General features: G+C 38.0%; 1 protein-coding gene and 1 non-coding gene across 10 annotated transcripts; one reads left to right on the plus strand and one right to left on the minus strand.

The window, feature by feature from the left end:
* Nucleotides 1-4,151: 4,151 nt before the first annotated feature.
* On the plus strand, nucleotides 4,152-4,258 carry LOC132616286 (small nucleolar RNA R71). Its single transcript, XR_009573077.1, has one exon. It is a non-coding gene; the product is annotated as a small nucleolar RNA R71 (small nucleolar RNA).
* A 24,278-nt stretch (nucleotides 4,259-28,536) lies between these two features.
* On the minus strand, nucleotides 28,537-52,181 carry LOC132616094 (lysine-specific demethylase JMJ29-like). 9 transcript variants are annotated; one of them, XM_060330685.1, is made up of 14 exons: nucleotides 50,855-52,181; nucleotides 50,646-50,761; nucleotides 50,326-50,425; nucleotides 50,089-50,230; nucleotides 49,694-49,757; nucleotides 48,764-49,610; nucleotides 47,132-47,461; nucleotides 45,747-46,307; nucleotides 44,500-44,572; nucleotides 44,314-44,399; nucleotides 30,164-30,268; nucleotides 29,878-29,997; nucleotides 29,403-29,464; nucleotides 28,537-28,878 (listed from the first exon to the last, which is right to left on the minus strand). In XM_060330685.1, the coding sequence occupies exons 1-14, from the start codon at nucleotides 51,842-51,844 to the stop codon at nucleotides 28,776-28,778; spliced, it is 3,699 nt and encodes a 1,232-aa protein (XP_060186668.1). In that variant the 5' UTR covers nucleotides 51,845-52,181; the 3' UTR covers nucleotides 28,537-28,775. The 9 variants fall into 9 exon arrangements, 6 of the variants coding, with proteins under 6 accessions (XP_060186668.1, XP_060186667.1, XP_060186669.1 ...); XM_060330684.1 differs by having other exon boundaries at nucleotides 29,791-29,997; XM_060330686.1 differs by lacking the exon at nucleotides 30,164-30,268 and having other exon boundaries at nucleotides 29,791-29,997.
* Nucleotides 52,182-72,089: the final 19,908 nt, after the last annotated feature.

A 72,089-nucleotide genomic window follows, 5' to 3' on the forward strand; every position in this document is an offset into this window, starting at 1 on the left:
CAAGCTAGAAGTGTTATTAGTTATAGAATGATAAAATGCATAATCACTAGAATAGATTGTAAAGCTTTAACGGAGAGAGTTGCATCATTCCAAAGACAATTATGAGACTCCTTAGTACCTAAAGAGAGTAGAATGTAAGGTAAGGAATATAGTAAGTCACTTAAGTAGTTAATAGTACAAGTCCCCGGCAGAATAGTTGAGAAACTTCTTCCACGTGTTTGATAGCGTCACGAATTCCTTGGTTGATATTGCTTTAGTGACCCCGGCTTCATATAGATATTAGCAACCCCATGCCTTTGTCGGTAAGTCTGTTCGAGCCACAGCGACTCCCACGCAAGAACTTATATAGCAACAGTTTGTAGCAAGAGTAACTGTTATTCATGTACAAGTCCCTTAGTAAGATTATGAGTTGATTTATTGTATGATGTTTGTATGATTATCGGGGTTGCGTATGCATAAGATACAATCCCTATGGACGGACTATGAAACGCATAGGAGCACAGAGTTTGGATATTGTGAGCGCTATGGACGGTCACTGGTGAACACATAGGTGCACAGTAAGGGTTGCCTATGGACGGCCAGAGGCACACATAGTCCAACCCGAGTAAGTGAGCCTTACCGACGGTCTACTTTGTAATGCGTAAGTGCCACTCTATGAACCGTACGAACAGTCTGCCTTGCTATCACGTGCCACTAGATAATCTTGTTTGTAAGTGAGCCTTACAGACGGTTTAACTTGCAATGCATAAGTGTCACTCTTATGTTTTAGTTTAGCTTTATAGCATATGATCTAGCGGAGATAAGTGAACAGATATAGTTTAAAATAGCCAGAACATTACCACAGGTAAGAGTTCTACAATATGACGGTTTTACGGTATAGACATAGTGATCAGGAGATCTCAGATGACTCATAGTATGCTAAGATGATCTATATTAAATCATATTATTTTAGCGGAATTACATATGTATATCTTTTACATTCATGAGTTTCAGAGTTATATTGATGTTGTTATCAACCTTACATATTCAGTACATTTCTTTGTATTGACGTCCCGTTGCTAGGGTGCTGCATTTCATGCCTGCAGGTCCAAATAGTCAGTTTGACGAGCACTAATGGCAGACAAAGTGGTTATTTAGCTGAGGATTGGTAACACTCCATTTCATCCAGAGTGCAGCCAAGTCTAGAGGTCATATTGCCAGCTTATGTACACAGGTTTCATCAATAGGCCAGGGTCCCGACCATGTTATGATGTCAGACACTCCTAGAGGCTTTGTAGACACATGTTCAGTAGGTACGGTATGCTTTGTGGCCTTGTCAGCCTTACAGTTGTCAGTAGATCATATGGTGGCCCTATCGGCCCATATATATATATATATATATATATATATATATATATATATATATATCGGTATGCATATATATGTATGCCCTTTTGGGATTTATTCCCAGTTGAAATTCGACAATTGCCCACTTACGGGTTTGTTATGAGTTATGGTCTCATCAGCCTATGATAGCATATGTATGACAGCCTTTGGCCTCGTTGGCCTAAGGTGTCCTGGTATACGTCCAGAGGACATGAGTTACAGAGTGGTTCGCACCGAGTGTCGGCCATGCCTCCCTGGGCTTAAGGCGTGACAGTATCCCTTGTTCAACTCACGGAACTTATAACATGAGGCTAATATGTTTTCATCAACTCTAGACTTTATAACCCCTTCAAGGAACAAACAAACACACGTCGTGCTGAAGTGGCGAATGAACGAAATAGCCTTATGTACCTTAGCTCAATCCCTGAATGAATTATGACAAGTCAATCCCGCCGATAAATGTCTAACCTATTAAGATGGACTAATATCACATCACCAACAATCCAACAACACATAACAACTATACCAACATTCCCACGACATGCTATAGCTATACCAACAATATTATCAAGAAATTGAAGACCGACGAGCTCCCGAGGCTATAATTCTATGGTGTACTCCACACGCGACCTCTTTTTAACAACAAACAAGCTCATCATGAGCTACCATCCCCTCCCAATCTCCATACCATTAAGAACAACCAAAAAATAACCCCAAAACAGTAAATAAAACTAGACTTACGGCTTTTGATCACCGTCCAATGAGTCCTACACAGTAAACATAACAATACCATCCTTACGACTTCCTTTACGAGGTTACGAAGAGATTACAAACCTAATTAAGAAGGGAACCAGCACATTCTGTCCCAATGTTACATAACCGAACAAATATGACTATCTCGAGAGAGAGAGAGAGAGAGAGAGAGAGAGAGAAAGATTAGAGTTCGTGAATTAAAAGGATAATTGAAGAGGGAATTTAGTTACAACTCACCATAGACTTGAGAGAAAAAGGAAGAAACTTGGCTGCTAACCCTACTGCTTTTTCCACTTACTTATCTTGTAGAAATCTCCCAATTACTTGAAGTCCTAGAGCAAAAGAGATGATTTTATGGGCTGTTTGCAAGAAAATTAAAGCACAACGCCAGAACCCTAAATGGAATAAAGGAACAACCTTCTTTTTTGTGTAAGAGAGATATAGTTACCTTGAGATATGGAGGAAGAAGGAAAGTTCATGCTTCCATGGAGCTTGAAGAATACATGAAGAAGAGAGAGAGAGAGAGAGTTTGCAACGTCCATAGTTGCTGGTTGGAGAGGGTTCAGATTTTAGAGAGAGAAGAGAGAGGTTTGTGGAATATTTTTTAAGTGAGAATGAGATATACTACATGGATATATGGCCCATTAAATGGGCTTTGGCAGATCTGGATCTTGGGCTGCCCCATCTCACCTTTTTCTTTCCCTTTTAATTGGGCCACTCATTTTAAGTAGGTGATGCACCTACTTGTCACTTACTTAATTAAGAAGGTTGTTGATTTTCTCTAAACATGTGTTTCGTCCTTATTTAACAAGTAGGATGGGAAGTAAGTAGGCCAAGCAAGTCGGACGTGTAAGCAAGTAGCTTGAGTAAATAGGATGGGTAAGCAAGTAGCTCAAGCATATAGGACGTCTAAGAAAGTAAGTGAAACACATAAGTGAAGAAAATAGGTGAAACACGTAGGTGAAGCTAGTAAGTTTTCTACCTTTCTCTGATGTTTCATTCGTTTATTAATCTCATACCACAACTACACTTAACATTTGCATACACTTGTACTCGTAAGAGAAACTATAACCTTATTCTTCCATATTCACGTAACTTCGTCAACTTCAATTTATTTGTACACGCATCAAGAAGTACGGGGTGTTACACATGCTATGAGATGTATAGCCGCTCCTAGTACCTTTTGGGTTAGGTATCGTGTCGCTTGGGAGTTGCCCTTTTTCCTTTGGGTTTTTCTCCCGAGGAAGGTCCCTTATTTGTGATTCTAGCTTTTGAAATGATGTGGAGTGAACCCACTAATTGGGTCAAGTTCTTCATCGAAGTGTCGGACTTCTCTTGATTTTCCAATACTGGCTCCAGCATACTCTCCAATTTAGAATTCCCTTGATCATTTGGCGGACCTTCTCGCCAATTTTGTGAGTTGGATGATTGGCCCTTTGGTGGAAGATAAGGATTGTACCTCTTATCTCCGAAGTTATTATTGTTGTTTTAATTCCCTTGATTCAAATTACCTCGATCATTTATTCCATATTGATTATCTTGAACTTGCGGTTGAGGTTTCCATTGATTTTGATAGCCGGCCCCTTGAAAGTTGTCTTTGATAACCCCCTTGAGAATTGTTGACATAGTTGGCCTCCTCATATTGCATAGGGGGTCCCTCTTGAAATGGACATTGTTGGGTTTGGTACATGCCATTTGGTAAAGGTTGCATTTCCTCTACTTCATTCACTTTCTTTGTATCATCCTCCGCGAACCTCTTGGTTAACAAGCTAATGTTAGTAGAAAGTTGAGAAATCGTTTGGTGTCTCTCTTGATTCTCCTTCACTGTATTGTTCAATAAAGGAGCCCCATATGCTACACCATCTGTGCGACCCGAGTGTCGTGCTAGATTTTGTGTAGTAAGTTTGTCAAGAAATTGGGTGGTTCGTGCAAATGACTTGTCCATAAAACACCCATTGGCCGCATTATTTGCCACAGATTGGGTCATAGGATCCAGCCTCGTACAGAAGTTCTTCATAAATATATTCTCCGAAAAACCATGATTCGAAGACCTCATCAAATATTCCTTGAACCTCTCCCAAGCTTCATAAAGTTCTTTCCCCAGAAGTTGCTTGAATTCAAATATCGCGTCTCTGAGTTTTGCTTTCTTGCTCAGAGGAAACCATTTCTTGAAAACATTCACTAGCTCGCCCCAAGTATGAATGGAATTTTGGGGCAACTTCTCAAGCTAAGTTCTTGCTTTCCCGGCTAAAGAGTATTTGAAGACCCTCAACTGTACTGCATCTGGCAACACATTGTTCTGCTAGTGTGTCTGACAGACAAATTCTTCAAATATTGATGCGGCTCATCATCCGTGGAATTGCGAAAGTAACACTCACGCTTTAGCGTTGCATAGATGCTACTATCAATCTTGAAATTAGTTGCATCAACCCTTGGAGGAATAGTAGCATTTGCATAATCAATTTCTTGGATAATATCCGCAAACACATTTTCCTCTTAAGGTTCGGCTGGCGACGGTGGGACTACTTTGGCTGCCCGAGTCGATGGTGCTCCACGTTCTTCTCCTCATCCTCCCATGTTCACCTGGCTCACAAGACAAAGCAAACAAGGTGTGATGGAATAGAAAACGATTCGAAGTAAAGCACAAACTAGTTAGTAATTTCAAACCGTATTCCCCGGCAACGGTGCCAAAATTTGATACGCTTAAATACACCTAACAAATGGTGTAAAGTGGTCGTTGTGAAATATAATAACCCAACTAGATTGGGATCGAATCCCACAAGGAATATGGTGTGAAAAGGTTGCTTTTTGTAGTGTGTTACTTGACTCTAGTCGTAATCCTATTTCCATAAGTTGCAAAAGAATTCTATTAGCTATTTTGATTTTAGATTACTTGAATTGGAGAAATAACTAAGGTATTGTCCCATTGATGAAATGTAATCTATAGGTGTTAATATGATATATTCGTAATGGGTCGTTGTATGGTATGCACTTGATCTCTAAATGACTCTCTAATGTTTCCTCTGTGTGATTTTCGCAAATGTAAAAGAGTTGAAATGAAGAACGATCAATTTATGCCAAGTAAACTCCTCTAATTCCTAAGTGAGCCTATTAAACGAGGGTTAACGCCCCGAGTTCTTGTTATTCATTCCTACCAAACCTTAACTCACTTTTCCAAGTAAACAAAAGGTCAATGGCGTAGGTTAATGTTTGGAACCACCAACCAACATTAAAGAATAAGAAATAAATAGAAACCAACAACCCATTATGCATATATTCACTGTTAAACACCCATTAACATAACACTCATGCTTAGTATTAAAACTTAGCTACTTATGGCTAAAAATACAAAGCAAGACATTAAAGAAAGCATTAAAAGCTTACAATGAGGTAAGAGAAAAAGATGGAATATTCTCCTCAAAAGCTTAAAAACTTAGAGTATTCAATGCTATGGAATATTGGGACAAGATTCTAAACAAAGATGGCCCACAAAACCCCTACACAAACGATATATAATGGTCAAAAATGCGAAAATAATTGTGACTAAAATGCCCCCGGCGTACATAGTTACGGATCGTAAAACAGATATATGGTCCGTCGATTTGTTGTTGGACGCCGCAAATTGGAATCCTTTAGTTCTAGGTCTTCTTCTACGCTCACTTTTATGGACCGTAAAACAGAAATACGGTCCGTAACTACTTGTCGTGATTGGATCTTTAGCTGAATCATGTGTGTCACGCCCTAAATCTAGGAAGGTGAGACTGGCACCCGGCACCTTACTTGACCTAGCGTACCAACCTTCAACACATACAATCTGAACATACGGAGACATCTAGGCCGACAAGGCCATAATTTGTGATAATCTAAAGATAACAAGCATACTAACGTTGAACTAAAATCAGCCCAAAAGATATATACATATACAGGCCGACAAGGCCACCATGAGTATCATTACATCAACTTACCCAAAAAGGTGCATATAAATGGGCCGACAAGGCCACCATGAGTATCATTACATCAATTGACAAGCAACCCAAAAAGGTGCATATACACGGGCCGACAAAGAAACCATATAATCTAACATAACAACGTCAAGGCCGACAAGACCATCATATATTGTACATACAGTACATGTCTACAAGCCTAAGAAACATCATTGTACTGTGATCGGACCCTGTAAACGTTGGAGGGCTCAAACCAATAAACTCTCGTACCCAAGAACTTCCTGGCCCTACAGAGGGTTCAGCACTCGCTAGTGTTCTCGTCTAACGCTGGGTCTGTGTAGCCGCTAACTACGTCAATAAATGTATTGCACTCCTAATATCCTAATCAGATGGAACAAGTGGCAGAACTGGCGGTGTTGGGGCTCTATGAAGCTCTTCAGGTAGTGGCGGTGTTGGGGCTCTATGAAGCTCTTTAGGTAGTGGCAGAGTTGGAGATGGCTAAGAGGGCTACTCACCCTGAGCCTCGGACTGGGACGCATTAACAGGATGTGTCCTGCTAGTACCCTCTCTAGTAGCTGCATTAGCCCTCTGGCTAGCCGTAGTCTTTCTAGTCACATGCATCTCTATAAAACATATATCGAAATACGAGTTAAATACGAGCTAAACTCAAGCTCTTGTGACTCAGCTCTATAGCACGATCTGGAGTATGAACAAAAAGTAACCATTCCTAAATGCTCTGTAGCTTCCTGTTTATAAATGTGGTGCACAACACATTCATAAGAACGACTCTACTAGACATGGCTTGTGAAACTCCCTAGGACACAGACCTGCTATGATACCGAGTTTGTCACTCCCCAAACCTGGGGAAGCGAGACTGGCACCCGGAGCCTTGCTTGACCGAGCGTACCAACCTGCAACACATACGGTCTGAACATATACAGAGACATCTAGGCTGACAAGGCCGAATCATATAATCACCTATGATATCATAGGCCGACAAAGCTGTAACTTGTGATAATCTTGAGATAACAAGCATACTAATGCTAAACTAAAATTAGCCCAAAATATATATACATATATGGGCCGGCAAGGCCACCATGAGTATCATTATATCAACTGACAAGCAACCCAAAAGGTGCATATACATGGGCCGACAAGGCCACCATGAGTATCATTATATCAACTGACAAGCAACCCAAAAGGTGCATATACATGGGCCGACAAGGCCACCATGAGTATCATTACTCAACTGACAAGCAACCCAAAAAGGTTCATATACATGGGCCGACAAGGCCACCATGTAATCTAACATAACAACTTCAAGGCTAACAAGGCCATCATACATACTGTACATAGAGGACATGTCTACAAGCCTGTAAGAAATATCTTTGTACTGTGGTCGGGATTGGCTCCCGTCCTACCCATCATGTCTATATATCAACATGACTAAAATATCTAGACCTAGTAACTCCAAAAGACATGGAGTATGCCAATCAAGCCGAACACGAGCAATTCCTACTGAGGAAGCATGTTTGTCTGTCTATCATGACCTACAGCATGAAATACAACACCCCCAGCAAAAGAGACGCCAGTACGAAATAATGTACAGAGTATGTAAGGCAAACTGAATAACTATAAGATGAAACTGAACTGATATACATCAACATCAAAATGTAACTGAGTACAAAAGATAACCTGAGGGTATGTTTGTCTTCTTCTGATTCATTACATAATTTCAGCATAGCCATTGGCCATTATAGGCACACAATAACAACGTTCTAAGCCATATAGGGGTCTCGTGTGTCAAAGGGCCACTGCGGGCAAATCATATATAACATGCCGAACCATAAAGGGCCTCGTGCGTATATAATCATAAGCCATAAAGAGGCCTAGTAAGTATGACGATGTACCGAGCGATAAAGAGGTCACATGTGCATAATAATGTACCGAGCCTTATCAAGGACTCGTGTCCAAAATAAACAACAAACATACAATAGGACATTATTCATGTTCTTAATGCCATTCTTTCTAACAGGGAACAAGGACTAAGTATGATGCGAACTCCCAACCATGGTGATATTGTAATACATGAGAGAAAGGGACACCATGAAAATAGTGTTTTGTAAAGAAGTCTTCTTTTAACATTTCGTTTGGAAATCGCATTTGATGTGGATTCATGCCAATAAAAGATAGAGGGAATAGCCATTACATATATTTACCGTCGATTCATAATAACGACGCTAAACTCAACCTCCTAGACACCTCAATCTACAAGGAATAATAGTAACACTAGTGTCAAACTATGGGAAATCATAATAACAACATATCGAGCGGCAAGCTCGCTTTACGATTAACTAGGCGGCGTTTCTTCCCGCCCTTTCCCCTTCTAAAAATCATGAAAACAAGAATCATACATATGTATAACTATACTACATCTTCAGCACCTCATAGTAGGAGCGGCCCAAATTACATACAACAACACCTAAAGTTCATTTATAACTTTCGACCGTCGTCCCGTAAGTTCCTAGCAACCAAACCCCATCTGGAGCTTATACAAACTGATACACACGAAGAAGAAGGTAAATCTTAACTTTGATTCCAAGAACAAATATTTCTTCAACTTAAAGCAACCTCTACTTTACAACAACAAGGAAGCCAACAATCTAACTAGCGTCACGGGCTTTCTGAAAGGGGGATTTACGTTATAATCTTGTAGATCTTTGCTAGAATGATGTAAGAACTCTTAGAGAGCCTTTAGGAGTGTATATGATCTGTTGTTAGATGGAAATGACTAAAAGAAGGGGTTCCACCGCTTAAATAAAAAGATAGAATTTTCCACGGCCTCCGACTTGCGGTGTGAAATGTGGCCACCTGTCACCATATGTGGACCGTATGTCCACCATAACTTGGACAGTAAGTCACAACAACTCTTTGAGTCTTGTACCTTAATCAAAAGGTGGACTTGCAGCCCGTACCTCCAAAGTACGGTCCGTAAGTTACTCCACAAGTTGGGAAACTCCGTCGAAACTCACTCTTTTCGATTTTTTTAACCTCTAAGGCTTCCGTAACTTCCTTGACACTGATTTAACACATAATTAACCTTATGTATGGCCTCAATCCCACCGAGTCCATATCGGTTAGTTACGTCGCATTCTACCGTGAAAGTATGGGGTGTGACATCATGGTTCTGCTATGATTTATGGTGGGATTTACGGTCCCTAGACATGTTATACGGTTCGTAATTCTTGCCGTGAATCCTCTTTTCAATAGCCGAATCACTAAAACTTCAGAACTGGGCTTTTTATGCAACTTTCCTTGTTTTTGCCATTTTATCTCTGAATACCTACAACACAGCAAATAAAATAAGAAAAGACACGAAACACACTTAAAATCAATCAAAACTCTATTTAAAAGACATCAAATGTGTCGTAATTCCACAACACATCAAACCAAAACACACTAGACACAAAAGAGGCATTCAATGGCCATGGAACGACTTCTGGAGCAAGGATGTACCATTCAAGATCAATTTCAACCTATAGAGAGCTCTCAAAAAGAAACTTATTTTGATGATGCACTCCATAGATTCAAAACTAACACTGCTATTAAATACAACTGTTGCACACCCCTCCTGTGGAGGAAAATAGTAAGCATGTACTCATTGAAAGTCGCCCAACTACTAAATTTGGTAATCTTTTGCAGGTCGTGGGAGTTCGACAATGCAATGACTCTCTGATTTGTTAATGATCCAGTATTCATGGAGCTTCAAAAGTAACAAATGCATGTGTAGATGGCTATGTCAAGCTATTCCTGCCTTTGTCTGCAAGATGCAGTACAAGATATGGCAATAAGAAATGCACCATAGCAAGAATCTGCCATGAAGTGGTCTTCCACCTCAACGTTCATATGAAAAGATCAAAGGCATCAATGTGGATTTCACTAAGAGAAGGCATACTTTGTATAGATTGTGAAGATCTTAGACCTAATATAATCAGCGCCTCCATAACTTGGGCCAAACTAACTAAAAGTTAGCTGAAGCTCAATACAGATGGGAGCAACAACTCTCTTCAGAACAAAGCTGGCATTGGAGGAATTGTAAGACACAGAAATAGAGTCCTAGTCATGGAATTTGCAGGAGGACTTCATTTCTGCACTAACAATTCACCAGAAACGCAGGTTGTTTTAGAAGGATTATTATGTTACTACTAGAGAGACATCAAGAATGTTATTGTTACACCTCGAAAATTTCTCGTTAACGTACAGTGAGTAGACTAACGAAGGGCACGACGTATACGATGTTTTGATAAGTAAGAAATAGCATTTGATGATCCTAATCGATATTTCAAAGACATTTGAGGTGAGGGAAGAAAGTTGTCAAGGAAACCAAGGGATATGTTGTGTGTCGGGAAAGATTTACGAGTACCGAATTAATGATGGCTTAATGATGTTTTGGAGAAGATTTATAATGTCCCTTAGATTGATATTGAGGTGTTAAACAAGTGTCAAGAAGGTTCCATAAGGATTGAAGGTCAAATGAGTCGACGAGAAAGAACTTCGGAAAGCTGGGCATTATACGGCCCAACATATTGGCCGTATAAAACATAATGGTCGTATGTTAGGCCGTATGTTGTGCCCAGAATGGAGCCTTCACTGGACCAAATCTACGGCCATATATACGGCCAGTATAATTTATACAGACCGTATGTTGGTCCGTAGAATCTGCTCGAGACATTTCTAAATTAAATATAAGGGACCAACCTCATTTCATTTATTTCATTTCCTCACTTCACACTTCAAGAATTCTCTAGAACCCTCTCCACTCTTCATCCACAAGAACCCAAGAGAAATCTATGATCAACTTCATCAAACCAACAAAATCAAGTGTAAGAAACTCATTGAAGTTCATCTAAGCTAAGAAATTCCAATGGAAGTGAACTAGGGTTTTGGTGCAAGAAGAGTATTTCCACTCAAGGCTTATTCTTCCATTATCTAAGGTAAGTTTTATGATCATTCCATGTTGTTTAAGGTAATGATAGGTTGAAAGACTTGGATTGTAGAAGGAAATAGAAAATGGGTCACGAATGTAAGAATAATGACATTTTGAGTAGTAGTTTGGAATGAGTCATGAATATTGATATGTTGTGATTATAAGTATGCTATAAGTGACATTCAGAACATGGGATACGTATTATATGTGAGAAAATGCAATAGTGAACTATGACCACGATTATGGAGGAATTGAAGTGAAATTGTGAAATGTGGATAATGTAGATGAATGATGATTGTTGTTTATAATATTGTGAATGTTGTTATGGATGTTTGGGAGTTGATATGTAAAATGAGGAAAGTTTTATAAATAAAGGAAATGATGTCCAATTTTCTCTAGCATTAGTAACACGTTCATATAATCGATTAGCTAATGTTGATGTGAATTCTCTTAAAGGTAGAAACGTGAGCGTTGAAAAAGAACAATCAAGCGATAGAATTGTTAAACGAAAGAGGTATGTAAGGCTAATCCTATCCTTCTAAGGCATGACTCCTATGGCATGAATCTTTCTATTTTTCCATGATCTTCCTAAATAACGAAAATTATGAGTCCATGACTATAAAGAGCTACATACGCATATGATAATGGAAGGAGATACGAGACGAGCATGATAAAGATGATGATGAGTTAAGTATAAAGAATCTTAAAGTGAGGTACGATGTCCATGAGGTTAATGATCCTAAGTATGGTTCCATTGATGCTTTTCCTTGTGTACACTCACCTTAAAATGTTAGTCCCCTCAAGGTGAGATATGATTATTATGATCACTCCATAATGTAATCGAGGGTTCACGACCTTATGTCACCCCGACATAGCCATAGTTGCCTTCAAGTTCTAATGTATGTTTTGATGATAAAGATGTAATGATGCTAAGTTATGATAAGTCTATGATGTGATCACGATGATACAATTCCATCGTGCCTAAATGGCCGGACAAGTCATCGCAAAGACGGGCTGCTTGTGATTCCACCGTGCCCAAATGGCCGTACATGTCACCGCTAAGGCGGGCTGCTTATGATTCCACCGCGCCACGAAGGCCGGACATGATCACCACTAGTGGGCAGCATATGATGGTTACCCGGACGCGGGTTAACGATGATGATATATATTTATATGACACGATGATGCATGCGCTATGATGATACCTGTACTACGATTATATATGATATATGTGTGAAATGTATCCACCCTTAAAAGTCACGGAGGTTATACCTTCATCTTATGTCTTATGATTTCTCTATTATGTTCATTCCATTCATGCCTTACACACCAGTACAATGTTCATACTGACGTTCGTTTTCTTTGGACGCTGTGTTCATGCCCACAGGTAGACAGGGAGGTGATCCAGACTTGTAGGAGCTTTTAGCTGCTTGAGAGCATTCCATTGTTCCGGAGGTGCCATTGATTTATTCTTTTGTGTATATACATGTATTTTGGGCACGGCGGGGTCCTGTCCCGTCCCTATGTCTAGCACTCTAGTAGAGGCTCGTAGATACGTATGTGTGGGTAGTATGGTCTCACGATGTCCTTATTGTATGTACATTATTTTGATAGCCGAAGGGCTTATATATATATAAAGGTAATTATGTTTCGAAGTGAAAAGTGGTTTTTCCTATGATTTGGGTATAAGATTAATGAATGAACGCTTGATTAGTACGATGGGTAATGGTATGAGCGGTGCTTGGTGGTTAGCCCCGGGCACCCGTCATGGCCCCTAGTCGAGTCGTGACAAAAGTGGTATCAGAGCAGTTCAGTCCTAGGAAGTGTCTACGAGCCGTGTCTAGTAGAGTCTTGTTTATGGTGTGTTGCGCGCCACACTAATAAACAGGAGGCTGCACGGCATTTAGGAAAAATGACCATTCTTCTTCTTATGAGATCGTGCGATAGAGCCGTGTATAAGATTTTCTCCTCCCTAATAGTGTATTATGATTTCAGAAATGCCGCCAAAGGGAAAAGTTACAGCCGCCCAGAAGGGCAAGACTACGATGAAAAGGCGGGTAGAAAGGGAGCCGCCAATGAATGCAGAAGAGGGGGAATAACATAATGAGGCTCCATCTAATACTTCTCCTACTCAGCCTATTATAGAAGAACAAGAGGGAGCTTCAGCTCCAGCTCCTATGCCTCCAGTTCCTCCACCGGCTACTTCAGGTAAACAAGTGACCGAGGTTATTCATCTATTGACGCAGTTAGTTGCCGCCCAGGCACAGCGGCAGGGTTCGGGTTCAAGTGACAGGTCCGTTAGTACTAGAGCCCGTGATTTCATGAGTTTGAATCCTCCGGAGTTTTTTGAGTCAAAGCCAGATGAAGACCCGCAAAGTTTTATTGATGAAATGTTGAGAACATTAAAGATTATTCATGCCTCCGAAACTGAATTTGTGGAGTTAGCATCTTATAGACTCCGAGATGTGGTGATATTATGGTACAATAATTGGATATCATCAAGAAAAGAGAATACGCCTCCTCCCGTTTGGCAAGAATTTGTAGAGGCCTTCATCCGCCACTATTTGCCACCCAAGGTCCGCCAAGCTAGAGCGGATAGATTTTTAAATTTGAAACAAGGAAATATGAGTGCTCGGGAGTATAGCCTTCAGTTCAATTCATTGGCTAGATATGCTCCGACTATGGTGGCCGACATGGGAGATAGGGTGCACAGGTTTGTGAGTGGCTTAGGGCCACATTTATTTAAGGATTGTTTGACGGCTTCGTTGCAAGATGGGAAGGATATTTCCTACATTCAAGCCCATGCCCAGAATTTAGAAGGACAACAACATCCGCAAAGAGGTGATCATGATATTGATAGAGGGCAAAACAAGAGGGCCAGATCTATGGGGCCAGGTAGTGATTATAAAGGGGGATCAAGGCAGACATATTCTAGACACTCAGGCCAGTCGGCGACTAGTGCACCTCCACGATTTGCAGGTAGGAGATTTGACCGCTCCATTCCTTTAGGATAGGGTCAGAGTTCGAAAGCTTCAGGTTCCCAATTTAGGGGTGATTATAGCCAGAGGAGACCACCAGTCCCACGATGTAGCCAGTGCAGAAAATTACACTCGGGGCCATGTCGCCAGGGCACAGATGCTTGCTATGTTTGTGGACAGACTAGGCACTTGATGCGTGATTGTCCCTCGATGTATGGTAGAAGTGGGGTTCAGCCCACAGGATCAGCAGCTGGTTCCTCTTCAGTGCGCCCGGTAGGGCAGACTCCCCAGATCCAAGCAGGTCGAGGCAGAGGGGGAGCATCTACTTCAAGTGCCACTCAGCCCCGTATGTATGCTTTAGCCAGACGACAGGATCTTGAATCCTCCCCGGATATGGTTATAGGTATATTATCCGTATTTTCCCATGATGTGTATGCATTGATAGATCCGGGTTCTACCCTATCTTATATTACTCTGTATGTTGCTGGTCGTATTGGGGTGAAACCTGAGCCAATTAAACCTTTTAAGGTATCTACTCTGGTTGGTGATCCCGTGATAGCTAGACAAGTGTATAAAAATTGTGTAATTCTGATATGCGACCGCCAGACTAAAGCTGATTTAGTTGAGCTGGAAATGCTAGATTTCGATGTGATTATGGGTATGGATTGGTTGGCCTCATGTTATGCTAATGTTGATTGCCGAATGAAAGTAGTTCGATTTCAATTTTCGGGAGAGCCCGTGCTTGAATGGAAGGGTAACACAGCATCTCCAAGGGGTAGGTTTATTTCCTACCTTAAGGCAAGAAAGATGATAGTAAAGGGCTATATTTATCACTTAGTCCGATTTCATGACACCGAAGCAGAGTCGCCAACTTTCCAATCCGTTCCGGTAGTGAATGAATTTCCTGATGTATTTCCAGATGAACTTCCAGGCCTTCCTCCGGAGAGAGATATTAATTTCGCTATTGATGTGTTGCCGGACACCAAGCCTATTTCTATTCCTCCTTACCGAATGGCTCCAGCAGAATTGAAAGAGCTAAAGGCACAGTTGAAAGATTTGCTTGAGAAGGGGTTTATTTTACCCAGTGCATCACCATGGGGAGCACCAATCCTATTTGTGAGGAAGAAAGATGGTTCCTTACGGATATGTATTGATTATAGGCAGTTGAATAAGGTGACGATAAAGAACAAATATCCTCTTCCGAGAATTGATGATTTATTTGATCAACTACAGGGTGCCAAGTGGTTTTTCAAAATAGACTTGAGGTTAGGTTATCACCAAGTGAGAGTTAAAGAAGAAGATATTCCCAAAACAGCTTTCAGAACGACATATGGCCATTATGAATTCCGGGTGATGTCATTTGGGTTAACTAATGCTCCGGCAGTGTTCATCGATTTGATGAATAATGTATTCAGGCCTCTCTTGGATTTATTTGAAATAGTATTCGTTGACGATATTCTGGTGTACTCTCGCACAGAATCAGAACATGCAGACCATTTACGTATTGTCCTTGGAATTCTTCGAACTCGAGAATTGTATGCAAAATTTTTAAAGTGCGAGTTTTGGCTGAATTCTGTGACATTTTTGGGCCATGTTATTTCAGATGATGGCATTCGAGTTGATACTCAGAAAATTGAAGCTGTGAAGACTTGGCCAAGGCCTACGACGCCCACAGAAGTCCGTAGTTTTTTGGGATTGGCAGGTTACTATAGAAGGTTCGTAGAAGGATTTTCCTTTATTTCAGCCCCATTGACGAAGCTAACCCAAAAGTTAGCTAAGTTTCAGTGGAATGATTCTTGTGAACGCAGCTTCCAAGAGTTGAAGGACAGATTAACCTCAGCCCCAATCTTGACACTCCCAGAAGGGCCAGATGGTTATGTTGTATATCGTGATGCTTTCGGTGTTGGGTTAGGATGTGTGTTAATGCAGCACGGTAAAGTCATCTCTTATGCCTCGAGGCAACTGCGGAAACATGAAAAGAACTACCCAACTCATGATCTCGAATTGGCTGCAGTTATTCATGCATTAAAGATGTGGAGACATTATTTGTATGGTGTGCATGTTGATATCTATACAGATCACAAGAGTCTTTAATACATTTTTCAACAGAAGGAGTTGAATCTGCGGCAGAGGCGGTGGTTAGAATTATTGAAAGATTATGATGTGAGTATTTTATACCACCCCGGGAAGGCAAATGTAGTAGCTGATGCGCTTAGCCGCCGATTGATGGGCAGCCTATGTGAAGCTCCTCCGGAAAAGAAAGAATTAATTCATGAGCTCCACCAACTAGCTAATCTTGGAGTACGTTTAATTGATTCAGGTAGTGCAGGAATTGGTATTAATAATCCCACAGTTTCGTCCCTGAATATGGAAGTAAAAAAGCGTCAATATGAAGATCCTCAGTTAAGCCATTATAGAGACACATTTCATGAAAAAGAGGAGTCCCCATTTGAAACTTCTATGGATGGAATTCTTAGATACCGAGGCAGGCTATGTGTTCTGAATGTTACAGAATTACGTCGCCGAATTCTAGAAGAAGCTCATTATTCTCGGTATTCTATTCATCCAGGAGCGACAAAGATGTATTATGATCTCAAGTTAATTTATTGGTGGGATGGAATGAAAAGAGACATAGCAGAATTTGTAGCTCAATGTCCAAATTGCCAGCAAGTGAAAATCGAACATCAAAAGCCAGGAGGATTATTGCAAGCAATGGAAATCCCTACTTGGAAATGGGAAGTGATCAACATGGATTTTATTGTGGGATTACCCCGTTCCCGAGGCAAGTATGATTCCATATGGGTGATCGTGAACAGAATCACGAAAGCAGCTCATTTTCTTCCAGTCAGAACCACATACTCAGCAAAAGATTATGCAAGGTTGTATCTCAAGGAGATTATGCGACTCTATGGTATTCCGATATCCATTATCACAGATAGAGGAGCGCAATTTACAGCCAAGTTCTGGAAATCTTTCCAAGAAGGCCTAGGTACTCAAGTAAAGCTTAGCACGGCATTTCTGTCACGACCCGACTAAGGGCCGTGACGGGTACCCGGGGCTAACAACCGAGCACCACTCATTTCCGTACTCGTCATAGTCATTGTACAATTCTTTACCATTCATATATTCATAATCATAAGACAACCATTTTTCATTCGAAAAACATAATAAATTTTATATACATAATCCCTTCGGCTATCAAAATAATAATATATACACAATCGTAGCATCGTGACACTATACTACCCACACATGCGTATCTACGAGCCTCTACTAGAGTACTAGACATATGGACGGGACAAGACCCCGTCGTGACCAAAATACATATACATATATATATACACACACAAAAGAATAAACCAAGTAGCACCTCCGGAATAATGGAGTGCTCTCAAATCAGCTGACAGCTCCTACGAGTCTGGATCAAGCTCACTTCCCTGTCTACCTGTGGGCATGAACACAGCGTCCAAAGAAAACGGACGTCAGTACGAACATTGTACTGAGTATGTAAGACAAGAACGAAGTAAACATACTAGAAGAATCATGAGCCTTAAGAGGAAGGTATAACCTGCATGAGTTTCATAGGTGAATACATCTCATACATATATCGTATATTTGTATAAACATAGTACATATGTCATCACAACGCATATATCATCACATCATAATGCTCATCGTTAACCCGCGTCCGGGTAACCATCATATGCCGCCCACTAGTGGTGATCATGTCCGGCCTTCTAGGCACGGTGTATACATAGCAGCCGGTCTTAACGGTGACATGCCCGGCCATTTAGGCACGGTGTATTCATAGCAGCCCGCATTAGCGGTGACATGTCCGGCCATCTAGGCACGGTGTAATCATATCATCATATACCCATCGTAACTCAACCCTTTCATACATAGCATAGGTAGGTTATCAACTTACATTATTGATCATCTCATAGACGTATCCTGACTTAGCATCATTATACATTTATCATTAAAAACATACACTAGAATTTGGAGGCAATTATGGCAATGTCGGGGTGACATAAGGTCGTGAGCCCCCGATTATATTATGGAGTAATCATCAACATCATATCTCACCTTGAAGGAACAAACAATTTAAGGTGAGTGTACGCAAAGAGAAGCATCAACGAAACCAGACTTAGAATTATTAGTTTCATGGACATCGTATCTTACACAAGGATTACTCATACTTATATTCATCATCATCACTACCATGCTCGTATCGTATTTCCTTTCTTAATCATGTGCGTATGTAACTTTGTATATTCATGGACTCATAGTCTCTATCGTGTAGAATGATCACAGAGAATTAAGAAGATTCATGCCTTAGAAGGAAAGGATTAGCCTTACATACCTTTTTCGTTTAACTAATCTATCGCTTGCTTGCTCTCCTTCAATGCCCACGTTTCTACCTTCAAGGGAAGTCGCATGAGCATTAGCTAATCGATTACTTAAACGTACTTACTAAAGCTAAAGAGAATCGGGTAGCATTTCCTTTGTTTATACAACTTTTCCCCATATCATATATCAACTTCCAACATCCATGACAACATTCACAATATCGCAAACAACAATCACCATTCGTCTACATTACCCATATTTCACCTTTTCACTCCAATTTCTCCATAATCATGGTCATAGTTCATTATTGCATTTTCTCACATATAATACTTATTCCATGTTCTATATGCCGTTCATAACATACTTACAATCACAACATACCAATATTCATAATTCACCCCATTTACTACTCAACAATGACACTATTCACTCATTCATGACCCATTTCCTATATCTTCTACAATCCATGTGTTTCAACTTTTCAAGTACCTTAAATAACATGTAAATACCATAAAACATACTTTAGATAGTGTAGGAATAAGCTTTGGGTGGAACTACTTCACTTGAGCAAAACCCTAGTTTCACTTTCTATGGAATTTCTTGACTTGGATGGACTTTGATGTGTTTCTCACACTTAGTTTTGTTGGTTTGATGAAGTTGATCATCAATTTCTCATAATTTCGTGTATATTGAGTGTGTGGAAGATTCTAGAGAATTCTTGAGTTGTGTAGAAGAAGAATGAAATGAAATTAATGTGGTGAAGTCCTTATATCAACTTTTAAAAACTGTCCCGACGAGATTCTACAGACACTTATACGGTCCGTATAAATTTATACGGTCCGTATAAGTGACCGTGAAACTGCTCCAGTAGTCATCCCATTCTGCGTCGATTTCACGGCACATTATACCGTCCGTATAAATTTATACGGTCCGTATAAGTGACCGTGAAATCACCCCCCTCCACAACTTCATTCTGTGACAATCCTATGGTCCATTATACTGACCGTATAACATTATACGGACCGTATAATCGACCGTATAACTCATCCTTTCACTGATCTTTTTCTTGTCACTTCATTTGATCTTCAATCCTTAGGGAACCTTCTTAGCACTTGTTTATCACTTCATTAACAATCGGAGGGACGTTATAACTCTCTCTCCAAAGCACCTTTTAATTATCATTAACTCGCTACTCGTAATTTCTTTCCGTTACACATCGTATGTCTTGCCTTTTCTAGGCCAACCTTCTTCCCTTACGTTAAATGTCTTTGAATCTTGATTAGGATCCTCAAATGCTATTTCTTACTTATCGAAACAACGTATACTCATGCCTTTTGCTAGTCTATTCACTGTACGTTTATGGGGAATTTTCCGAGGTGTAACAATTTCATTCGCAGACTGATGGGCAAGCCGAACGTACCATTCAGACCTTGGAAGATATGCTACGAGCATGTGTTCTAGATTTCGGTGGTAGTTGGGATGACCACTTACCTCTAATTGAGTTTGCATACAACAATAGCTACCATTCTAGTATCCAAATGGCTCCGTATGAAGCTTTAAATGGAAGTGTAGATCCCCAATTGGATAGTTTGAAATTGGAGAAGTACAGCTAATAGGCCCTGAGTTGATTCAACAAGCAGTAGAAAAAGTCAAGGTGATCCTAGATCGATTATTGACAGCCCAAAGTCGCCAAAAATCTTATGCGGACAACCGCCGGCGGGACTTAGAATTTCAAGTTGATAATTGGGTATTCTTAAAGGTGTCACCAATGAAAGGAGGGATGAGATTTGGTAAGAAAGGAAATTTAAGTCCCCGATACATTGGACCCTATAAGATTATCCGCAAGGTAGGTCAAGTAGCTTATGAATTGGACTTGCCTCCAGATCTTGAATCGATCCATCCAGTTTTCCATGTCTCTGTCACGACCCGTCTAGGGGCCGTGACGAGTACCCGATACTTGTACCGAGCACCCCTTGTCTATCGTTTTACCTTTACCTCTTAGCAAGCCATGTAAACAGAGCCATTTTTTTTTTTTGAACATTAACATTAGCGGCGTCATTCTGAACATAGACTAATAAACTTCGTTATCACTTATACATCAACATTAGCATGCCAAAACACCATATATCTAACTGTACTTAACTGACTGTACATAACTGTCTACGAGCCTCTAGACGTAGTACACTTATACATAGAAAGGGTCGGGTGCTGCCGTGCCCGAATATCCATACACAAAATAGTACCGCAGAAGTGAGGCTCCGGAACAACTGGAGCGCTGTCAACACTGCTGGTAAGGCTCCTAAGGATCAAATCCGCCTATCTGCTGATCTGCGCGGCATGAAACACAGCGTCCACAAGAAGGGACGTCAGTACGAATAGTGTACCGAGTATGTAAGGCATGAAAGATAACACTAGCAGTAACATAATGTATAATTAATAATGTCATGGAGTCATAGAATATAGAAGATAGAACATATCTCATGTCATATATTATCATCTCGTATCATATCGTATTATATCTTATCTTGTCTTATCGTAGTATATCACGTCATAGTATATCGTGTCATAGAGTGTCAGGCTATAGTATATCATAACATAGTACCTCATATCGTAGCATGGCATGTTATAGCATGTCGTGTCATAGCATAGCGTGTCATAGCATGTCTTACCATAGCATAGCATATCATAGCGTATCATAGCATAGCATAGCTTGTCATATCATGTCCTGTCGTAGCAGATCATAGCATATCATGTCATAGTATAGCTTACCATAGCATATCTTATCATAGCATGTCTGGTCATGACATGGTAGGTCATATCATAGCGCCGAACAATGCCGGCTCACCCACATAGCGCCGATATACACCGGCTCACCCATATATCCCGCGTCCGGGCACCCCGCGTCCGGGATGATAAGCCAGCTGATCAGGTAGCAATGAAACATGTTTCCCTTCCCATTCCCCCATGTATCCCTTCCCCCCAACCCAGGTTCATATACATAGCTTGCTTACATATACATGTCTTATATACATTTACTTATCTTATATACATATATATTTTTTATATACTTATACATATCTTATATACATATACATGTTTTATATATATATATATATATATATATATATATATATATATATATATATATATATATATATATATATATATATATATATATATATACATGTCTTATATACATAGACATGTTTTCTATATGTATATATCCTATAAGCACACAAGGGAGCCCAAGGAAAAATCATATAGCCATCGGAGCGGCGTAAGGCCGGTGACCTCCGATTACATTATGGAATACTCGTGATCGCTCTTGTCTCACCTCGAAGGGACGAATATTTTGAGGTGAGATGGTCAATGGAGAATAGTATTAAAGTAAACGTAGAATGAAATTGTGGGCATCATAGATGACAGTTCATAGACTTTGAAATCTTTAGAAAATAAAGGCATAGCTAGGGAATATAAATAAGATTCAAAAATTAATTTATCATTTTCATATTTACATAAGATACTTAGCTTAGTTATCTTGGTCATAGAGTCGTTCCGGTAGTGCGTATCATAGGCATATCCTCTTATGTAATGTCATTGTTATCATTCTCGTCATGGAAGGGTCCTCGTTGGAGGAGTCATAGTACTTATCATTTGGTAACAAACTCGGGATCAAAAGTTCCCTTTGGATTCACTTCTAATAAGTCAAGCAACACTGTAAGGAAATATCCGAGAGTAGCGGGCCCACGTCGGGCCGGATGGGGTGGCGTATGTTATTTACATATATTACGTGTCATGTCATTACTTGTGAGGGTTCTAGGGTAATCGGGTCCCACTCATGCAAGTTCTAAGGGTTTAAGAGGTCTTTCCATCATTTGCACACTTTCTAGTTCAATTCTATTGAACAAAAAGTGGAAAACTTTAGGTGCGGATTCCGGGGGCTAGGGTTGTCCCCGAGGCTCGTACCCGACTTATTACATCTAAGACATGCCATAGAAAGAAAAGTGAAGTCTTACATACCTCTTTCCGCTCCTTTTGCTATTCCAAATTCACGTCGCAATCTCGTCAAAATCTGCAAATTGGTCATGTTTACCAAAACTCTTATTAGGGTACTTAGAGTTAGAATCTTAAGGAAACATTTGGCTACCGAAATTTCGGCAGCACTTCCCCTATAAATACTCCATCCCACCAAGTTCAACTTGGATAATTTCAATCAACAACAATCCCGGGAATTCAAACCCGGCCAAAATATCAACCACAATTCCAACAACAACAATACTAACAACTTCCATATTCAATCAACTTACTACTTCTTCCAAAAACTTTCTAACTTTAATGAAAACAATAACAACCTCATAATCTATATTCCAACAACATCATACTAACCACATTACCTTCCATGCATGCAAGAACATTACATTCAATTTACACAACTTCTAAAACAAACCTCCACCTACTTCAACTTCACTAAGGTTCCTAGACATTCATTAGCAACATAGAGTCCACAACATAACAACAAACAAAATACTAAACAAAATGGACTCATTCTCTTCCATTTTTTTCACCATAACCACACGGCCAACACCAACATACACACTACAACTTCTCAAAATTCATTCAACTTCCATTTTCCACATATCATTCACAACAATAACAACCAAACACTAATTAAAATAATTGAAGCATGACTCCTACACATATATACATACACACGGCCATGTACTATTTTTCTCTCCTTCATGAATTTCATCCATTTTAGCATACTACAACACATATAAACCATATATAACACATAAAACAAGATCAAAACTCACCTTTCTTCTTCAACTTCTCACTTGACTACAACTTGACAACTTGTATGATTTTGAATTTTTCTTGCTCCAACAACAACTCCACCTTGTTAATCACCCTTTACTTGGTAGAAAATGATTTTTGAAGAATTTTTATCAATTTTCTTGTTGGTTTTTTATCTTGGCCGAAATGGCCTTCAAGTTTTTCTCCTTCTTTTCTTGTTCTTACTTTCTTGAAAATTCTAGAGAGTTTGATGAAAAAGATGACTTGGTCATCTCTTTATTTACTCATTAACCTTGATGTGGGCTTAAGCCCACACCAAATGGACGGCCAAACAAGGCCCAAACCTTAGCCCACTTATTGTTTTTGATTTTTTTGGGCCAACTCGGTTTGGTCCCGAGTTGGGCCTAGCCCACTGACCTTTCGACCTGAAAACGTCCATATCTCCTTGTACCGACGTCACCTGGGGACCCACGACCTATGGTTGGAAAGCTAATTCAATTATCTACAACTTCTATTTCTTGGTACTTTTCCAAATTCCAAACTTATAATACCGTTTTTGCCCCTTGAAGTCAGATCACCCGAAAACGTTTTCTTAAAATATTCGTTTGGAGGACTTCCACTTTGATTTGGCCCAAGGGTCCTTCTTAAGTTGTGTTTAACTTCTCATATGTGATTCATATGAATTTTCAGATGTCCCAAAAAAATCTCGATGTGTGGGTCCCACTTCAGCAATTAATCTGACGTTCAAAAATACGGGATATAACAGTCTCAATGCTCCGCAAGTGTGTTGGAGATCCTACGAGGATTGTTCCAATAGATGATGTTCAAGTGACAGAAAAGCTAGTCTATGAAGAAGTGTCCATTGCCATATTAGACAGGCAAGTACAGAGACTTCGAAATAAGGAAGTAGCCTCGGTTAAAGTCTTATGGCGAAATAACAACCGAGAAGAAATGACTTGGGAAGCAGAAGAGAGTATGAAATCCAAATACCAGCACTTATTACAGCCCCCGAAAGAGAGCCAAGATGCAACACCAAGATTATGAGGTATGTATGTTTTCATTTTATGCATATGGGTCGTGTGTGGCCAACTTATATTGCTATTGTGTTGTGACAAGATGGAAGTGTCATATTACAGGGGAAACTCTGGCGAAAGTTTTGTAGAATTCTCGAGTGCTTAACATTCGAGGACGAATGTTCCAAAAGGGGGGAAGAATGTTACACCTCGAAAATTTTCCATTAATGTACAGTGAATAGACTAACGAAGGGCACGACGTATACAATGTTTTGATAAGTAAGAAATAGCATTTGAGGATCCTAATCGAGATTTCAAAGACATTTGAGGTGAGGGAAGAAAGTTGTCAAGGAAAGCGAGGGATATGTTGTGTGTCCGGAAAGATTTACGAGTACCGAATTAATGATGGCTTAATGATGTTTTGGAGAAGATTTATAATGTCCCTTAGATTGGTAATGAGGTGTTAAACAAGTGTCAAGAAGGTTCCATAAGGATTGGAGGTCAAACGAGTCGACAAGAACGAACTTCGGAAAGCTGGGCATTATACGGCCCAACATACTGGCCGTATAAAACATACTGGCCTTATGTTAGGCCGTATGTTGTGCCCAGAATGGAGCCTTCACTGGACCAAATCTACGGCCAGTATAATTTATACGGACCGTATGTTGGTCCGTAGAATCTGGTCGGGACAGTTCTAAATTAAATATAAGGGACTAACCTCATTTCATTTATTTCATTTCCTCACTTCACCCTTCAAGAATTCTCTAGAACCCTCTCCACTCTTCATCCACAAGAACCCAAGAGAAATCTATGATCAACTTCATCAAACCAACAAAATCAAGTATAAGAAACTCATTGAAGTTCATCTAAGCCAAGAAATTCGAATGGAAGTGAACTAGGGTTTTGGTGCAAGAAGAGTATTTCCACTCAAGGCTTATTCTTCCATTATCTAAGGTGAGTTTTATGATCATTCCATGTTGTTTAAGGTTATGAGAGGTTGAAAGACTTGGATTGTAGAAGGAAATAGAAAATGGGTCATGAATGTAAGAATAATGACATTTTGAGTAGTAGTTTGAATGAGTCATGAATATTGATATGTTGTGATTATAAGTATGCTATAAGTGACATTCAGAACATGGGATACGTATTATATGTGAGAAAATGCAATAGTGAACTATGACTACGATTATGGAGGAATTGAAGTGAAATTGTGAAATGTGGATAATGTAGATGAATGATGATTGTTGTTTATAATATTGTGAATGTTGTTATGGATGTTTGGGAGTTGATATGTAAAATGAGGAAAGTTGTATAAATAAAGGAAATGCTGCCCAGGTTTCTCTAGCATTAGTAACACGTTCATATAATCGATTAGCTAATGTTGATGCGAATTCTCTTGAAGGTAGAAACGTGAGCGTTGAAGAAGAACAATCAAGCGATAGAATTGTTAAACGAAAGAGGTATGTAAGGCTATTCCTTTCCTTCTAAGGCATGACTCCTATGGCATGAATCTTCCTATTTTTTCATGATCTTCCTAAATAACGAAAATTATGAGTCCATGACTATAAAGAGCTACATACACATATGATAAAGGAAGGAGATACGATACGAGCATGATAAAGATGATGATGAGTTAAGTATAAAGAATCTTAAAGTGAGGTACGATGTCCATGAGGTTAATGATCCTAAGTATAGTTCCATTGATGATTTTCCTTGTGTACACTCACCTTAAAATGTTAGTCCCCTCAAGGTGAGATATGATGATTATGATCACTCCATAATGTAATCGGGGGTTCATGACCTTATGTCACCCCGACATAGCCATAGTTGCCTTCAAGTTCTAATGTATGATAAGTCTATGATGTGCTCACGATGATACAATTCCACCGTGCCTAAATGGCCGGACATGTCACCGCAAAGGCGGGCTGCTTGTGATTCCACCGTGCCTAAATGGCCGGACATGTCAACGCTAAGGCGGGATACTTATGATTCCACCGCGCCTAGAAGGCCGGACATGATCACCACTAGTGGGCGGCATATGATGGTTACCCGGACGCGGGTTAACGATGATGATATATATATATGATACGATGATGTATGCGCTATGATGATACATGTACTACAATTATATATGATATATGTGTGAAATGTATCCACCCTTAAAAGTCACGCAGGTTATATCTTCATCTTATATCTTATGATTTCTCTATTATGTTCATTCCATTCATGCCTTACATACTCAGTACAATGTTCATACTGACGTCCGTTTTCTTTGGACGCTGTGTTCATGCCCACAAGTAGACAGGGAGGTGATCCAAACTCGTAGGAGCTATTATCTGACTTGAGAGCACTCCTTGTTCCAGAGGTGCCATTGATTTATTCTTTTGTGTATATACATGTATTTTGGGCACGGCGGGATCATGTCCCGTCCCTATGTCTGGCACTCTAGTAGAAGCTCGTAGATACGTATGTGTGGGTAGTATGGTCTCACGATGTCCTTATTGTATGTACATTATTTTGATAGCCGAAGGGCTTATGTATATAAAAGTAATTATGTTTCAAAGTGAAAAGTGATTTTTCCTATGATTTGAGTATAAGATTAATGAATGAACGCTTGATGAGTACGATGGTTAATGGTATGAGCGGTGCTTGGTGGTTAGCCCCGGATACCCGTCATGGCCCCTAGTCGGGTCGTGACAGTTATCCTAGAGATAAACTACCAATTAGTGACACATGATGAAAGGGATAAACACAGTTCTTGGAATCTTGATACTATGGTCCAAAAGTGCGAGAAGATTAGCGAAGATCAACACACTACAGTGACTCATGGTTTTAGGGAAGGAAATATTGTTGTTGACTCCCTGTCCAAGATGGGAAGCAGCTTGGCTCCTTTTTGAATCCCTAATATACATCACACTCCCAGGAACAGGTAAGGGGAAATTACATAATCTTGCTCGACTTCCTAATTTCAGGTTTAGGCAAGCTCCAGAAAAGAGCTCTACCAAGAGAAGCAATACTCAACAAACAGGCAGAGAAGAGCTCAAGTCAACATAACTTCAAGTTCAACCCAGAATGCCCCTATCAGACAAATATCTACAATGACAAAATGCCAAGCCACAACAGTGAACCCTGGCAAGATTGCAGAAGGGGCTGCTCAAGCCATCCCAACAACGACTTATGATGTACATTGAGATCATCCCTAACTCTAGTTACTTAGTACATATTAGAATGGCAAGGTTATCTTCCCAACTTTTGAATGTCTTACCTACTAGAAATAGAATCTTAATGATAAGGAAGAATACTCCTTTAGAAGTTTCTATCCTATCTTGGATAACCTTCTCAGGTTAGTTGTGATAGCTCTTATAATTTGTAGGTGTGACATGTTTAGTTACACGAACCAATTCCAAATCTTTTGGGAGCTTCAGAGATACAAAGTACTGAGTAGACTCAGTAAACATATGTATTTTGAGGTGGTAAGGTCCTATGTCCCCTTCCATGTTTTCACCATTTGGATTCTAATATATGAGATAGGGGTCAAGCCAAACCCCCCAACACCATAGGTGCATGTAACCTATGGTGACGACTTATAATAAGAAAAAAAAAATGTCAGGATAGTACTACGCAGACATAATTATGAAATTCAATCCAAACAAAATGATAAGATTTAACTACACAACACTATGAAAACATGTAATGAAAAATTCACAAACTAGATATGACATACAAGATACACCAACACAGCAACGAAACAGTGTTCTGGTGCCACCACCACATCCCATCAGAACTTTGCAACCCATTAAACAACCTCCGTCCCAACCTAAAATACATGGCAGATCTACAACGGTGGCCTCACACATTTACAAGCAGATGATATAACTCACATTCATGTAACAAATCGTGATACCATGTAATTCAGCTTATATAAACCAACATTGCATGTAGAAGACCACATGACCAAACAATCAAATACGCTGCCCCTGATAAAACCATTAATCGATAGCAAAACGATTCTTTTTCACACCCTAGTATTCTAGGTATTCCCCATCAAAATTACAATCGAATTTGTTTAAAAGGGATCCACCAATTGGAAGCCCGTAACGAAGCATAGTGTTAGCGCTTCCCCAATAAATCCAAAAAGAAAGCAACAATACTTGAAAGTGACAGCTACTCAACCCATTTCCTAGAATGCCCCAGCACACTAGTTTAATCCTACTAGAAGAGCAATGAATGTCACATTGAAAAGAATAAGGCAATATCCCCTCTTACTTCGAACTGAGGCATTTGGGCTCGACAAAAATTAAAGTGAAGATGACCTTCAGAATAACAAGCGTTAGTAACTAGATTGACAAAAATTAAACTTAAGATGACCATTTTCATTGATACAAATAATAAAACTTTAATGCACATACGAAAGCCCCAGAAGCTGAACAAAAATTGAGTAGGCCTATATAGCAAGGAGATTAACTAAATACAACCACAGTTGGATAATCCTGCATATTCATAATCCAAAAAGTGCTTCTTCCCTTAGAGCCTTTGTCGATTCATTTCAAAATCCTTCTTCGAACTACTGAGACTCGTCCTGTCATTCTTTTTAATCCTGGCAAATCCCATTTTGATCTTCTCCTGAATTTTCTCTATCTTTATGGACTGTATTCTTTTGTGATTTTTTGTTCTCACTCTTGCCAGACGAACTCCTATGAATCAAGGTACAAAATTAGTCTTTTCACAATATAAGGCACCATGAAATCTACAGAAAAATACGACGATGACACAGGGAAAACACAGAAATCAAAAAGTAACCAAGTAGTTGGAACTAATTATAGTTTGGAAGCAAAGACTATTTTGGATACTGTAGCAATAACCAAAACTCCACTTCGATTCCCAAGAAACTAGAAGATAAAGCTCTTCCGGCGAGAAGGTAAAGGCATGTAATGAAGAGATTTTTTTTATATTACTAAGAGCATAACTTAGATTTAACTTGGAAATCAGAATGTGGTTGACAGCGCATTCTGATTTCATGATATGAACTCACTCGAGAAACTATTCAGCCCATCCTCACACAAAATTCACCACCAAGAAACAAATGTTTACAAGTAGATTGCTTACTCTAGATTCATATATGAGGTATGGAACCACAAAATAAGGGAGAAGTTCACAGGAACAGGGTTATTAGAGGTGAATAGAGACAAAGCAAGAAGCTAGAGTTAATGAAACCTACTTTGGAAGTGCTTCCAATTCAACTAGAGCTTCTCTCACTGCATGAATACTCATTTTCTTCACCTGTCACAATTAAGGAACCACCAAGAAAACATAAACACGCAAGAAAATACATAATTTTCCAAAAACATTTCCTCATGAACAAATAAATAGAAACAGATCATAAAAACTTCTTCATAATTAAAATGTGACCATATGCCGACGAACAATTATCATAAGATTACTTCTATATTCATCTGGTTCACACTTTTCCCTCAAATGCAGGATTCAACTCAATGTCACTTTATAACAGTAAAAAATCCAGATTCTGGAAAGCTAAAGAAGAAAGCAACAGACCATAGAAACGAGGTTAAAGTATAAAACACCAATTGACCATAAAAGCAAACTACCATAATCATCCCTTCAATAAAATACGGTATTGCACTCCTGAACAAAAAGAAGGAAAGAACCCAAACTCCTTCTCCAGTTACATATACCTCCAACTTGTCCTCCTTGGCTCTGTGATTTTGGGGAAGAGTGCGGAACTCTTCACTCAGACGGATGCACTCATGAAGATTTTCCGGAGACACAAAGTCAAGAGCAACCTTTATACAGGACTGTTACACAAAAAGTGAAAGTATTTTTAAAGTCAACATCAAGTTTTAAAATTTGTTACACAGTGAAAGTCCAAGTACACAAAAGCATTGTGAAGTAAATACTAGCAACCAGATGAACACAGTAAATATATTAATGAATTTCACTCAGATAAAAGATAAAAACAACCTCTAATATTTGCAGTTTGAGATTAGCGGAAACTACTACACAGAACATGCCCGTCATTTGCCAATGCATTAGATGAGCATACCCAGAATTTTGAAAAGAACACAACTGCAGCTAGAAAGTGTGTTTATAAATGTTACTACTAATACAGAGCACCACATTGTTGAAGGTGAAAGGCATAGAAATGTGTCAAAACCTGCAAACTTTAAATGCAAAGCGCAATATTATAAGGCAAAATTTTATGAATAAAGACCAATGAAGAAAAACATTATACACATATACCAATAAATGTAATGCCAGAAAATATAACTTAACAACCAACTACTACATAGACATGAAAACAATTAAAACATCTGGAATTAGGTGACATGAAATAAAAACACCGATCAATTTCAAAAAACTAATTTATATTATTTATTCAAATATGGATTTCAAATTTCCTCAGTAGTTTTCTCAAGCTATGTTTTGATAATGTGTTACTGATTTTTTTATCCATAACATTTGCGTTTCATCAATACTACTTTTGTCGATGAACACGAAGTTTAGAAACAAAAATAGACATTTAACACAAACTGAATATACAAAAGTACCAAAATCACTTCTACTACCAACAATTAAATGAAAGATAATAATAGTTTCATGTTCCTTTATCTAACTCATCTATAAAATAATCAACTTTTATATCAAATGTCAAAGGTGTCAAAGTCTTTTTAGAATATCACATAAAATCGGATAAAAGGAGTAACTTATGTCAACTATAATTATTGCTTACTATCGGTCCAAGAAAGAGACCACAGGCCCCTCTTGAAACTTACCACCAAAGCACCTCCTAGGAGTGGCAAAGCATCCAACTAATACTATAGCTACTAACAAGGCTTAAGTGAAACTCAAATAAACAACAAAACTAAAGAATTAGAACACAAAACTGAACATTTAGCTACCAACCTAAAATGGCAGTAATAAAGATTTAAAAAAGGTACCCTCTGTTGCAGTTTATGTGACATTATGTACTAACTAGTGAATTTGTCCGCGCTTCGCGCGGTTGTAAAAGAGGTTAGAGAATTTACGAAATGGTCATGCTAATAATTAATTTAAACATTATTTCTTTTTTCTGAGAGAAATAAAAAGCTAACAAAAGCTCGCTCATTAAAAAAAATTGAAAATTTACAAAACGACCAGGTTAATATTTAATTTAGATGTATTCCATTTTCCCGAGAGAGAGAAAATGCTAACAAACAACATACATTTAGGGTTAATATACACTTTAATAATTTGGATTGTAATGACGTATATTTTAGTTTTATCTAATTAATACTTTTCAAAATATTAAAAATAAGGTTAGAAAACCTAGTAACATAAATTAAATCTTATAACTAAAAATTGCCATACAAAATATAAACAACAAAACAAACAACAACAACATACCCAGTGAATCCCACAACGTGGGGTCTGGGGAGGGTAGAGCGTACGCAGACCTTTCCCCCACCTTAGGTAGGGAGGCTGTTTCCGGAAGACCCTCGGCTCAAGAAAAAGCATAAGAAAGGTCAGATACGGGCAAACAAATCAAAGCAATTATGAAAATGAAAACAATGAAAGTAAAAGTAAATAAGCCATTATAAACCAACAGATACTCGCAGAAATCAAGAGACAAGAAACTATAGAGCAACATAACTACTCGTAAGAAAGGATAAACGCGACTACCTACTAGCCTTCTACCCTAATATGAGTCATCCATACCCTCTTATCTAAGGTCATGTCCTCGGTAAGCAGGAAATGCGCCATGTCCTGTCTAATCACTTCCCCCCAATACTTCTTCGGCCTACCTCTACCTCTTCTGAAACCGTCACTGGCCAACCTCTCGCACCTCCGCACGAGGGCATTTGCATCTCTCCGCATCACATGCCCAAACCATCTCAGCCTCGCTTCCCGCATCTTGTCTTCCACTGAGATTATTCCAACCTTGTCTCGGATGACTTCATTCCTAATCCTTTCACTCCTAGTGTGCCCACACATCCATCGCAGCATTCTCATTTCCGCCACTTTCATCTTCTGAACATGAGATTTCTTGACTGGCCAACACTCTGCCCCATACAACATAGTTGGTCTAACCACCACTTTGTAGAACTTGCCTTTAAGTTTCGGTGGCACCTTCTTGTCACACAACACTCCGGAGGCAAGCCTCCATTTCATCCATCCTGCACCAATACAGTGTGTGACGTCATCATCAATCTCCCCATTTCCTTGTATAATAGACCCAAGATACTTGAAACTATCTTTCTTCTGTATGACCTAGGTGTCAAGCTTCACTTCCACATCAGTCTCATGCACTATATCACTGAACTTGCACTCCAAATATTCTGTCTTGGTCCTACTCAACTTGAACCCTTTAGACTTCAGATTTTGTCTCCAAACCTCCAGCTTAGCGTTAACCCCGCTGCGAGACTCGTCAATCAGGACTATGTCATCCGCAACTAACATACACCATGGCACCTCACCTTGAATTTGCCGCGTCAATCCATGGATCACCAAGGAGAATAGTTTGTCTCCAAACCTCCATACAAAATAAAAACATTTAAGTTATTCTTCGTTTTGAGCTCAATATTCGCAGCCAAAAGTAGATATCTTGGAATGGTTTTATTCTTGTGATCTCCATTCTTAACCAACTCAAACCCATATAACTATTTAGCACTAAGGAATTAGTAAGTTTACTAAACACTTTAAAAGAACGTGTATATACAAGAAATTCAGCATATTCGTGTTAGTTGATAAATTCATATTGAAACTATCCTATTAGAATATTAATAAAAGAAGATTATCCGTGCTTAAAATTATTTGAACACAGTTCATACTTTTTCATTGGGGAATAAGTCGTGAACCCACAAGCAAGACATAATGGGTTGAATTTAATCAAACAATTTTGTCGAGACCAACATAATTAAATATACTGATTATTTTTTCAGAAACTAAAACCAACCCTTCTAATATGCAGAAATAATGAAACTATGAATCAATTTCGATACAGTGAGAACTTCCCATTCAACATCCATATTCTTTTAATAATTTAGTACATCTTTTTACACTCGTAAAAAACAAAGAAAAAGAAAAAAAAACATTTACAATAAATAATGAAAAAAAAAACAATGTAAAGACAAATCAATCAAACCAGGAGAATACACAATGAACATGAATTGAACAAAATGATAATAACCCTATATCAGATCCGCAACAGAAATAATAATTTTCCTTTTTCATGTTACCCACGAATTTCTGATCGACGGGGGCAAGAACTCAAATGCACCAGATATTAAATCTGCAACAGAACTGGTTTCTCAAGGTTTTAGGTTTGTGAGATGTATGTATGGAGAAGAGACAGGATGAAGGATGAAAAGTTTTCAATGTGATGATTTATAGTTATTATTGGTAACTGATATGAAGTTGAAGAGGCAAACTAACACTAATAACAGTAAAAAATTAATGTGCCAATAAACCTCAACTTATGATTTCCGTTACTAATTTCCATACAAAAAGAAGTTAGGGTGCCGTTCTATTCTCTTCATTTTGTGCATTTAGTTCCCATTAAAAGTCTTAATTGGAATAATGGAATATAATAGAGGGATTTCAAGAAATGAAATAAATGCCCATAATTTTTACAAATTTTTGGGACAGAAAATTAAGGAAAAAATTCAAAATTCTGAGAAAAAAGATAAATAGTGATGCTGGTCATTGAGACATGCCACCTCACTTTTTTATTGCCTAGCTTTATATTATATATTGATTAGTCCTTTCAGAAAAAATGACACATTTCTATATTTGAAAACAATGTAACTTTAAACATCCTGTATTATCTATGGCTTGTTTTAAAACACAAGTTTAAAAAGTCTACCTGTTTTTCTTACACCCCGTGCCGAGTCAAACTATATCACATAAATTGAAAAGTAAAATTTTAATTCTCAACCATTTGGATACAAACAAAAGAATCTTAACATTGAGACAGTACTTTATGCTTCAAATTGTCCAAAAAAGTTGCCAGCTTTGAGTTGGCCTCATTTTTTTCGGACCTTTACAATTTGAATATTTTGGACACGCCCAAAAGAGCAACCAGTTTATTCAAGCACCAATTAAAGCTAGCTCATCACCCAGAATCAACTTCACATCCCATAGTAGTTATCAAGCACCAGAGATTCTCACCTTCCTAGGGTGCTATTATGCGAGACATTAATTATTGCTGCTGCAAAGCAACCATCGAATCTTTTTTTAATGTCCAAACTGTATATCTTACAATTGTAAGAACAAGGAAGCTAAAGAAAATTATATCAAATGCAAGCCTAACAGGCCACTGATAGCGTACTACTTTCACAGCCAAAATAAATTGATATAGTTTGCATTGACAACGATATAATACCCTTACAGAAGACCTAGATTCACAATTTTAAAGGATATCTTAAAAGTAGAATATAGCATAACAAATCATGCTTGAACCAAGCTATATATTATTGTTTCCCGCCATATGTTCCGTTTGGAAAATAAACATCAATATAGCACATCTCAAAACTACATTCAAAATCAACAAGCTCTGAATACTATACAGCACTAGCAAACAAGAAAACACAACAAATAACTTTCATTGTCAAGAGTAGGGAACCAAAGTATTCCAAAAGAACTTAATACCCTTGCCATTTTACAAATAGACACAATAAATGTAAAACTAAGAGTAAACCTAACCAATTGGTACCGTACTTATAGTGTATGTGCATTTGTTATTTCTAAATGTGAAGTTCTGTATTAAATTTTAATTTCTATTCCCTTCTTTAAAATATAGTCAAAATAACCACTTTCAAAAAAAAAAAAAAAAAAAGAACCACCCAAATAAACATGAAAAAGAAACCTCTTAACCTAAATTTTGGATCAAAAAGCCATGTGTCTTGTACATATTTTCGAGGGTTCAAAAGCTTTGATCCACAAATCCTTTTTTAAGTCATCAAAAAAAAACATTTTTAAGACAAAAGAAAATAATAAACTTTATTTTATATCTTTAACAAAAACAATTAATTACTACTCCCTCCGTCCCAATTTATGTGATATAATTTGACTTGGCAAGGAGTTTAAGAAAGAAAGAAAGAAAGACATTTGAAACTTGTGGTCTAAAACAAGCCATAGATATTTGTGTGACTATAAATCATTTCATCAAGGGTAAAAAGGGAAGTTTTACGTTAAATTATTTCTAAATATAGAAATGTATCATTCTTTTTGGGACAGACTAAAAAAAGAAAATGTACCACATAAATTGGGGCAGAGGGAGTAATATTATATAAGGACTTAATTTATCTGTGTTAGAGCTAGATTTAGGGATCAATTAATGGGTTTTATTCTCCAAAAATAATTTGGGTCACAACTAATTTAGAACCCTGAACACCAACTTTGAAAGAATTTGAGCATCCAACCCAAAACCTCAAGGCAATGATGTAGTGGCCCAAAACACTAGAAAGCAAAAACCCCTCTGAAAACCCTTACATAACTAATAAGGGACAAGTATAATTTATAGCATCCTTCCGCATGTATAACCTGATTCTTGAGTTTGCACATGGACTGAAAATTCTTTATTTTTTTTTTATTTTCAATCAAAGAAGAAAGAGTTGAAGCTCGACAATTTGTGTTTCAGAAATTAAGGGAGACAGATAGGCTCAACAGGCTAATGAATGAGCATGGAACTATGCTAGTGGCTCGATTGGCTGATTTTTGAAAGAGATAAGCAAATGCTATTGAAAATGATGAGATGAGTGATTGTGCAAACAAGCACTTCAAAGTTTTGACTTTGATAAAATGTAAAAGAATTTCAACATCCTACCTATGACCTTAAGCAATGAGCGGAGTAACCCACGACATTATAAATCCCTTTGAAAACTCCTACACAACCAATTAGGGGACAAGTACATTTTCTAACACCAACATATATAATCATGTCCAAAGCACATGGTTGTTTCTATCCATAAAGTTGTTACACAAAATATCTCAATCTCTCACCTTCTTTAGAAAATTAAGATATAATGTGCATATTCAATAAACAAATAAACCAACTTGCACGCATCTCAACTATTTCACCAAGGATTGGATATCTGCTACCTTCCACCAGCATAGTTACTTAGTAAATTTATCTTTCAAGACTTAAGCAAATAGACAACATCACCTAGTATTTTTACTTCCACTGGGATGAGTTTTCATCGCTTAATATATAATGAGTTTCACGTCAAAAGCACAAGATGAAATTGTCAAATTTTCCTTTACAAATGGAAATTAACCACTTTTAGGTGCATCTATTAATTCGTCTTTTCAAAATTAAATATAAATATTTTCAAGCCTCTTCAGTTTGGTAATTTTCGTATTATTTAGAACTCATGGCTTAGCAGAATAACAGTAGTCTATACACACCAACTCCAAGTGCTGGAAAACACTCTTTAAATGTTCCAAGTGCTGAAAAACACTCTTTAAATGTTGGATTTGTATTTACTAATGTGTTTGGGTAGAAATGTTGAAACTGAAAATAAGCAATTGATATGTTCAGTATAAAAATAAAAAAAATAAAAAACTTTTTTGTCAAGATGACATAAGTAAAGAAGTTGGATATTGCAAGATTTTTATTTCTCATTGTTCAAAATACAAATTAATTGTGCCACAATTTACTAATATTCATACTTTGATTATAGCTTGCCAATATTAATTAGACAAGACTATTATAATAAATATAAATCATTTATTACTCTATTAGCTGCTATTCATATGTGTTTATTAAAATTTGTCAATTAGAACAAACTTAAAAATTGCAAAATATTTATACGAAATTACAAGTATTGACGTTTTTTTTTCGTTTCTACTAAAATAAAAGCATTAAACTACGATAAACTGCATACGACCAAAGGTATTGAAATAACAAAAGCAAAGAAACTACCCTTTGCTTCAATTACCATGATTTGACTCAACAAGGAAGACATTTGAGACTTGTGGTCTTAAAGTTCTCATAATATCTGTGTGGCTATAAAAGCATCTAATTAAAAGGTAAAATGAAAAGCATCTAATTAAAAGGTCAAAATTAAAAGTTCAAACTTGTTCCCAAATTTTCTATTATATAGAAGGGTGAAGAGAAGAACGACTAAGGGCAATATTGGAATTTTCACTTACTTTAGATGGTACATTCAGCATCTTCTTTGTGTCCATTTGATTCAGGTTTACCAAGAAAACCAATGACAAACTTTCTGTAGACAAACACAGGCAATATTGGAATTTTCAATATCTGATTCAGGTTTACCAAGAACCAATGACAACCTTCTTTTTTTACTCAATTTATCTCATTTACATTCGGATTGTTTAGAGTGACATGCTTAATAAATAAAAATGAGAAATTGCCATTTGATGCTTTATGTTTTCATTTAATTTTCTCATTTTTTTCAACAAACCATAGCTCACTTGCATCTTTATTAGGTAAAGCTTCATGTTCTTTTTGTATAGGGTTTTGGGAAAGCTTGTTGATTCTTGTGCCAAGGGTCTACTAGAAATAGTATCTCTATCTCCCAAGGTAATGATAAGGTCTGTGTACACTCTACCCTCTCCAGACCCCACTTTGTGGGATTTCACTGGGTTTCTATTGTTGCTGTTTGGGAAAGTTTAATCGCATATAAGCATTAACTTTTGGTTAGTTTTAATTTTAAGTTCTTCGATGATGTTCCAAAAGGTCCTACTTCTAAAAAGTTTTACTAGGAATTTCTTTTGAGAAAACTCTTTTCCAAAAAGAAATAAATTTCATTACAAGGTTTTCCGTTTATGGAATTCAATAACCTATATACCTAGATGTTGAAGATTGTATTTCATTTTGATGTTTCTTATAGTTTTGGATTCTTATTTATGTTTTCAAATATGGATTAACAGTGACTCAATGGGGGTGACAGAAAATTAGCTAAGCTTGTCTTTTTCTTAATGTAAAACACATTTTATTAAGTTTTAAATTTTGTTATTCCTTTTAATGTAAAATGTAACATAGGGTTTATGGTTGATCTAAGTTTTAAAGTATGTCTTGTGAACATACTGAAAGGATTCTATCTTTGAGTCCTGGAGTTCATGGTTCTACAATTGAGCGTGGATAAAAATAGCAAAAAGTATACCCTAAAAAACTACACCAGACACCAAAAATAGACCGAATATGACAAAAACTATGCCTCCAAGAGTGAATTCCCATTAGATTTTTTTCACAATTCTTATTAAATATTTCTTGGAGACCAAAAATGCTTTACTTTTGACAAACTTAAGGGCCCAAAACTGCTCAGGATATACTTAAAAATGGACTATTTTAGACCTACCCCAACAACATAAGGAACCACATTTGTCATTTCTCTTAACACAGAATTTTGAAGCCAACCTTCCTAATTGTGGCAATTTTTTTCTTAAAGACCTATTTCCTTCAAATGTCCAAAGCATAGGTAGTGTTAGAGATAGACAGATAGAGACATTGGGGCTGCCAATAACGAGTGCCAACCATTTCCCGTATAACACATACCTTGGTCCCAAAAGGATTCAATGAGAACAACTGCCACAACCCAACTATATAGAATTTCAAGTGATGGGTCTTTAAAAGGCTAAACGTACACCACCTGTTGATCATGTCAACCATTGCAGCTAGCATACAAGGCCAACAAAAGCTATCATTCCTCATGCCTCAATTTGGATTCCAAGAGCACACGTGTCTTTCCCCACTTAGACGGTCACAGAGAAGGATGCTGAGCAGTTGCTCTCCGATGACCGATCACAATAGGGCATGCAATGGAATATGCTCAAAATTGAATGGGTGAATAAAGATGTTACTAGCATGGAAGTTCCAAGAAAAGAAATGGGAAAAAGAGAGCACGAGAAGTAGCTCCTTTGGCACTTAGGTGGACTTTGTGGAAGGTGTAAAAGAACTTTAAAAAGTTGAAAACAATGTTAGGTAAGCGTGAAGCAGAAAAAAGCAAGGCCCTGCTTCACGCTTTAAACGAAGCGTGAAGCGAAGCGCTCGCTTCATAGAGGTGAAGCGCAATTTGGTAAAAAGGAGCAAAATAAACATACAGTATACATAAGCAAAAGTTCATATTAAAAACTAAAAAGTAGATATCACAAAATCCTCCATAGACCATAGGACAAACAAAATCAAAGCTATTAATTGTTCAACATCTAATTCTTATTCTTCTACAAGATTGTCAAAATCTGGTATTCCTCCATCATCATTCATCTTCTTCAACCTCATCAGCTAGAGAATGATTTGTAGCTACTATTTTTCCCCTCTTCTGTTGGCTTGAAGTATTCCCCCTTAAATCATAGTGGTTTCTCCTCAACTCTCATTGCCTCGGCAACAACACGGAAAGTGAAATCAGAATCTAACCTCAAAAATTGCTTCATCTTCAGCACTCTCAAATCTGGTTAGCCATTTATTAGCATCATCAACATTGTCCAAACCAATTAGATCAATTACATTGCGAGTGTTGTAAGGATGCCTCAATGTTCTATTGTATTTTAAGAATTGGTCATTGAGGCGCTTTAGGAGTTGAGACAATTGAGACACTAGTCTATTCCTCTTCTTGCTATGAATCTGCGAATAAGTTGTGCCAAGCAATTATTAGGAGTTAAGACAATTGAGATATAATTAGTTATCTCAATATACTAAATCTTTCTTCTTAGTTCTTACATGTTCAAACACGCTCCAGTTTCTCTCACATCCGGATGAGCTACAAGTTAGACCTGAACTTTAATGGCAAGCTTTTGTAAATCTGGAGTGTCTCCACCATAAAGCCTCCGACATACAACTATTAAAGTAGAACAAATATTAAAAAATTAATAAGTATAAAGAAATAACTTAAAAGTTAAACTATAAAGAAATATAGACGAATTGGCTCACCTGGTGACTTCTTCTTTCTTTGTCTTATAGTCATTCCTATTCCAAAAGTTCCATCAGCATTACTATAAGCACTTAGTTGATCCCTTATTTTATCTTGCTCATCTTCATCGGGAACCAACATAGCAACACACTCATAGAATTCCTTCGTCACTTTTGGATTTAGTAATTTCATCTCATTGTTATCATTAAAGAGTGATAGGTTCAATATATTCCCAGCGGCATGCAAAGGTTGATAAAGTTGATCCGCTCACCTTTTATCAATGATGTCAAAGACCTTTGCATATTTATGCGGGTCACTAAATGATTTTCAAATAAACTCCTTAACCTTATCCATAACTTCAAAAAGGTAGCCCATGAGTGGTTTTTGCTCCCCATGAAGTACCTTAATCAAGAGCCCGCCAACTTTAAGAGCATGAACAACACTATTCCAAAAAGTGTAAGACATCATTATGCATGCAACTTCTTTTCCCGTAACTTCTTTTACAAATTTACTATTGTTCCATTCATCTGAAATGAACAAGCTTTTCAAATTGGCCTTTGCGTGTGCATACGTTGCAAAGTCAAGAAAGCAATAGGCAATAGCAAATCTGGCCTTGCCAGGTTTCACCAAGTTTTTTAGTTTTGTGAATCTCCTCATCAAGTTCAACAACAAAGGCCTTTGAACAATGTAAGAAACTGCCCTAACTGCCTTAATGAAAACTCCTGTGAAGGGTCTTTCCTTGAAAATATCTCCGAACATCAAATTTATACAATAAACTGCACATGGAGTCCAATATATGTGTGGGAACACTCCCTTCAACATAGCACCTACTTTAACATTTTTAACTGCATTATCTGTAACAACTTAAGCAACATTCTCTGCTCCAATCTTCTCTATGGTGCTCTGAAACAAAGAGAACATCTTGATGGAATCTTGCCGTCCACTTCATGATAAGAGTTACTAACTTCATGATAAGTGGGTGGCTACATTCCTGCACCATAATGGCCGACGGCGTCAATCAAGGCTCCAAAAGTGTCGGTATAGTTGATACAATTGAAGGGGAGCCCTGCATCGTACATTCATCGTGAAAAAACCGCAATTGCACGCTCCGTCAAAATACCCTTGGCAGTGGCTTGCAAACTTTTTTTATCGCTTGTCCCTACATTATCAACTAGCATCTATTGAAAGTAACAATCTAAAGGAACCTTTCATACCAGTTGATCCATAACTTGAAGAGATTGTTGCATTGTTTGCGTTTGCCCCTTTTTGTGATTTTGAAGGAAGGGACAAATCAACAGCTTCACCTTATTTTCATAATCATCATCATCATCAAGATTAGTCACATTTGGTTGATGTAACATTTGACGTTTTAGCTCCTTTTTTTCCTAAACATATTTTTTTATTTCTTCCCTCACAACCTCCAAGCATCTTGTACAGCATTGAACGTTGCTGTAAGTACCAATTAGATGTTTTTGGTGCCAAATTCCGCCGGTAAATGTATAGCTACAAATAAAAATATGTAACTTTGCTCCTATTGGTCGCATTAGCTCTTGTACCATATTTCTAAGCCAGTCGGGTTGAGACATTTTTTAATCACTGTTAAGATTTAGGAATAAAAAATCAGCAACATATTTAAGAAGAAAACAAAGCAGAAATAGAACCAAAAAGAAAAAAAACAAACAATGCATTACTGCTCAGTTTCAAAAAAAAAAAAAAAACAGAAGCAGAACTAGAAAAAAACAGAGCAGAACCAAAAAAGAGAAGAAAGAAGAACAAACCATAGCACTAGCTGCGCCAGGCAAAAGAAAAATCTTACCTGAAGTCGATGGAGAAGCAGTTGGTCTACGTGAAAACCCTAACCGCTGAAATGTCCAGGTAAAGTCGCGACTGGTCTTTTTGTTCAAAATTAAACTTCTAAAACAAAAAACAAAGAAAGCAGGCTTAATTCCGCCTCTCGCTTCTGGTAGCTTCTGCGCTTCAGACATGGAAGCGGTTACTTGCCAAGCCTCGCTTTAGGTCATTGCAGCGAAAGAGGGTCGCTCCACCGCTTTAAGCGGTGAAGCGGCCGCATTCCTAAACGCTGGTTGAAAACAATTTTGTAAGTATAGAAGAACATTATATATTCTTGGAACACTTTCTTTTAATGACCTAGAAATCCATCAGGATCCAACCCATAGCACGACCCATAGCTTTTGAGAAACTCAAGGATAATGAGCTCGTCCCTCTACCCTTCTCCACTTAAATACAAGGCTTAGTTCACATAAAACAAGGCTCGAACCTATGACCTAAGTCACAAGGCTTTCAATCTTTGCCACTTGAACTAAGCCCTAAGGGGTGGTTTGGTAGGGTCTGTTAGAATAGTGTTGAATAGGGTGTATTAGTAATCCTAGCATTAGTTATGCTGCGATTATTTCTTATCCACTGTTTGGTTTGGTGTCCCCACTCTGTGGGATTTTACTTGGTATGTTGTGTTATTTGGTTTGGAGTATTAAAGCATTGCATAATTTCTAAAAAGATTGTTTGTTTACAAAAATACCCTCCACATTCTTTAGCTTTGTACACTATTTTTATGGCAGCAGTGTACTTGTACAATTGCAAATATAACTTGTTGTTGAGTTACAGTCAATGACACTGTCGTACTTGGAGCAATCCAAATTTGTATTTTTGGCTTCCCTACAAGCTTCTTCCCCCTGTCTCCTCCTTTCTTTTTCGTTTTTTCCAATCATAAATCTTTTGTTGCTTCTGTTTTTGTATGATGTCACATCTAGGATTAACTACATCACAAGGGAATAGAAGTGCAGTAGATATTAGTAATTGAAAATTTTCTATTTCGAGCTTATCAAATAGAGGAGAAATTCATCACTTCTTCCGTCACTAACAGCTTATTACTTAGCTTATGAAAAATGCAAACTGAGAAAGGGAACCTTTGTTCCAACTGTTTCACTTCCCTACTTAATCCGAAGAAAAATTCCTTTAATTTTCGATCAAAAAGTCTCAGTAGTGTTTACTATACCCAAAAAGATTAGGCGCCTATAATTATAAATAAGAGAAACATCTATTTTTTATTAAAACTATTTTTATTAAAATAGAAGGCATCATATACGGGAGCACGCTAAAGTGCCACAAACAAAATGTTAAGCAGCAAACGTATATATAATAGGTGACACATCTTTTTCCTTTTTCTCCTTTACATAACTTGATGTTTATGGTTGCAAGCAGTGCAGATAGAATTAACAATTTGACAAAGAAGTTTAACTGAGGAATTGATGTTTATGGTTGCAAGCAGTGCAGATAGAACTAACAATTTGACAAAGAAGTTTAACTGAGGAATGGGTTGGAGTTTCAAAGATCATGAGCTTAGAGGGTGTTGCTCTTTGCTTTCTCACATTCGTCATGTCTTAAATACGCTTTGCTCTCATAATTATGAAAAAACTACCAAAGAAAAATAAGGATAAAAGAGAAATACAAGAGAAATTAAAGAGCCGAGAAATTAAAGAGCAGGGGCAATTGTGTCTTTAACCATGTTCATGCATGTATAAAAAACCCTTGTATTGCTAATACCATGGTTTGCTATGTATTACTTATACATAGGATAATACCAAATACGGTGTAGAACTAATACTTGCATTAGTCATACATAGGCTGAAAAAGTGTACCAAACAGGGAATTAGTAATACACAAAGCTAATGCATACATATTTTATCTAATGCATCCTATCAAACGACCTAAGAGCTTCTATTTTCAGATCACTTATAGAGCAACCAATTTATTTCAATGACTACTAAAATTTGATGCTCTTCATAGAGAAGCAAGTTATTTGCAGGACTCTCTACTTGTTGAATATACATCTATGAGCAATTTTTATATTACTACTTCCATCAAAAAAATTATCACTTCTCCCATCCAGCCATAAATCAGCCCTAAATTAACCTACATCAACTTGTAAGATTTCTCAATTATATATCTCACAACCTATTTGCAAATAGACATTGGAACAAAAGACACCTCTACTATAATTAGGCCCTAAAGTTGTTATAGTGAGTTTTGTTGCACACTATAATAGCATGGCAACATCTACTAATCCTAATACATACCCAAGATATATTAGCATTTATACATGATAATTTATCCTTCACAACCTCTAGGGATTGCATAATATATATGTCAGTATAGCTTCAAATATTAGATTAAAATTAGAAGAGCGTTAAATCAAGAGAGTAATGTGTGTGTGGGTGAGAGAGTTTTGGCGAGTAATTGCACCTTCAAGTTTCTAACTTGATGAGGGCAGCCCGCAGGTATAAAAACTGCATCCCCTAAATTTTGAACGAAAGTCCATGGTTCAACTCCTGTAAAATGCAGAATAAATACAAAAATTGTTAGAAGGAAAAAGTATGAGTTTTATTTGTTAAATGGATAAAACTTAAGAATTCATATATGAACACTAACCATACTCTTCCTTAAGCTTCCTTTTGTGATCCTCAGTCAAGTAAAATGTTTGATCATGTATGGGGTGAACAACCTACATTACAAGACCAAAAGAGCTAGTGCGTTTAACTTTATCTTACCTTATCAAAAAAAAGAGTTAGCAGATATAGAAGACATAGCAAAACATAAGCATGAAAAATTAACAATAAGCACTTATATTTGTTTACTAATTGTGGAGTCTGAACGATTTTTCGCACACCTCGATTATCCCATCAGGCACTTGCTGCCTCCCACTAACACAAGTATCAGGATTACCTGACCACCAATACTTAAGCAAATGGGAAGAAACCACCTAATGTTTTTTGTCTCAAATGGGATTTGAACCCTAATCTCTAAGGTTTGTACCCACTTCATCAACCACTATATCATCCCATTGGGTGCCCGTTAAAACTTTACATATTAAAGCATAAATGAGCCGGACAGAGACCGTAAAACTTTTTAACCTCAGAAAAAGGAAATGATATACATTTTCTTTTCTTTTTTTAATCAGTGAAATGATAAATACATTTTCTATAAAGCCTATATCAACCAAAAACATCATCATAAATGTCATAAAGACTAAAACCAAACTTTATGTTTATGGGTTCCAATGTCAGAAACAATTTGTCATAAATTGTTTCCTCATCCAAACTTTGAAAGATGGAGTTCTAAAACCATCCGACCCACCCTCTAATAAAGAGTAAAAAGACAAATTGGAAGACTAGGAATTATGTTCTCATCTTGTAAAAACGTTGTCTCATATTGAAAAACCTTGCCCAAAATGTAACACTACATGACGTAACATGATAGGCCGTTGTGTCCTAGGTCAGCAAGCAGAGCATTAAGCTGCCTATACCAAAAAAAAAAAAAAACAACAGTAATGGCAGTTTATTGTCATGTACATATCAATAACTTAATGAATCAGTTAAAAAGGTAAAAGCAAGGGGGTCGGTTTGGGGTGTAGCACTCCTTTCCCCGTCACTCTCTCACTAGATATCTGAAAGAATATTTTCAGCACATTAACGTAGGAACTTAGTCTCTGACCCTCTGGCTTTCTTGCTGAGACTGTATATTATCTAAGCTCTTATCTGTCTCTGCTACGTGTAGCCTTTGACTTCATTTAACCGACATTTAATGTACTTCAGAGTCAATTCTAGGTAATTGTCAATATCTCAAAGCCAAGTTGCTCGCATATTTCAAAGTAAAAAGCTTAGCAAGTTTATTAATACCTGCGGTACTGGGCAACAGTAGATATGCCTGAATTCCTTAAAGTGCTTCTTGAGATATTCCTCTAACTTGGCAACATCTTGCCTTCTAAAGATGTCCCAGAGTGCACCCCCTTCTATATCCTCAAATACTTCACTTTTTCCAAACACTGGTTTATCTTTGCATTCATCACTTTTATCATTATCAATTTTAATTCCTCCATTTGCTTCACAAGTGCTAGTAGAACTTACTGCACCATTTATTACCACGTCAGTGCCAGTATCTCCCTCTGGTTCCACACAAGAAGCTGATGGAATAGTTGACTGATTGCCACAATTTGGTTCACCACTCAAGCTTTGAACTTCAAATAGATCAGTTTTTTCTTCGTCTCTTCTACTACTCTCACCTTGCACGGAGTGGTCATCAATCAACTCAGATGATACTTCATTTTTGCATTGTTTCTCCTCCCCAACCATCTGAAGTTCCTTTTTATCTTGGGCAGCATGGTTTCTTTTTACTTTTTCCATCTCTGAAAGCTGCTTAGGCGTCAGGTTTATTGCTTGAGTATGTGTCAACACATTCACCTACAAAACAATTTTAAAGTACAGAAATCTAACAAAGAAGACCTAATAAAATAAGAAAACACATAGCTGACATCTTTTTATAGGTAAACACATAGTTCACAGTTTAGTATGATCTCAAGTAAATTATTGCGTTGCAGTATTTCAAGAGGCATTCATATTACAGACATTACACATCGCATAGTCGGGAGTTTAACAGAATTTAGGACCATTTAGTCTTCTAGTCCTAAGCATAAGTTGAACCACATTAGAGAACCTAAGGTCACTTTAGCTTCTGGGATACATGTTCAGGGCTTCCATTTTTCTTTTTCTTTTTTTTCAACAGGAAAGCATGTAGAACCAGTTTACCTAGCTTCTATTAGCTTAATGAAATCACAGTTACAGAGCCCTTTGAAAATAAACTGCATAGCATGAATATGTCCACATTCTTCAAGAAATATTCTAACTGTACCCAAAGCAGAATAGTATGCCAAAGAAAAATAGAAAAGACTAAGCTCCTGTTTGACCATAAGTTTTCTTCACTTCTCTTCAAAAATAATTTTTAAACATTGCTTGGTTATAAAAAGTGACCAGTGTTTGGGCAGCTTCTGAAGATGAATTTTTCAAGTTTCAAAAAGTGGTTTAGACTAGTTTTTCAAGTATTTGAAGTTTTCTACTCACAAAACTTCAACTTCTTTTAAAGCAAAATGCATGCACACACAATTTCAACTTCCAAAAACCATTTTTCATCTCATTTTCAAAAACTCTTTTTTCAAGTTTCAGCCAAATCTATGTCCAAACACAAGCTAAGCATGCCAAAAGAATGGAGAGAGAAAAACTAGGTATACCGCATCGGACATATCACAATGCAGCTTAGTGACAGAGTCTCCACGCCCCAGCTCCTGAGGAACTCCATAAGCAATATATGTCTTTGGTCCCATGTCGGGCTTCAATGATTTGTCTGGCAGTTTGACAGCAAGATTTAGGTAGCCACTTTGTGGATGTGTGTACTCCTTAAAAGGCAAGCTGTTAACAAACTCTGCGCCATGACGAGGTAATCGTTCATCAAATAAATCTGATGGAGGCCAATCTTTCAATTTCAGAATCTGGGGCCACCCAGCATTATCAGTTCGACCTTCCATATATCCCTTAAAAAACTGGTGGATGTTAACTTCTACCTGTAGTCATCCAAGAAATAACAAAATTATTCATCACGCCTAGAGAATCACTTAACAGCAAATAACCGCCTTCAGAAACTAAAATGGAGAAAGAAAAACATTGTTAAAACATTGAACATCACTGGATCCAGTAAACCTGAAGTTCTACGTAGTCTTTGGGGAAATCGCATTGAGCTATTATTTTCAAGAAAAGGAGACATGAATAGTTGGGTTGATTTCAAAATACAAGAATTAAAAGAAAAAAAATGAAACAAAAAACACATGCCGCACAGACAAACAAAATCACACAGAATACACATGTACCGATATAGCTTTTCATTTCTTTACAACAAATGGCAAAAGATAAGGCACTGGTCAGACAACACGCTGCTTCTTGGTCTGAAATTATTGAGATTGCTGCTAACTGTGCACTTCATAGTAAAATATATTAACAGATTTAAGCTTCCCTTCATACTTCTTCAATCCCATTCAAATTGATTTCACATCTATTTAAAGAGCCACAAACTCTGTTCTCTGACAGCAAATGTCCTTAATTATTTGTATATCACTTAAAGGGCAGCCTGGTGCACTGAGCTCCCGCTATGCTCGGGGTAAGGGGAACGGCCGGACCACAAGGGCTGTAAGTCAAAATATATATGTGGCTGGTGGTGTTTCCCAAGAAGTTTCGAAATGAAAAAAAAAAACTGATAATATAAACATTTTATAAGCAGTCTATTGATCACACAGCATTTAAAAGAATATACATTTTATGGATGATAGAGAAAGCAACATTCCACAATTAATAGAATTAGCTACTCAATTAAATTTTATTTTTAACTAGTTCAAAAGCAGAAGTAACTTATCAATAGTAAAGGTTATTAACCAAACAGGATAAATTAATCCAATAGGAACACATTTAAAGAGATAATTGGAACCCACTCCCACTCTACATCCATTAAGTTGCTTTAACCTAAGCGAACTAACAGGGTTAAAACCATAGCAATGCACTTTGTATTAAGCATCAAGTGCTTAGATTTTAATATAAACTTTAACTTGACAGGTACTTCAATCTGTAATATAATTAAGTCCTAAGCATGAGGGAAAAAAGCTGATACACTGCACTGATGGAAAAAGTACCCCATATTATTCTGAAAGCAAAATTTTGACAATATTTAAATGTCTAGCAAACTAAGAACTAAAAAGCCACAACTGATGGCTTTAGGAAGCAGACCAAAATGGTAAATAAAACTAGGGATTACCAAGACAAGTAGAATTACTCTGAAAAAGGGAGGGAATGTTGAGATTTGCAAGTATTAAACTGACCTCACACCAATCTAAGCAGTTGATAGCAATGACATCCAAAAGAAGAGGGTGGTTTAAGTTCTTTATCTGGCGACAAGCTCGCCACATAACCATGGGCTCCCAGCTTAACCCTGACCCAGTCTCAAGCACATTGCGGACAATCACAGGCTCACCTTTCCGCCAGTGACATTGGAAATGCTTCAGATCCTCCTGCTTAAGATCTTTAGCTGCTGGACAGTATAAATAGTTGTCATCACAACCGTCACGAGATGCTGCTTTACACATTTTACTTTCCTGCATATCATTTTCATCCACTAAATTTCTACAGAAGCATAGTCCCTGAGGAACTTCAGGCTTGTCTTCCCATTCGAATTTTTTGGCAATGTCTTCAGCTTTTTCCAACAACTCAGAGACCGAATGTTGTTTTGGCTTTTTCAGCAGCAGGCACTTCAGCTCTAAATTTCCCTTACCACAACCACCAAAATTCTCTGGTGGACAAGGGATGCTACCATCTTCATTGGATTTCCATTCACCAGCAGGACCACCAGAATTCTCTGGCAGAATCCTTCCATTATCCCCAGGTTCCATTTCAAATGCCAACCTGGCATCACCCTCGGAATCATTTTCAACCATCTTCTTGGGAAATCTAGGCTTTCTTGAAGGTCTAGTTCTGATACCTGGTGAAGAATCAGCTTCCATATCACCATGCAGATAAGCAACCCCTTTGTCAACGAAATCCATGATGACTTCTACTTCACCTCCCTTAAGGTGACCATCTCTAAGCTCCCGGCAACAAGTAAGGCAAAGATCATAGGAACAACTGGAACAATTTCTGTGAAAATCAAAAATGGATGTTTTGCAGTTGTTGCTGCACAAAAGATTGCTCAATTCAGTTTATTTTAATATCATTCCAAAAGACTGACGTGGAAAGAAGAGGTTCTTCATGCTTACCAGTACATTCGCTCATTCTCCTGACAATTTGCCTTCTGCAGCATTAACTCTGACACTGGTAACCCTGCCCAGATGTGAAAAAGGAAACTCTAGTTACAATAGGAAGCAATTGAAGATGCATTAGACATATGGTTTTTCCTGGGTGATGTTAGTATCTCTCTACCTGCTACATGAAACTATGTGCATTAAAACATTCCCTATTTGACATTTCAAACTCAAAACTGCAAATATATGGAAAATGGCTATGTTGTTATCTTTTCTAACCATGCAAACAGATATCACCTAAGCTCGTCTTAAAATGCACACTTACAGTTGCCCACGTGAAAAGCATATGGCATCTCAATTGAAAAACATAAACTGTTACAGCATCTAATCTTTAAAACAGATAATAAAACCTTGAATCTTAGCTTCAATCTCCATCTCCACCACTTGCTCTGCGTTAAATTTTCTCAAGAAAGGCAAAAGTTGTTGCAAAATAAATTTAGAATATTGAACCTTTTCTTCTTTGCTAATCTCAAATTTTAAGTTCTTCAAATCCTGCAAAATGATTTACCATAAGGGCATATCACATTGTGTTAACTTGCAAAATAGGACTGTAACTTAATTATAGGGAGACAGCAAAAGAATCCAACCTTTATTGGTCCGTCCAACCGCAAACATGATTTGCAATTACAGTTTCTACGACAAACAGGACAAGACTCTTCAAAAGCCTCCTCTGGCATCCCAGGGTACCTATTATTGATCATAAAGGGAAAGGCACTCATGAGAAAAAAGAAAAAGAAAACTACATGAATGAATGATAACTGGGTTGAAATTAATCAAAATATAAAGCCTCAATGCTTAGCATCTTATGAGTTTTGACAATAGAAATATCTGATCAAGAGACAAACTGCTCAAATAAAGTCACAAGGAGCAGAGCATTATGTCTTTGCAAGTAAACCAGTTTGAGTACCATGTGGCCATGCAAGGAACACAGTATCGCTTTGTTTTACAGTTGGTGCAGCGAACAACCCTTCCTTTGTCATTCCTCTGGCACTGATGACACATATTTGATTGAATCTCATTACCCTGCCCATGTTTTGAATTGGTAATTTGGGGTTAGTAAAGAATAAATTAAAGGAATGATCAAATGAAGCATTCAGAATGGTAAGAGCTTTTTACATTCTCATCCTTCCTCTTTCTATTACGGGGATTTGATGCATTATCTTGTGGAAGTTTCCTTTGGCCTAAAGAATGTTTTCCAGACTCTGACTCTTCTCTCTCAGCCTTATGTTTTTTATTCCCATTTCCCTCCTCTTTGCTATCCGAATCTCCACCATTTTCCACAAACCTCTTTCTTCCATGCTTTTTCTGACAATCACCGTTCTCTTGTGTTTTCCTCCTAGCCCTTCTTTTCTTACTTGTCTTGCGGTCTTCTTCATCCCATTCAGCCATTTCCTGTGTATATACACTTAACTTCTCCCTAGCTTTCAAACTTGACTTCCTTGGCCTACCAGCAGTCACTTCATCAGAATCAATCTTCTCTTTCTCTTTCTCCTCCTCCTCCTCTTCTCTCTCACTATCACTCTCCTCTTTCTTTTTCCTGCCAAGATTATTGCTTTTCTTCTCTTTCTCCTCTTTCTCTTCTCTCTCACTATCGCTTTCCTCTTTCTTTTTCCTACCAAGATTATTGCTTTTCTTCTCTTTATTATCAATGTTTTTCTTTTGCTTATCTTTGTTGGGCGGTCTCCCCCTTTTTCCTTTTGGTTTTTTAACGACTTCCGTCAAGACCATCCCTTCTTCTTTTTTTAGATCTAAATTCTCCTCCATAATAGTCGCGGTTTCCTTCTCGCACTTCCTCTCCTCCACCGGAGATTCCATTCCCTCTCCCTCAGCTTCCTTCATAATAGTATCCCCAGTTTCGTTCTCTACCTTGACAATAGTCGAATCCTCCATTCCCTCTGCCTTATTTTCAGACTTTTCCTCCCCAAAAAGGCTAGTACTGTTTTGGCTAACCGAAACGACACCGTCAACGCAGCCGTTTTGGCTTCCTTCTTCTGTGAAAAGGGTAATCTCTTCTTGTACTTGTACCTTTTTAACTAGCAGTAATTCTTGATTGTCACCGCCATTAATGGCGGATATACTATTACCATCTTGCCCCTTATCCGTCATCGCCTTTATCGCTTCAAATTCTTTCAACGTTGTGCGCTTTTTGCCCTGCCCCAACTAGTAGTATTTACTATTACTCTATTTATTTAGATTAAGATTATTAAGGGGAAAAACTATTGGCGGGTTAGGGTTTTGTTAAGAGGCAAAAAAGAGATAGAAAACAGTGGGTGGCAGAAATTTTAGGGGGGAAAGATGTAATAGTTTCGAAAAGTCCCGCCTATTTCTGGGAGAAGATGGCTATTAGTGCTAATGTGCGCTTTGGGCGTGATGGTATGTTATTGGTAATTGACAGGATTTGCGTGAAGATCTAGGAATACCAATCTACTGCTGTTCTTTGTGTTTCCCCTGTATTTTCGTTTTTAAGTACCGTACTAGTTTGACAGTTTCTTTTTCCTCTCGTTTCGACCTTTTTGGGTCCTTTGATGTGTATTTTTCTATCCCAATTTATTTGACATCATTTTCTTTTTAATTTGTCTCAAAAAAATATTATTTTTCTATATTTAAAAATATTTGCCATTTGGACATGAGAAATATTTACTTTTTTCAAATATTTTTTTTTATTTTAAAATCAGCATTTGACCATGAAAATTCCAAACTTGAAATTGTAGTTGGAATTTAAAAAATACCTAAAATCCTATTTTCACTTTTTTCACTATTAGTACGTTCAAACAACCAACTATGCTTGACAAAAACGATAACCAAACACAATTTCATCTTTCAACTCCAACCGTAAAAAGTCTAAACAAAATGAGAAATATTTGATTTTTATGGCCAAACGCCTACTTAATTTTATGAGGTAATTTACAACCACACAAACCTCTAAAACTTATTGTAGATCACTAATTTCAAAAGTATTCTTTTTTTTTTTTCCTTAAACTCCGTACCTAGTCAGATGGTATCACATAAATTGGGACGGAGAGAGTACTAATTTTAGAGTGGGCTTTACATGTGTATTATATGTCGAGTCATATTGCACATAGTTTCGTAAAATAGGACTATCAATATTATTTAAACAAATTTTCGACTAAAATACATGAAAGAATAAAGTACGTCTCTGTGATTGATTAATATGGATCTTCGTATGCAGGCTTGTTTGTCGAAGTCAAAATGATTGAATATCGTGTGAACCTATGATGATGAACATTCGAAGTTTAATTAGATATAAGTGATTCTTTGACATATTATAATTTTATCAGGTACAAACATGCAATAAAGCATAACTCACTTACTACTTCTTTATAGACATAAGTCTTGGTGTCTGATTCTTTCATCGGTCGTGGTTGCTCTATCATCATCAAGAATCTTGTTGTCAATATTAATATTCTTGAAAGTACGGCATAAACGTTTGAAACTTTGTTCTAAACAAACATCAAATTTGGCGTACCTTATTTGTGACAGGATTAATTGGCAGAAAGTTGCTTATTACTTTTCCTAGCAATGCTTTAAAACTAACACACTAAGAGATGGCAGACGTAAAAACAACTCACACATATTGCACCTACACATAACAAATCCAGACTTTCGTGTTTATGCCATAACTTCACAAAATATCACAAGATCACATGTTTATTCTCAACATATTAGTAAGACCATCTTGACATAACACCATAAGACGATGTCACACACATCCAATTTTAGGGAAAAGGCATAAGTACCCCCTTGAATTATACCCGAAATTTCAGGAACACACCTTATTTTTATGCAGGTCCTATTACCCCCTAAATTTTTTAAAATAGAATAAATACCACCCCAAGTGCTGAGGTTGTTGACACCCAATTTTTGTCATCCAAAAGATTCAAATTAACTAATCAAGCTTCTGAATCGCAAACAGAGTAAAAAACATATTTAGAAAATCCAAAAAATACTTTCTAAAACAGCTTTGAGTGACATTTTGCCAATGAATTGGCAAAATATCCCAATATATATTATATATATTTTGCGTATAATTTTAAGCATTAATTATGTCTATTTATCAATTAGAAAATCAATTTACACAAAAAACAAGTGTTTTAATTACGTACGTATCTTAATTGTCAAATTAAAGTCCTTCATGACTTGATTAGCATGACAAGTCGATTTTGCAAATAAATATTTTACTATGTCAAGAAGCTTGATTAATTAATTAAATGATTAATTCGTCTCAATTATACTCTAAATTGGCTTAATTTTAAATATTGGTTTTAATTGGGAAACAATGGATTCAATTTGAGCCAAATTGGTTGTAACTGAAATGAATTTGGCTATAAATTAAGGAGGCAAGGTATGTTAAGGTTGCCCCCTTTCTTTCTTATGGCATGATCATATTGATACGAACCTACACAAATGTCCTTCATAATGACTCCATTCCTAGAAATACTAGAAGCTTATGGGTCTTGATGTTCTTATGATATTGTTGACACTTATCTCATGATTATTGATCTTATTTATTGATGTTGATCTCACTTTATGGTAATTGTTCCTTCAAGGTGATATATGTTTATGATGATAGTTCCATAATGATAATCGGAGGCTACTGATCTTACGTCACTCCGATAGAGTTATAGCTTTTATTTGGCTCTCATGCATGCTTTATATATGTATGTATTTCCTCACAGCGAGCCGCGCTATAGTCGGCCGGGCAAGCACGTAGATGTGCACACTACTGCAGTGGGTAGGTTATGATGTTACCTTGAAAGCTGGATGCCCCGGACGCGAGATGATGATGATATGATGATAACATCGAGCCTATATGGCCGGGTACGGTATTTTATATATATATATATGTATGTATGTATGTATGTATGTATGTATGAAAATGTTTTTTTTTAAAAGCTAAGTGTCACGACCCAACCCAATGAGTCGTGACGAGTGTCTGACCTCTAGTGACCAAATACCCCTAAACACATATCTGAACCATACTGAATATCAAGGGCCCATAAATGGCATAAACTGATCTCTTACTGCCTCATGAAAGAATAACATTATAAACTTGGTACAGACCGTACTTACGCATACATACTGGAAAAAAACAGCGCAAGCCAGCTAGGCCACTACATATACTGTACACAAAAGAATGGGAGCTGACAGGGCTACATCATCTGACTAATACCTACAACTGTCTACAGACCTCTACTGGAATGAAAGTTGTAGAAAGGACGGGATAGGGCCCCGTCATACCCATATGCATATACATCTCAAAAGGGCTAGCATACCAAAATAGACTGCAACTCCGGATCAATAGAGCGCACTGACCACTGCTGGATAGAAGTCCTACTAAGCTGGACCACCTATCGATCTACCTGAACCTGCGGGCATGAACGCAGCCCCTCGAGCAACGGGGAGTCAGTACGGATAATGTACTGAGTATGAAAGGCATAAGAACAGCATGTATATATATGAGAATCATGAATAAAATCTGAACTCATAAACTAAAATGGCTAGCTGCATGTATTTGTATGAACTAGTATCTATGTGTATCTGCATAATATGCATGCTCTTAATGATAATCTTGCCCATATATATATATAGGTCATAGTTTACCTGATAGTGCTGTGGAACGTACAATCCGATCTATATATCATATAATAGTGCTGAGAAACGTACGACCCGATCCATATATAATAATATAATAGTGCCGAGGAACGTACGACCCGATCCATATATAATAATATAATAGTGTCGAGGAACGTACGACCTGATCCATATATAATAATATAATAGTGTCGAGGAACGTACGGCCCGATCCATATATAATAATATAATAGTGCGTATATAACACATTCTGGTCACGAGTCAATGTGCATATATGAATATGGATGCAATGCATGAATGAAATGAATACATAGAGCTCTCGGAGTGACATGAGATCGTACTATCTCCGATGAACCTTCTTTGAGCTAACATCATCAATATAAGAAATCTCAAGACCCATGAACAGAAGGAACGATCATAGATGGAATACAGGAACATTAAAGACTGAAGGACTCGTAGTGCTGCTAAGAGTAGAGTAATATGGGAGCTCGCTTACTCGTTCGGTTCATGTCATAAGGTCATGCCAAAAGAAAGAAAGGATAACCTTAACATACCTTGAAGTATACCCAATCGTCCAACTTCTACCTCTCAAACTTGTAAGTCTACAATCAAGATAACGTAAGCCGTAATCAGACTATTTACCTCGGTTACTAATCATTTATACGAATAGAGCTTGAAAAATTATGGGCAACATTTCCCTTATAAGCTTAACAACCCTTCAACTTCCCATTCAATCCAACATCAACCACAACAACAATAACAACACTTATATATAAATATATACTCAAATTTATCCCCAATCATCTCTTAAAATAGCCTCAAATCACTACCTTGCCCTTCATCAACTTACCACTTCCACAAATACCCTATCTTTACTTAAAATCACCAAAACTCTCGATAATTAACTCAAATACAAGGGTCGAAATCATTCACATACCTTGAGGGGCCTAAGATTCCAAGAATCACTTCAACTCTAACTTCCTAAGCTTCACAACCTTGAAGAAACCTTAGAATCAACCTTCTTCTTTACAAGCTTGGGTTTACGGGGTTCGGATCTTGCCAAATCTTCACTAATATGATAGGAAATATTGGGAATGAATATACTAGGGTTTTCTATGATTTGGAAGAGAGAAAATAAGAAATAGGGTCGTGAACCACATATTTATACTCGGAATTAAAAAGCTCTAGCGGTGCAGTTCGACGGACTGGTCGACGACCCGTCGACCTTCGCCTGCAGATCTCCATGCTATGGAACCTTGTCGACGCCGCACAATGACGGTCCATCGACTATGTCGACGACCCGTCGACAATGACTGGTGTCTGCAGACTTCTCCAGTTCAGTTCAAGTATTCGATTAGTTCAACTTCCAACCTAGTAAATCACCCGGGATACCTGCTGGTATCTTAGTACATGGGGTAAGGCACTTTCTATCTCCAAAACTCGGACACGAGTCTCAATTCCAAGGGCATACCCGACTATGAAACCATAGGTTTTAATACGACGAGAACGAGAGGCGTAACACTAAGTATGCATGACATCCGCCTTAAGAGGCATTCAGAGGTACAGGGCGATCTATCTTATCTTATGTTGTCTTCATACTTTCATTATGTTGTTACTCATGCCTTACATACTCGGTACATTATTCGTACTGATGTCCTTTTGCTTATGAATGCTTCGTTCATACCCGCAGGTAGACAGGGAGACGGTTCAGACTCATAGGCTGTCTTTTCAGCGGTTGTACAGGAGCACTCCACTTGTTCCGGAGTTGCAGTCTAGTTGGTATAATCCTTTTTGTGTACAGATGGGTACGGCGGGGTCCTGTCCAGTCCTTTTTATGTTACGCACTCCAGTAGAGGCTAGTAGACAGATATGCATAGTCAAATGTTCCATGAATTTCTCGGTCCATGTTTTATTGTATCATCGTTGAGATAGCCTTGTCGGCATGTATACTTGGAATCAACTTGATGATGTATGTATATTATCTTTGGGCTTGTGTCCCACACAGTTTATGATAATTATGAGTTAGCATGATGGCCCACTCAGGTATAGATATGAGATGCATGTACGTGTTGTGGTGCTCGGTAGATTAGCTCCAGTGCCTGGTTGGGTCATGACAGGATGCCTCGGTCTCGGACCTACCGGGAAAAGCATAGCAATGAGCACCACCACGTCCACTCTGGCCAGACTGTGCTCCTGCCCTGGAGACCTGGGAATCACCCCTACCAGACTGATTTCCACTCACAACAATTGTTATATCCCGTATTTTCGCGCATTTGAAAAAATTAGAAATAATCTTGACTTGTATGAAATAAAGTCATAATTGGTTACAGTTAACATAAGAGTTGTGCATGAAAGAATATTAATGTGGAAGTGTCGAGGAAGACTAAGGGCAAATTTGGAATTTTGGAAATTAGTTTCGGGAATTACAAAATTTGATTCACAAGTCATTGGGCTCAAAAAATTGAATTGAAATCAAAGCCCAAGACTTGAGGGGGTGGCCGGCCAAGTGAGGCCCAAGCCCACCACACTTCACAAATTTTTTCCATGTGCTACAATTAAATATATAGTGGCCTTTATCCCTTAGACCCTTCAAGAAACATAGAACAAAGAACAAAGCAAACAAAGAGAGCAAGAAGAGAAGGTCACGGGTTGGCCATAGAAAATTTGACCCTCACAAATCTCCCTCCAAAAATTATTATCTTGTGGTTTTTATACTAATTCAAGGTCCCTTAACAACGTGGTGTAGTTGGTTTGGAAGAAGGAGGACTTGGGTCTTCAAATTGACAAGTTACCCAAGTGAAGAAGATTGGAAGAAAAGGTAAGGATTCATTCTCTTTTATATGTTATAAAGCCTTTGTTTATGTTGTATTAAGTAGAGATGAGTAGAAAATATGGTAACATGGAAGTTTAGAAAGTGGGTGTACATGTGTGCATGTGGCCGTGTATATGCATTATGATGTGTAGTTGGAATGAGTTGAATTTCATGTTTTATTTTAGTTGTGAGTAGGGTGGAATTAATATTGGAAAAAAAAAGTCGAATGAATTTGGTGAAAGTTGGAAAAACTACATGTTGGCCGTAGGGTTAGGTATGATGAAATGGAAATGGTTTAAATGTTGTATAATATGTTAATTGTGTTGTTGTGATTCTTGCATTGTAAATGTAGGAAAAATGATGTAAGCTGCAGTGAAATGGAGTGTGAGAACTTATGCCGTTTGCCTATGATTTTATAACATTATGGAATTAAGTTGTTAGGGTGCAAACTATGATGATTGTTGATGAATATAGAAGATGGAATTGAGTTATGAATGTGTATGTTAAAGATTAGAAGAACCGGATAAATTATGGTTGTGGCGGAAAGTGTATATACTTTGTATATCTTGTGTATATAGTGTAGAAACGATATGAAATGCTTCTAAACTATGTTGTGGTGATCTAGATTGATAATGAATGTGAAATCGTCGAGATTAGTTTGAAAGTTAAGGTTAAAGTAAAGGTTATAGCATTATGTCGACAAGTAGAACTAGTTGTGCCATATTGTGTTTCTAGTGTTTGTTGTTGATGTTGATGTTGTTGATGATTGTGAGCCGAGTTGAATTCTCGGGGGTGCTATATGTATAGGGGAAGTGCTGCCGAAATTTCGGTAGACAGATATGAGTTGAATTGAATTCGTAGCATCTATAGCTTACAATTGGTAAATGTGACCATTTGCAGATTTTCGACGAAACGGAGAGTGAGCTTGGATAGGCTTAAAAAGCTCAAAAGGTATGTAAAGCTACCCCGATCCTTCTTTTGGCATGCCTAAGTGTATTAGGATCGAATTCGGGCCTCGAAAGACTTTCTGCCCCTCGGAATCCGCAAGTGAAAATATCACTTTTTCTTTCAGTAAGACTGAACTCTTTTGGTATGTTTTCTTGGAAATTATGCAAACCTTCTCTAAACTCCTTGGAAAGCTACAGAATGTCCGTAGAACCTTTATAGGTGACCCCATAAGCTTAAAGGGAGTAATTTGGACCCATCGCCTTGCTTGTCCCGAGGTGGGCCCACTATTCCCGGTTTTGCCCTTAATGTACTTAAGTCTTCTTTTCGAATAGTTCTTAAAAGAAACGTTTAGACTACCATTCTAATTACCTAACAAACGTTGTTTTAAATATTCCAGTAAGTCTGATAAATTGTTTTGATACTCGAAACTCATTTACTATGATTCCTTCCGACTTCATTGGATCGGTTTGTCTTTGATATGCCTCATCGAGTCTATGGAAACATTCATGATATTTTAATTGCATTAGTCTCTCACTACTCCATTCGTGGATGCCCCAATGTTTCCCACACTGAGCCCGGGCCAGGATATGTTGTCAAGCGCGATCCTTTGCATTGTTCGTCGTGCCTCGATGTGAGGGGGCAGGTATACGCGTACATGGGTTTGTGGAGTATGTTGTGCCATGTACGTTTGTTCTGATATGATTTACTATGGCCATCTGATATGACATATTATGTTACGGGGTTATGCCCTTATTCTGATTCTTCTGTGTTGTGGCACCAGCGTCGGGAGGGTGGCCATGTTCTGTCTGCCGAGTCCCTTGGCAGGGGCCGGATTTGATATGACATATGTTTCTGTACACACTCTGCATGTTTTGAAAATATGTGTTTGATACTTTGGATTTTCTGCTTACTTTCTGTACTTTCTGTACCGGTTATGATCTTGTTTCTGTAATTCAGCCTTTGCATATTCAGTACATATTTCGTACTGACCCCCTTTCCTCGGGGGCTGCGTTTTCATGCCGCGCAGGTACCGACGACAGGTTTGCTGATCCGTCCGCTTAGGATCTCCTTCTGCTATTTTTGGAGCGCTCTTTTATTCAGAGCCATCTTTTGGTATAGTCTGTCACTTCTATATATGTATATTCTCGTTCATGGGTACGGCGGGGCCCTGTCCCGTCATATGATTCTGTCGGTCTGGTAGAGGTCTGTGGACATGTTTGTGGGTTGGGATCTTTCTGTACAGCTGTGTGTATATGTTGTGTTTGGGCGATCCCATTCGCCGCGGCGGCCGGTCCGCATATATTTAAATGTTACTCTGTTGGCCCTGTGTGGCCTTTGTTGGTATTTTCTGCGTGCAGGGTATATGGGATAGTCCGTAAAACAAAGGAAACTCTGCCGAAATTTTTCTGGAGATTATCTAAATTGGAACTAAAGCCTTGTCGGCTTCTGCTATATACTAGAATGTGATTGAGTGCCCAGATCGGGCACTAGTCACGGCCTACGGGGTTGGGTCGTGACAACAATATTCTTTAAATTAGAGAAAATAATCAAATGAGTTTTTAACACCATCCATCTTATGTGATTAGTGATTTGTGTCCATCACTTCCTAAAAGTAAATTTGTGTGTTTGTAAGCAAAACATGCATATCAAATAAAGATTTGGATTCTGAGGATCAAAAACTCATTATATGCTTTTGGAGTTTTGAAATGTGCAATGACGCGTACACGTTCCATAATTCTCTTGAAATCATCCGTATTAGCATAATCTCCTGATAACTTGTCTGCACAACTGGTTAAAATTGTTCTGGACAACTAAAGTTAATATGAATGCTTCTACATTGTACAATAAATGAATTAAATTACATCTGATTCGTAAATTATTTTGACTGGTATGAGGTAGTTATATCTAGAGATATACTTATGTTAATAAATCTAGCGTTCTTGTATTTTCTGCATGTTCATGACTTTCCACATTTTAAAACTGCATGAATGCCTTCTTGAAGAATTAAGTGTAGAATAAGGGGCAGCCCGGTGCACTAAAGCTCCCGCTATGCGCGGGGTCCGGGGAAGGGCCGGACCACAAGGGTCTTTTGTACGCAGCCTTACCTTGCATTTCTGCAAGAGGCTGTTTCCACGGCTCAAACTCGTGACCTCCTGGTCACATGGCAACAACTTTACCAGTTACGCCAAGGCTCCTAGAATAGACAAGATGAAGAAGAATACATTGTAAAGAGAGAAATTCTGTATATTATTATATTCAGCTTGTGTTTCAATAATGAGTACAAGATATATATATATATATATATATATATATATATATATATATATATATACATTGATCAATTTCTCCAATCTAGTTTTAAGCCTCCAAGTAACTAACTTATGGAATCTACTAACTAACTAACTAACTATTCATAATTCTGTTAATCACCTAAGTATCTGAACTTAACAGATTAGTCCTTCAACTATTTAAGTATTACAGTTTGGTCCTTCTGCACTCCCCCTCAAGCTAGGTCTTAGGTACTCCAAAGATGTTTAACAGAACTAGCTTGGAACAAAGCTAGTTGTGTTGAACTCTTGTAAGACCTTTGGTCAAGATATCTGCAAGCTGCTCCAAAGTTGATATATATTTTGTTGCTACCATGCCTTGTAGTATCTTTTCTCTAATGAAGTGGCAGTCTATCTCTATATGTTTAGTTCTTTCATGATAAACTGGATTTGCTGCAATCTGTATGACAACCTTACTATCACTGAGTATCTGTACAGGACTTATGATTTCAATTCCAAGTTCTTTAACTAAACCAAGCAGCCATACTAACTCTGACACAGTTGAAGCAATACTTCTATATTCAGCCTCTGCACTACTTCTGGAAACAGTTGTTTGCTTCTTTGATTTCCAAGTGATCAATGAATCTCCAAGCTTTTATAAGATACCCAGTAACAGACTTCCTTGAGATTAGACAGGCTTCCCAATCTGCATCGTAGAGGTTCTACTTTTTCTGATTCGTATTTGCACTTGCCTCGTTTTAAAAGGAAAGTGTCCCGGGGAAGTATGGTTGTCAATCGTACCGGGAAAAAGAAAAAAATATACTTCTACGTGGATGGAGCTATAAATGGACTTATTTTAGAGTCGCCACCTAATTTTTAGGAAATTAGGAAAGCTAGTTCCAAAAGGGTTCATTCAAAACAGTTAAATTTTAAAAGAATTCTAATCTCACCAAAGTATGGGTAAGGGTTCTGGTGATCCCCGGGGAAGGTGTTAGGCACCCCGGTATTAAGGATCCGTAAAATACGGTTAACCTACGGGTTCTAATAGTATGACTTTGTAGATATAAATTATTTATGGTAAAAAAAATTATTTTGGCTTATATTTCCGCAACAAAAGATTTTAGCCATTCATGCGAAATATACCATGTTTCAAGAAACAAACATGGTAAAATTTTGCCCAAAATTGGGCGTTTAGGGTGTCAGACTGGAACACTTAGGCTAATACTGTCACGACTCAGCTAGGGCCATGACGGGTACCCGGGGCTAGCCACCGAGCACCACTCGTACTACTGCTCATCTTGCTCATTTAATGGTCTTTTATCGGCTTTATACTCCAATTGTAGGAAATCATATTTTACATGGAAACATAAATACTTTTTGTATACATTTGTCTCTCGGTCATCAAAATAATATATACATATAATAGCATTTCGTGAGACCATCTAACCCACACTGCGCATCCACGAGCCTCTACCGGAGTACTAAACATAAGGACGGGACAAGACCCTGTCATGCCTAAAGATACATATACATGAATATACACAAAAGAATCGTCATAAGCACCTCTGAACAAAGGAGTGCTTTCAATCGGCTGACAGCTACTGCTGGTCTGGGTCGACCTCTCCTCCCTGTCTACCTGTGGTCATGAACACAGCGTCCAAAGAAAACGGATGTCAGTAAGAACATTGTACTAAGTATGAGAGGCATAAACAAAGAAATAGAACAATGACATAATGGAAATATCAATATGGAAAATCTATATCTGACGGTCATGCATAAAGAATTAAGTCATGCTGTCTTACTCATACTCGTCATCTTATCATGTATGCACAATGTATAAGTTGCCCGTCCATATCGGATCGGTGTGATAATCATAACATTAGCCTGCGTCCAGGCCTCCCGCGTCCGGGGTATCATCTCATGCCGCCCACTAGTGGTGTCTGCCCATGCCATTTGGCCATGGTGTATCGTATAGCTGCCCGCCTTAGCGGTGACTGCCCGGCCAACTAGGCGCGGTGTTATATCATCATCATACATGCTCATCATAATATGCTTATCGTAACATACTTATCACAATACATGCATAAGACTTACGAACAACTTTACTTTATCGGGGTGACGTAAGGTCGTGATCCCCCGATTTCATTATGGAGCAATTATCGACATCCTGCCTCACCTTGAAGGAACTAACATATAAGGTGAGTGTGAGAAATAAATAACATCATGCCATTTTAAGATCATCATATCATATCTCTTATCTTATATTACTATCCATGGATATAGGCTTTTAGCTTCCCGGAATATAGGGACTCATGAAGAGGAGGAAAATTATGCTATGAGATTCATGCCATTAGAAATAAGGGACTAGCCTCACATACTTTTGACATTTAACTAAGCTATCGTTCGCTTGTTCTCCTTCGATATCGCGTTTCTACCTTCAAAAGAGAATTCGCATTTACGTTAGTTAATCGACTATAAGAACGCACTACTATTTCTAGGGAAAATTGGGCGGCACTTCCTTTGGTTATACTACTTTTCCCATATTCTATATCAACTCCCACACGCTCACAACAACATTCACAATATCGCAATCAACAATCATCATTTATATACATTGATCACAATCCACCATTTCTCTTCATTTTCTCCACATTTATGGTTAGAGCTTACCATCGCGTTTCCTCGTATATAATACTTATTTCATGGCCTAATGTCATTTACAACGTATTCATAATCACAACACTCCATCATTCATAATCCAACCCAACTACTATCCAACCATGTCACTATTCACTCACAAATGACCCATTTCCTATGTCTTTTACAGTTCAAGTATCTTAACCTTCTAATGTTTTAGTCATGAAACTTACCTTAGATGATGGTTGATCAAGCCTTGAATTGAATTACTCCTTTAGCACCAAAACCGTACTTCACCTCTTGATGTGATTCTTCGAGTTAACAAAGAACCAATCGACCAGGATCTTATTCTTGAAGCGATTGATGGGCAGAATTCAAGAAACGGACGTAAATCGGGCTATACTTCTCGAAATTATGTGATTTCAAGACGAGGAGAAAGATGACGATTTGAACTATAAAAATAACTATTGAATGGTTTAAATCAAGTAAGTATTGAAGGAGGAATGATGGAAAGAAAATTAGGGTTCTGGATATGAACTAAAATGAATTTTTATCAAGAAACGCGTTCTTGAATGATCAAGAACAAATAAAGTTCCTAAGTCACCACTTGAAATCAACTTACGTGATAAAGAAACACCACACGCTATTGAAAACAAGATAAAGACTAACACCACCTTGCTTGGAACCAAAAACAAGGATAAAGAAGACCAAATAGAGAAAATAACTCTATTGCAAACTAGGGTTTATGCTAAAAAACGTGAATAGTATATTTACAAGTCATGAGAACCCTTTATATAGGCCTACGGTCTCTTCTTTTATGGCTACAAATCCCTATTCTACTTTAGAAAGGAGATAGCTAAAGAAGGAAAGTAAAATCCCTATTCTACAAGGAACAGAATAAAGAAAACTGAATCCTACTAGATCTAGGATAAAAGTCCTACTAATGATAGGAAATTAAATCCTACTAAAATATAAATCAAGAAATAAGAAACCTATTTAGAAAAGGATTCAAGAAACAAGAATTGGAAATAATCTTCAAACTTGAGCTTCTTGGACTTTTCTTTTTCATGAATTCCAGTCTTGTGTTTCTTAATTTTCTTGATATTCTTCATCTTTCATCACCTCTTTTGGGTTTTCTTGAGAAAGATGAACTTAGTGAGATTATTACACTTGATTTCATGGATTTGATGTTATTGACCTTGATTTTCCTTTGGTCCTCTTGAATTCTTGTGAATGAAGTGTTTAGAGTGTTCTAGAGACTTCTTGAGTCGTGTAGATAAGAAATGAATAAATGAGCTTAGGGTCCCTTTTATTAACTCAAAACCTGATTTTTAATGAACAGTAGTCGGGTGCACAGTGGCCGTAAACCCAGTTTACGGGCCGTATTCTAGTTTACGGTCCGTCCTTCACGACCGTATTTAAGCATATCAGAAACAAAAGGTTTGCTGGAGTCATGGTGGTTTACGGTCACAGTTTACGGGCCGTATTTCGATTTACGTTCCGTATTCTGAGTCGTATTTAACCATTTCGTCATTTGGCAGAAAGTTGAAGTTTTTAGAATGTTGAAGGACGATGGCAGTTTATGGTCCGTAAACCAGTTTACGGTCCGTAAACCACTTTACGGGCCGTGTTCTATTTTACGACCAACTGGGTCGAAGTGCAAATCTGTAACCTTCTCATTTCCAAAATTCATAAATAGTCATTCCCTACTTAGTAAAACATCGCACACTCATACACTTCGTTGGTCTACTCGTTGTACGTTCACGGAGAAAATTTCCGAGGTGTAACATTCTTCCCCCCTTTTTGGAACATTCGTCCCCGAATGTTAAGTCATCGGGGATTCTAGAAAAATTTCATGTTTCTGTAATTGTCTCGAAGCATATGCAATAACTTTACCATGCTGCATCAATACGCACCCTACTCCGACACCGGAAGCATCACAATACACCACATAGCCATCTGACCCTTCTGGAAGTGTTAAGATCGGAGCCGAGGTCAATCTGTCTTTCAATTCTTGGAAGCTGCATTCACAAGCATCATTCCATTGGAATTTGGTTGACTTCTGGGTTAGCTTCGTCAATGGGGCTGAAATAGATGAAAAGCCCTATAAGAACCTTCTGTAATAACCTGCCAACCCTAGAAAACTACGAACTTCTGTAGGCGTCGTAGGTCTTGGCCAAGTCTTCACAGCTTCAATTTTCTGAGTGTCGACTCGAATGCCATCATTTGAAATAACATGGCCCAGAAATGTCACAGAATTTAGGCAAAACTCGCACTTTGAAAATTTTGCATACAATTCTCGGGCTCGACAAATGCCAAGAACAATTCGCAAATGATCTGCATGTTCCGATTCCGTGCCAGAATACACCTGAATATCGTCAATAAATACTATCACAAATAGGTCCAAGAGAGGCCTGAATACTTTGTTCATCAAATTCATAAACACGGCCGGAGCATTAGTGTCACGACCCGACTAGGGGCCGCGACGGGTACCTGGAGCTAGCCACCGAGCACCGCTTGGTCTACTTCGCATCTTACTCATTTAATGCCCTTTTTATCAACTTGTACATGAAATTATAGGAAACATATTTTTATGTAGAAATATAAATGCTTTATATACATTTGCCTCTCGGCCATCAAAATAATATATACATATGATAACATCTTGTGAGACCATCTAACGCACACTGCGTATCTACGAGCCTCTACTGACATACTATACATCCAGACGGCACAAGACTCCGTCGTGCCCGAAATATACATATGCACCAAAAGAGTAATCATAAGCACCTCCGAACGATGGAGTGCTCTCTATCAGCTGACAGCTACTAAGAATCTGGATCGAGCTCACCTCCCTGTCTACCTGTGGGCATGAACACAGCGTCCAAAGGAAACGGACGTCAGTACGAATGTTGTACTGAGTATGAGAGGCATAAACAATAACAATACATCAAAGAAATAAGAGAAGTATCAAATATGGAGCAACTGTATCTGGCTGTGAATCATATAGGAAGTAATGCATGCTGACTTACTTTATGCTCATCATCATCTCATGTATGCATAACATGTATATGTGCAAGTAAACTGCCCGACCATATAGGTGCGGTGTGATAATCAATAACATTAGCCCGCGTCCAGGCCTCCCGTGTCGGGGGTATCATCTCATGCCGCCCACTAGTTGTGTCTGCCCATGCCATTTGGCCATGGTGTATAACATAGCTGCCCGCCTTAGCGCTGACTGCCCGGCCAACTAGGCGCGGTGTAATATGATCATGACATGCTCATCATAAAATACTTATAATAATATGCTCATCATCGTACATACATAAGGACTATAGAACAACTGTATGTTATCGAGGTGACGTAAGGTCGTGAACCCTCGATTCTATTATGAACATATATGAACATTCTGCCTCACCTTGAAAGGATTAGTATATAAGGTGAGTGTATACAAGGAACGACATCATTTACTTTATAAGAACGCCATATCATATCTCTTAACTCATATAACTAGTCATGGTCTTAGGCTCTTGGCTTTCCGGAATATAGGAGAATCATGGAAAGGAAGAGAAATCATATCATGAGATTCATGCCATAGAAAGAAAGGGACTAGCCTCACATACCTTTGTCGTTTAGCTAAGCTATCGTTCACTTGTTCTCCTTCGATATCATGTCGTTACCTTCACGAGTGAATTTGGACTAACGTTAGTTAATCGACTACAAGAACGCATTGTGATTTCTAGGGAAAATTGGGCAGCATTTCCTTTATTTCTACTACTTTTCCCATATTCTATATCAACTCCCAACATTCACAACAACATCCACAATATAGAGATCCACAATCATCATTTATATACATTGAGTAAAATCCACCATTTCTCTCCAATTTTCCACATTTAATGGTCATAGCTCGTTATCGCGTTTTATCCTATATAATACTCATTTCATGGTCTAACCATCATTTACAACGTATTCATAACCGTAACGCATCAACATTTATGATTCCATTCCACTATCATTCAATTGTGACAGTATTCACTCAGTAATGACCCATTTTCTATATTCTTTTACATTTTAACTATCTAAGCTTTCCAATACCTTGAACAACATGGTATAGTCATGAAACATAGCTTAGATGTTGGTTGAACAAGCCTTGAATAAGAATACCCCTCTAGCACTAAAACCCTTCTTCACCTCTTTTGGGATTTCTTAGTTTGGATGAACTTTACTTGAGTTTCACACACTTTGTTTCATGAATTTAATGTTGTTGATTCTTGATTTCCTTGGTATTCTTGTGGTTGAAGTGTTTGGAGACTTTTCTAGAGGGTTCTTGAGTTGGAGAGTGGAGGATGAAATAAGATGGAATGGAAAAATGATCCCTTAAGTGATTTAAAAAGCTGGCCGACCAACATTATACGGACCAACATACGGTCCGTACTATTTATACGGACCATATGTATGGGCGTACATTTGGTCCAGTGGCTGGTGTCCTTCTTGGCCAATTATACGGTCCAATCTACGGCTGGTATAAATTATACGGTCCGTAGATTGGGCCATATAATGCTAGTGATTCTGTTTTCGTTCTCGTTGTCTCGTTTGATCTCCGATCCTTATGGAACCTTCTTGGCACTTGTTTAACATCTCAACATCATCCCAAAGGGCGTTATTACACTTCCCTAAGACACCATTATGCCATCACAAAATCGTTGCTCGTTATTTTTACCCGATACACCACATATGGTTTGCTTTTCTCAGCAACTATCTTTCCTTATCTCCCACGCTTTTAAATTCTCGTTTAGGGTCTTCAAATACTACTTCTTACTCATCAAAACACCGTATACATCATGACCTTCGTTGTCCTATTCACAGTGCATGTAAGGGGAATTTTTCGAGGTGTAACAATTAGTCAACCCAAATGACATCACTTGAAATTCATAGTGACCATATCTCGTTCTGAAGGCCGTCTTGGGAATATCCGCTTCTCTAACTCTCACCTGATGGTAACCCGATCTCAAATCTATTTTTGAAAACCATTTGACACCCTGTAGCTGATCAAATAAATCATCAATCCTCGGAAGAGGATATTTGTTCTTTATCGTCACTTTATCCAATTGCTTGTAGTCAATACACATTCGCAGAGATCCGTATTTATTTCTTACAAACAAGACCGGTGCTCCCCACGGTGATGAACTGGGTCTAATAAACCCCCTTTTCAAGCAAGTCTTTCAACTGCGCCTTTAGCTCTTTTAATTATGCCGGGGCCATTCGATAAGGAGGAATAGAAATAGGCTTGGTGTCCGGCAACACATCAATGGCGAAGTCAATCTCTCTCTCTAGAGGAAGACCTGGAAGTTCGTCTGGAAACACATCTGGGAATTCATTCACGACCGGAACTGATTGGAAAGTTGGCGGCTTTGACTCGGTGTCATGAACCCGAACTAAATATAAATATAACCCTTGGCTATCATCTTCCTTGCCTTAAGGTAGGAAATAAACCTACCCTTTGGAGATGCTGCATTACCCTTCCATTCAAGCACGGGCTCTCTCGAGAATTGGAATCGAACCACTTTCAATCGACAATCAAAATTATCATAGCACGAGGCCAACCAATCCATGCCCATAATTACATCGAAATCCAACATTTACAACTCAATCAGATCAGCTGTGGTCTGGCAATTACAGATCACAATGACACAATTTTTGTACACTTGCCTTGCTATCACGGGATCACCAACCGGAGTGAGTACCTCAAAAGGTTTAATTGGCTCAGGTTTCACCCCAATACAACCAGCAACATATGGAGTAATATAAGAAAAAGTAGAACCCGGATCTATCAGTGCGTATACATCACGGGAGAATATAGACAATGTACCTGTAACCACATCCGGGGAGGACTCAAGATCCTGCCGTCTGGGGCTCTCTTTCTACCCGCCTCTTTGCCGTAGTCTTGCCCTTCTGGGCGGCTGTAGCCTTCCTCTTTGGCGGCATTCTGAAATCACAACACACTATTAGGGAGGATAAAATCTTATACATAGCTCTATCGCACGATCTCATAGGAAGAAGAATGGTCATTTTTCCTAAATGTCCTGTAGCCTCTTGTTTATTGATGTGGCGCGCAACACCCATAAACAAGACTCTACTAGGCACGACTCGTAGACACTTCCTAAGACTGAACCGCTCTGATACCACTTTTGTCACGACCCAGTTAGGGCCATGACGGGTACCCGGGGCTAGCCACTGAGCACCACTCGTGCTACTGCTCATCTTGCTCATTTAATGGTCTTTTATCGGCTTTATACTCCAATTGTAGGAAATCATATTTTACATGGAAACATAAATACTTTTTGTGTACATTTGCCTCTCGGCCATCAAAATAATATATACATATAATAGCATTTCGTGAGACCATCTAACCCACACTGCGCATCCAAGAGCCTCTACTAGAGTACTAATCATAAGGACGGGACAAGACCCTGTCATGCGCAAAGATACATATACATGAATCTACACAAAAGAATCGTCATAAGCACCTCCGAACAAAGGAGTGCTTTCAATTGGCTGACAGCTACTGCTGGTCTGGGTCGACCTCTCCTCCCTGTCTACCTGTGGGCATGAACACAACGTCCAAAGAAAACAGACGTCAATACGAACATTGTACTGAGTATGAGAGGCATAAACAAAGAAATAGAACAATGATATAATGGAAATATCAATATGGAAAATCTATATATAACGGTCATGCATAAAAATTAAGTCATGCTGTCTTACTCATACTCGTCATCTTATCATGTATGCACAATGTATAAGCTGCCCGTCCATATCGGATCAGTGTGATAATCATAACATTAGCCTGCGTCCAGGCCTCCCGCGTTCGGGGTATCATCTTATGCCGCCCACTAGTGGTGTCTGCCCATGCCATTTGGCCATGGTGTATCGTATAGTTGCCCGCCTTAGCGGTGACTGCCCGACCAACTAGGCGCGGTGTTATATCATTATTATACATGCTCATCAAAATATGCTTATTGTAACATACTTATCACAATACATGCATAAGGCTTATGAACAACTTTACTTTATCGGGGTGACGTAAGGTCGTGATCCCCCGATTTCATTATGGAGCAATTATCGACATCCTGCCTCACCTTGAAGGAACTAACATATAAGGTGAGTGTGAGCAATAAATAACATCATGCCAGTTTAAGATCATCATATCATATCTCTTATCTTATATTACCATCCATGGATATAGGCTTTTAGCTTCTCGGAATATAGGGACTCATGAAGAAGAGGAAAATTACGCTATGAGATTCATGCCATTAGAAAGAAGGGACTAGCCTCACATACTTTTGACGTTTAACTAAGCTATCGTTCGCTTGTTCTCCTTCGATATCGCGTTTCTACCTTCAATAGAGAATTTGCATTTACGTTAGTTAATCGACTATAAGAACGCACTACTATTTGTAGGGAAAATTGGGCGGCACTTCCTCTGGTTATACTAATTTTCCCATATTCTATATCAACTCCCACACGCTCACAAAAGCATTCACAATATCGCAATCAACAATTATCATTTATATACATTGACCACAATCCACAATTTCTCTTCATTTTCTCCACATTTATGGTTAGAGCTTACCATCGCGTTTCCTCGTATATAGTACTTATTTCATGGCCTAAATGTCATTTACAACGTATTCATAATCACAACACTCCATCATTCATAATCCAATCCAACTACTATCCAACCATGACACTATTCACTCACAAATGACCCATTTCCTATGTCTTTTATAGTTCAAGTATCTTAACCTTCTAATGTTTTAGTCATGAAACTTACTTTAGATGATGGTTGAACAAGCCTTGAATGGAATTACTCCTTTAGCACCAAAACCCTACTTCACCTCTTTTGGGTTTTCTTGAGAAAGATGAACTTTAGTGTGATTCTTACACTTGATTTCATGGATTTGATGTTATTGACCTTGATTTTCCTTTGTCCTCTTGAATTCTTGTGAATGAAGTGTTTAGAGTGTTCTAGAGACTTCTTGAGTCGTGTGGATAAGAAATGAATAAATGA

This window comes from Lycium barbarum, chromosome 10 (genome assembly GCF_019175385.1).
Source record: "Lycium barbarum isolate Lr01 chromosome 10, ASM1917538v2, whole genome shotgun sequence".
NCBI classification, from domain to species: domain Eukaryota; kingdom Viridiplantae; phylum Streptophyta; class Magnoliopsida; order Solanales; family Solanaceae; genus Lycium; species Lycium barbarum.

Coding starts and splice junctions, on each gene's coding strand:
- LOC132616094 (XM_060330684.1), bottom strand. CDS start 51,844: ATGACGGATAAGGGGCAAGATGGTAATAGTATATCCGCCATTAATGGC. Junction 50,762..50,854: donor GAAAGAGGAAGGATGAGAAT/GTAAAAAGCTCT, acceptor AAACATGGGCAG/GGTAATGAGATTCAATCAAA. Junction 49,611..49,693: donor GAGAATGAGCGAATGTACTG/GTAAGCATGAAG, acceptor TCTTTTGTGCAG/CAACAACTGCAAAACATCCA.